The 66,701-nt window shown below is 37.8% G+C and overlaps 4 protein-coding genes, 1 long non-coding RNA gene and 2 other non-coding genes across 11 annotated transcripts in view; 3 read left to right on the plus strand and 4 right to left on the minus strand.

The window, feature by feature from the left end:
• The window catches only part of LOC114296123 (uncharacterized), a 5,026-nt gene extending 4,578 nt beyond the window's left edge, over positions 1–448 (minus strand). The window contains exon 1 of the mRNA XM_082892649.1: positions 51–448. Coding sequence (XP_082748775.1) covers positions 51–305 — 255 coding nt within the window. The 5' untranslated portion in view covers positions 306–448. The remainder of the gene's footprint in view (positions 1–50) is intronic.
• Positions 449–23,638: 23,190 nt separating this feature from the next.
• On the plus strand, positions 23,639–42,591 carry LOC114296099 (putative serine protease EDA2). 2 transcript variants are annotated; one of them, XM_028240397.2, is made up of 13 exons: positions 23,639–23,951; positions 25,428–25,553; positions 27,877–28,032; positions 29,542–29,724; positions 29,941–30,057; positions 32,576–32,629; positions 32,710–32,781; positions 40,547–40,752; positions 40,942–41,036; positions 41,706–41,780; positions 41,958–42,041; positions 42,154–42,255; positions 42,354–42,591. In XM_028240397.2, the coding sequence occupies exons 1-13, from the start codon at positions 23,778–23,780 to the stop codon at positions 42,359–42,361; spliced, it is 1,452 nt and encodes a 483-aa protein (XP_028096198.2). In that variant the 5' UTR covers positions 23,639–23,777; the 3' UTR covers positions 42,362–42,591. The 2 variants fall into 2 exon arrangements, with proteins under 2 accessions (XP_028096198.2, XP_028096194.2); XM_028240393.2 differs by lacking the exon at positions 42,354–42,591 and having other exon boundaries at positions 42,154–42,303.
• Positions 32,873–33,178, plus strand: LOC145801390 (uncharacterized). Its single transcript, XR_014342800.1, has 2 exons — positions 32,873–32,960; positions 33,003–33,178. It is a non-coding gene; the product is annotated as an uncharacterized LOC145801390 (long non-coding RNA).
• Positions 42,592–43,819: 1,228 nt separating the features above from the next.
• LOC114296088 (DnaJ (DUF3353)) lies at positions 43,820–48,285 on the minus strand. Its single transcript, XM_028240388.2, has 5 exons — positions 47,988–48,285; positions 46,973–47,130; positions 46,779–46,882; positions 44,878–45,322; positions 43,820–44,272 (listed from the first exon to the last, which is right to left on the minus strand). The coding sequence occupies exons 2-5, from the start codon at positions 47,101–47,103 to the stop codon at positions 44,122–44,124; spliced, it is 831 nt and encodes a 276-aa protein (XP_028096189.1). The 5' UTR covers positions 47,104–47,130; positions 47,988–48,285; the 3' UTR covers positions 43,820–44,121.
• Positions 48,286–48,347: 62 nt separating this feature from the next.
• On the plus strand, positions 48,348–48,420 carry TRNAE-CUC (transfer RNA glutamic acid (anticodon CUC)). The gene has a single exon. It is a non-coding gene; the product is annotated as a tRNA-Glu (tRNA).
• Positions 48,421–48,785: 365 nt separating this feature from the next.
• Positions 48,786–48,858, minus strand: TRNAE-CUC (transfer RNA glutamic acid (anticodon CUC)). Its single transcript has one exon. It is a non-coding gene; the product is annotated as a tRNA-Glu (tRNA).
• An 817-nt stretch (positions 48,859–49,675) lies between these two features.
• LOC114296054 (PHAF1 protein At3g51130) lies at positions 49,676–59,280 on the minus strand. 4 transcript variants are annotated; one of them, XR_014342806.1, is made up of 15 exons: positions 59,065–59,270; positions 58,752–58,834; positions 57,335–57,409; positions 54,319–54,386; positions 54,136–54,241; positions 53,983–54,043; positions 53,715–53,878; positions 53,231–53,293; positions 52,259–52,306; positions 51,190–51,303; positions 50,989–51,088; positions 50,838–50,905; positions 50,513–50,651; positions 50,260–50,322; positions 49,676–49,892 (listed from the first exon to the last, which is right to left on the minus strand). XR_014342806.1 is itself a non-coding variant. In XM_082892668.1 (15 exons), exons 1-14 carry the CDS (start codon positions 59,171–59,173, stop codon positions 50,275–50,277), a joined length of 1,212 nt encoding a protein of 403 aa, XP_082748794.1. In that variant the 5' UTR covers positions 59,174–59,270; the 3' UTR covers positions 49,676–49,892; positions 50,260–50,274. The 4 variants fall into 4 exon arrangements, 2 of the variants coding, with proteins under 2 accessions (XP_082748794.1, XP_028096154.2); XM_082892668.1 differs by having other exon boundaries at positions 50,513–50,617; XR_014342805.1 differs by lacking the exon at positions 58,752–58,834 and having other exon boundaries at positions 59,065–59,280.
• Positions 59,281–66,701: the final 7,421 nt, after the last annotated feature.

Below are 66,701 nucleotides of genomic sequence, written 5' to 3' on the forward strand. Positions count from 1 at the left end.
TTGTGCAACAGACATATAAATAATAGGCATCAAAATACAGATGTAATTACCAGGATTTGCAACGGTGGAAGCAGAGCTTTGGATGACCAACTTCGACAACAATGCCGACAATGATGTGAAGAATAGTGTAATAGCAATTCTATCCGAAAGATATATATATATATATATATCGTGAGAAATTCAATGTTTGATGCAGAAACACACGGCATGAAAACCAAAATCCAGCCAGCATCATGAGTGCGAGTTAGACCTGTGGGGCGGTGAGATTTGCTCTTCGAAGTGGTGAAATTTGTTTTCATCTTCATTGTCGGCGTCGGTGATTTGAATCCCACGTGGGTAACCCAATATATGCAAGAAAATTTGGCAGCGGGAAGCTTTGGAATATAGCCAGGAGTACCGGTCGGGGAAATTTCTAGGAGGAACGGTGGTATTTTGTTTTATTTATACTAGCATATCATCCGTCGTACTATGTACGAATTATGTGTATAATTATTTATATATATAAATTATAATTTTTAAATTTTTTTTTTTAAATGCCTCCTTTTTTTTTCTTTTTTATATTATATTAAAATTTAATATTTTTATAATAATCATATGTGTTAGACTTTTCAAAAAATTAAATGTCTTTTTTTTATTTATTATATTATATTAAAGTTTAATATTTTGATAATAATCATATATATTGGACTTTTCAAGAAATAATACTCTGCACTAACTTTCAATTAAAACATATCATGATATCAAAAAAATATTGAAAGGAATTTTTTTTTTTTTTTTTAAGTAATGATATACAAACATAAAATCAATGCAAAAAAATTATTAATAAAGATTTTATTTGGATTTTTATCTATCACTTTATAGTAAGTGATATGTTTTTTTATTATACAAATGACCCTATCACGTCATTTTAGTATAAAAATTTTAGGAAAACAGTAGTAACTAACAAAAAATAGTTATAAACAAAAAATAGATAATGATTGGGAGAGAGGAGGGAGAAATGACACACAAAATATGAAATATAAAAACAAAAAAATGGTCATAGATAAAAAAGAAGAAGAAAAAATAGTGTACCTAAAAGATAAAAGAGTCTGTTTAAAAAATATAACAGATTAAACATAAACTAACCTCTAATTTGTCTCATAAAAATAAAGTTAAAAAACAATGAGTTTCATTGTTCCAAGAATATAATATTTATAGGGCGAGCAAGACATGAATGGCTTGGAAAAAGTATAATGTATGATGACTAAAATTTTTGAATAGAAGAAAGAATTGGTTAGAGAAAGAGTGAATAAGAATAATTTTTTTTCCTCTTTTCTTTTTCTAAATTATAAATCATGGAATCATTATAAAAAATAATAAATTATGAGATTTTTCTAAAAAATTATATAGAGTATAGATATGCTTAAATTTATTTGGGAATAAAATTGTATTTAATTGTGGAATAGAGAGAGAATCTAAATATATGGTTACATTTTTATTTTATGGTAGGTTTAATTTTAGGTTTATATAGATTAGACCAGTTATAAAATATTTTAATAGTATACATTTTATGGGAGGTGAGAGAGTTTTTTTTTCATTAGATTTATTTTAGGAGAGAGATGATTGTATGAGATTTATATTCTTTTTAAAAAATTAGATTTGAGGTTTTAAAACACTTAGGGCCTCTAAGATGAAAAGTCACTTTGATTAATATAATATATGGAAAATGCTATGGATCCCAAACAAATTATCAAATTTTCTACCAAACCTCTCACATGGGTGTGGGATCCACACAAATTAAATGTGTGTGGGTCCCACACCCATGTGAGAGATTTGGTAAAAAATTTGATAATTTGTTTGGGATCCCTAGCATAACTCATAATATATAGCATAGATAGATTATGAGATTTAGAAAAGAAATAAATATTAGGGGAGAAATTCTAGAAACTTGTAATTCAATTTTTTAAAAAAAAAAAATCTATAGCTACTTTGTTAGCCAATAGTATTATTTTTAAATATTTTTAAAATTACAAAAATTTGGCAATTTTAGTTTTTTTAATCTATAGTTATTATTTTGTTAGCCAATAGTGCTATTTTTAAATATTTTTAAAATTACAAAAATTAGCAATTGTGGTTTTACGTTTTTTTAATCTATAATTTTTTTTTTTTAAATAGATAATTACTTTGTTATGAGATGAGATTTGTGTTTTTTTTTTAATGTATAGTTATTTTATTATGATATGGGATTTAGGAAAGAGAGAAATATTAAGAGGGAAGATTTTTGGAACTTGTAACTCAAAATTTTAGGTGATTTTTTGTTTTTGTTTTTTAAATCTATAAATACTTTGTTAGCCAATATAATTATTTTTAAATGTTTTTAAAATTACAAAAATTAACAATTGTGGAATGAGAGTTTGGAACTCTCACAAGTCTCACAAGTCTTTTCTTTATATAATATTAGCATATCACCTGTACTATGCACAGATTGTGTGTACAATTATCTATATATATGAATTGCGATTTTAAAATTTTTTTTTTTAAATGCCTTCTTTTTTTCCTTTTTTTTATTATATTAAAGTTTAATATTTTGATAATAATCATATGTGTTAGACTTTTCAAAGAATTAAATGTCTTTTTTTATTTATTTATTATATTAAAGTTTAATATTTTGATAATAATCATATATATTGAACTTTTCAAGAAATTTTTTTTATGCTTATTCTTAATGCATTAAAGTGTTATTATGAGAGATAATAATCATATGAGTTGGGACTTTTCAAGGAATTCATACGTGTTGGGTTTCAAAGAATTTTTTTTTTATGCTTGTTCTTAATGCATTAAAGTGTTATTATGAGGGTAAGACTTGGGGGTTGGGAGAAATTAATAAATGCTATGATTTTTTTTTTTAAAATCAAAAAATCAAGAAATTTAGATTGAGAGATTGGAGCTCCCACAAGGTTTTGAGTTAAAAATCCCCTTTTACTTAATATATAGTATAGATTGTGTATGTGGATGATTTGAAGCCCACGTGTCCAATCCAAAAGCTTTGGAAGAGAAACAAACAGCAGCTGGAAGGAGCTAAGGTCAAGTTTGGCAAGTGGAAAAAAAGTCAAAAAATTATTTAAAGAGTTAAAAAGTTATCATTATTTATCAAAAGTCAAAAAGTACGGTTGCACAACTCCCTATCTTAATTTTTCTTTACACACTAATTTATATAATTTTTTAATACACATTTTTTCATTAAAAGTCAAAAAATTAATCCAAATATTTATATTTTTTTTCTCAATTTTTTAATCTAAAAAGACAAAAAATATATTTATTTAAGACACTCCAAACAACCCCTTACCGTGCAACCCATGTGTCCAACCACAATCTGCAAGGAAAGAGGCATCACAAACCAAACAAGCAGCATGTTACACCAAAGCGTTAGAGCATCTCCAATGCACTAGGCATATAATACTTATTAGTTAAAATGCCTAGTGTGATTCACTTTTTTCAATTCCAATGCACTAGGCATATGATTAGGCATTTTGGCTCAACTCATATTCACTAGCTACATGTAGCTAGCCTTCAACGCTAGGCAAAATGTATTCAATCATTAGGATCATTTCCCTCCATCTTTATTGTTGACGTGGCATTCTATAAAATTAATAGTATTTGGATAAATAGCTAAAATAAAGAGCATGGTTGGAGTAAAAACATAAAACAATTGATAGCAAAATAAAATATATACTTTATAGTAATATTTAGATAGGTAAAATGCCTACTACCGTTGGAGATGCTCTTACACACTCTTACGCGCTTTTTATATATGTTATAGATATGTTCTCATATCACCACGCTCACTCTACAATCTGTCTCATGAGAACTTGCTCATAAACAGTGTTGTAATTCAAGTAGTCATAAAAGGGTATTTAAGAGGGGCATGGCTTCTCTCCAGTTTTTAATCGGATTGGACCGTATTATTAAATTCGTGAAGGTTTATCACGGGTTCTGTTTTGATAATCTGAACTGTTAATGTGTAGAACTCGTCGAGTACAATATGTCTGTAAAAAATCACGTTAATCGGATATCGATAGTTATGTGATCAAATCAGTTTTGTATTTAAAAAAAAAATAGACGGTGAATAAATCAACGGTTAACAAAAATCTATTTTGATCACATAGCTATCGATATCCGATTAACGTGATTTTTTACAAACATATATTACTCGATGAGTTCTACACATTGAACGATTCAGATTATCAAAACAGGACCCGTGATGGGCCTCCACGAGCCCAACAGCACGGTCCAGTCCGATTAAGGACTGGACAAAAGCCATTCCCATTTAAGAGATAGTGAAGTGAAGTGAAGCGAAGTTTGAAGTTTAAATTAATGTAATGCCATTAATTTACTGTGATTATCTAACTCTTTTAATTTTCTAAATCTTACTGTAAAAATAAATAAATAAAAGGAACATGTAAACTGGAAATACTCCACTTGATCGGTTGATGTTAATTTTCCAAATTACTCTTGCAATCAAGCAAAAATAAATTATTCGATCATTTTAAAAAACAAAGGACTAATGCTAACAATGTCCATGGAACACTAGTAATTAAAGTGAATTTAATAATATATATTAACTTATCTTGATTTTAGTAAGTTTTTAATTTAGTTACCCATTAAACTGACAATTTTTTAATTTTAATAACTCATTAAATTAAATATATTTATTCTTGCATGTTTCAACAATTTTTGAATTTAAATACAACAATACTTTGTAATTTACAATGCTTTACATTTTCATACAAAAAAATAAAATATTATTTAATTAGCCATTAACAATTGCACCATGACACTTGTTAGCCTAACCCATTAAAAAGAGGAGATTACTTAGCTCCAATTCTGGATTTAACTGGATCAAACAGTCGTGAATTCAATGCCTTTTTATAATTATAACTAACAAGAGAATCTGACTAAGAACTAAATAATAAGTCAAGACATTTCATCTAGACCAAACAGTTATGGATTTAACATCTCAGATTTTACTACATACGCAAAATGAGTCAAGGTCTTTTTATAATTATGACCAAGAATCTTCCTATAGTTATAACCAAAATATGACCAAGAATTAAAATCATACTTGAAGATATTTCATTAATTATGACTGATAAAATATCTTAACATCTTTGATAAATTGAATCCGCAACTAAAACAAGTTATTTCGTTAAAAAAATATACATGTAATTCTAATAAGTTAAACCACTTTACCGCCCTTCAAGTGCTTGTTTAATGAAGCAACCAAACAAGTCTATTTGTTTAGTTTTGAAATCATGATTTGAGTTTTAAATTGTATTTTAATTTTTGAGTTTTTGAAATAAATTTTTAAAAAAAAAAATTTGTTTAATTATGAATTTTTAAAAGAATTTTGAGTTTTGAGTTGCATTTTGAATTTTTTGGGTTTATTTTTTTAAATATTTAAATTTTTTCTTAATTTTATTTTTCATTGTAAATATTTTTTATTTTAAATATTTATTTATTTTTTTAATGTGTGTTGTATTTACTACATTTATGTGCTATATTTTTTACAATATTTTAAATATATAATTTTATTTTATATATTTTTTGAATATTTATTTTTTACATATTTAATGTTTTTTTAAAAATTTTAAAAAAAATTATATCACTCACATTTATCTAACTCATAATAAATTATTTGACTAATAGTTAAAAAAATAACAAAATATTTTTTCAAAAAAATAAAAAATATTTTTCTTCAAAAATAAAAAATATTTTCTGGAAAAAATATTTTTTCAATATTTTTTTATTTTAAAAATAAAATTTGGAAAAGAATATTAAATTTTGAATTTTCAAAACAGTTTTTAATGGAGTGTTTGATTATAAATTTTGAAAAATATTTAAATTTTTTATAATTAAAATCATGATTTCAAAAAACCAAACATATGTTGAGGGTTTCACAAAGTGCCCCCACCAAAAGGGAAAATTATTTAGTTTGTTTGGTTTAGATTTTCAAGATTCACTTTTCAGAAAATTAAAATTTTTTATTTTCCACATATATATATTTTTATTTTTACTGATTTTTTTTAATATTCTAAGCAATTTTTTTTAATTTTTAGATACACCTAACATAAATACATTTAAAAAGTATAATATTTATGAATTTTTTTTAGAAAATCCACTAAATACCAAAAATATAATAAAAGTATGAGAATTCAATAAATTTTTCGTATTCTTATGTATTTATTATTTTTTTACAAATTATTTAAAATTTTAAAAATATTTACTAAAAATTAAAAAAATTAAAAACTCAATTTTTAAAAAATTAAAATCAAATTTACAAACTATTTGCTCCTAAGACAAGCTAAGCTGGTGCTCTAACTTAATTATTATTGGTTAAATCAATGAAACATATCACATTTTTGCGTCTTTGTAAGAGATAATGAAATACTTATCCCTCTCTAAATAAAGTGAAATGAAAAATCTTATAGACTCCAAATGAATTATCAAATATTCTATCAAACTTCTAACATATGTATAAAATCCACATATATAATTTATATGAATCTCACACCCATATAAAAAATTTAATTATCCATTTGGTACCTACAACATGGGGGCTTTTCCCGAAATAAGCTAAAATAACAATTTATTTCTCAAATTAGGCCTAGTTTGGACGAAATTTCCAAAATAAGCTAAAACGTTATTACAAATCACGCTTTCACATATTACTGGCCCAGCCGCGAAAAATTGATAAAATTATAAAAGTGTGGTTACAAACCACGCTTTTAAGAAAATTAAGAAAGCGTGGTTACAAATCACGCTATTAAATAAAAAAAATTTGTAACCAAAATATAAGACAAGTAGGGAGGTAACTCAAATGGTAGTGTGCTACTTTTCATGAGAGAGGTATGGAGTTCAATCCCTCACATCTTCGGACTCTTGCTTTTTTCAAATTCAATTCAATTTTTTTTTCCCCTTCCACTTACTTTATACTTTATATATTTATTATGTAATTTTTTTTATCAAAAAAAAGTAAAACATTTGTTTGGTTAACTAATATTTATAATAAAAATTATATTTAAAATAAAAAATTAAATTTTTTAATATTTAAAATATTAAAAAAATATAATACATAAATATATGAAATATAATGCACATTAAAATAAATAAATAAATATTTATGTGTTATATTTTTTTAATATTTTAAATATTAAAAAAATTTATTTTCTTATTTTAAATATATAATTTTTATTATAAATATATAATTTTATTTTATAAATATATTTTTAATTTTTTAATTTTTTTTATTATGTGTTTGGTTACGATTTGGTTACGATGGTGACAAAATATTTTATTGTAACTGATAATACAGTTTGTTCCAGTGAATGGATCAGACTGGTCCAAACTCCTCAAGCCCAAGTCCAAATGAGCAAACCCACTGGATAACCTGCAAACAAGTTCAACGGGGAACGGGGTAGTCTCCCGGGAAACCCTCCGACAAGCAAGTTAGGAAAAGAAGTGGAGTATAAAGGGAGAGATTAGAGATAAAAAGTTTAACATTCTTCTTGTCTTCAACGTTTGCTTATATCCTTTGGTAATCATTTCGCTGTCCCTTCCGACCTGCCCTCCTCGCCGAAAGCCTATGCTGTAGCTTACCTTGTTCAGGGTAAGGGAGTCCTGTTCCGACGGAGAGGTGTTATCGTAATAAATGCTGTGATGGGTTGCATTAATGGTGATGTGCAGTGGCAATAACTTTGCAGATCTTTGTCTGCTGATGTGGCTCGTCCTTCTCTTACCGTGCGTCTGAATGTCATTGGCTCTTTATGCCATGTTGGACTCCAGTTGTCCTGGACCTCACCAGCTAGGTTATGCATTGGGCTCCAAGTGATGGGCTTGGATTGTCCATAGGTGATTCGTGGCCTTTATGGGCTTATACACGTCAGTAGTCTCCCATTCCCGAGTGCAGCTTTAGTCCAACGAAGGGAATATTAATGAAGTAGATGAGTGTGTTAGGGATTGGCAGGATGGAGGTCGACCGGCAGGGATGATCGAGGGGGTGAACCGACCGGGAGGTGGTCCGACTGTGCAGGGCGACCGAGTAGAAGGGCCGATCACGGAGAGGACCGACCGCAAGGTTGGCCGAGTGGGATGGTCGACACCAAGGAGGGCCGACCGCAAAGGAGGGCCGACCGCAAAGGGGCGCCGACCGCGGTAGTTGGCCGAGCGGGAGGGCCGACCACGAGGAGGGCCGACCGCGGTGTTGGCCGAATGGGAGGGTCGACCGCGGTGTTGGCCGAGTGAGATGGTCGACAACAAGAAGGGCCGACCGCGAAGGGTGAGGTGGAGGGGCGTGGGGCTCGAGACACGGTGTGTCACGTGGTGATTTGAAGTGGAAAAGACAGGGTAAGGGGAGGGGACAGTGGATCCTGGTCGTACACGTGGCAACATCCTGCCAGGGGGGGAGATTAGACGTTAGATCATAAATGAAACAATAGGTCATTATGGGTGTTGAAAAGACAGTTTTGGCAGATGATTTTGAAAAGTTTTCGAATTGGCGAAAATTAATTGGGATCCTTAGAATACGGGCAAACCGTGGGCTTTTGGCATTATTCGATTCACCTACTTGTTTACGAAAAATCAAAATATTCCAAGTGTGAATTCCTTTGTTGCTCACGATACACCTCTGTAACACTTTTTCGATTTCCTTGCATCTACCTCCGAAGCGATTCGCAGACATACCATAGAAATGGCCCAAGAAGGAACTGCAAATGTCAGGATGGAGAGGGTGGGGGAGTCGATTGTACGATTCCACGGTTCCACCATGATAGCAGCTCCAAAGCCAATCAACCAGGAAGAACCTGATCACTGGCACACAAAGGCAGATAAACCAACGGTCACTGCAACAGATTTGGAGGCTATTCGCGAAAAATACCAGGTGCCTACCGAAATAGAGTTGTCGTTGCCAATGTCGACGGAGAGGCCATCCGATGCCAGGCCAGGGCAATTTGCCCTTTATGAGGAGGCATTGAAAGGAGGACTGAGGTTGCCCCTGCCGCAGGTGGTAGTAGATGTCCTAAATCGTTTGGAGGTGGCGTCGGGCCAACTAATGCCCAACGCGTGGAAGATCTTGCTGTTCTGTGCAAGTGCCTGACCGAAGACGAACGAAGGGGTGGCCATGACAGTGGACGAATTCTTCGCGTGCTACAAGGCCTCAAGGCAGCAAGAGACTTAGGTCACTCTGCAGGCAGCAGCAGGAAAAAGGCTGGTGGCGGGGTTGTCGTCGTCGATCAAGTGGTGGAGACCACGGTGGTTCTATGTGTCTGCCAGTGGAGGAGTTAGAGTGCGCACCATTTGGAAGGTGCCCACCAAGTCGATGGAGCCAAAGTTGGGGGCAGCAGCAGAGAAGATGGTGAAGAGGGTAAAAGAGTAGAGGGAGAAAGAAGGGGCCAAATGGGACGAGCTCGTTCAGCCGTCTGCATTGTTTGAGGCAGGATTGGGTCCACAGCCGAGCGGTGGGGACCTCGACCAAGCGGAGTTGGAAGCGAGGAGGAGGGCTCAAGAGGCGGAGGATCAGACCATCCTTGCGAAAGCCTAAAAATTCAAAGAGTCTCAGGCCGACCGACCACCAAAACCGGTTGCAAGGGAGCAGATTCGACCTCGCCCCAAACCCTTGGGAGAGAAAGACTTAGGCGAATTTGTGCCGCGATCACTCCCAATAGACCCTTTGAAGAAGAGATCATTGAAGGAGATGGAGGCGTTGGGCGTGGTAAAGAAGAAGAAGAAGAGTGTGAGGCGGAGTGAAGAAAAGCCTGCCCAGAAGAGGAGGAGGGAGACGAAGGTAAAGGAGACCAGTGTGGCCAAGGAGGTAGAGGGGGGGAAGTGAGGGGGACCCTAGGAAGAGTGATTGCCTCAGAAGTGGTAGACATCACCTCAGAGGGCATGGAGGTGGTACCAGTGGTGGCGGTGATCGCCGTAGAGGTCACAAGGGCCGCCCCTGAAGGGCAAGTAGAAGATGGGGCAACTGGCCCTGGGCCAAGGAGAGAATAATAGCCCCAGGGGGGTCCTGCACCTCAAAGAGGGGGAGTCAGTCTGACCACAGCGATCTACCATGCTCGTGCGGTGGCGGGGCGGCTGGAGGGAGAAGAAGGCCCAGCTAGGGCAGGGGCAGACCGCCTGGTAGGGATTGTAGAAGAGGCAGCCTTGCGCTCAGCATCCAGATTCAACGAGGCTGAACTGCTAAGGGGGTTATGCTCCGCTCAAAGGGAGGTAACCACCTTAGCAAGGGCTCTGCTGAGGAAAGCGGGGGCTACCAAACTCAAGGCAGATGAGGCCAAGGCTCAGCTTGCAAAGTTGAAGAAGAAGAGTACAAGTTGGGAGAGTGCCCACGCTGATCTGCAAGCGGTTAGGCTGGAGCTGGAGAACACACGCCGCCAGGTTGTGTCACTCGAGTTCTAACTGGCTGGCGAGCAGAAGAAGTTGGATGAGGCCCAAAAAGCTTGCGCAGTCGCGGACGAACGCCATGAAGAGGCAATGAGCAGTAATAAAGAGCTGGTCAGGCAGAAAGACGAGGCAGATATGAAGATTGGCGATCTGCAGAAGAAGCTGGAGGGCGAGCGGGCTAAGGCAGTGGAGGAGAGGAGGAGCCTTCAGAAGGAGTTGGAAGCAGAGAGAGCCAAGACGACGGCGGAAAAGGAGAGCCTAAAAAAGGAGTTAGAGGAGGAGAGGGCTAAGGCTGCGTCTGAAAGGGCGACCCTGCAGAAGGAGCTGGACGAAGAGAGGGCGAAGGCAGCCTCTGAGAGGGCGGCCTACCCCGATCTATGCGTCGCAGCGGTGGAGCAATTCAAAGGGTCTGCTGAATTTCAGATGGCAGTTGATGCCGCAGTCGCCAGCAGCTTGGCTAGGCAAGAATCTGGGAGGACGGGCCCATTGAGGACGACCGCTGGAGGCAGAACCGAAGCAGAAGTTATTGAGAGCTTCCAGCAGTCAGATTTCTATAAACACGAAATGGCTGAGTTCTGGGACAGTGGCTGGAAGATGTTCAAACGTAGAGCTGAAGAACTGTTCCCAGACATAGACCTCAGTAGTGTAACAATTGGTGAGGACGATGTGGCCCAAACCCCTTTGGATGAGGGTATTGAAGAAGAGGACCTCATCTCCAGTGAGGAGGAGTAACTGGAGAAGAAGAAGAAGAAGACTGTGCACAGACATTGTGTTTGTTTTGTTTTGTTTGTTTGTTTGTTTGTTTGTTTTTTTTTTTGAATTGCTGTAATGAACTTTTGTACAAAGTTGTGAAGAAATAAAATTTCAGTTGTGTTTTGTATTTGACTGTTTTTGCTTGTACGTCTGAAATGGATGAAAACTGCTGATAAAAACTTGTGATAAACTTGTGATAAAAACTGGATTTAGGAATTCCTCAAGGCAGAGTGAAATTGAACTTGTAATAAAAATTCAATCCAGAGTGAAGGTGAACTTGTAATAAAAACTCAATGCAAAGTGAAATTTAAAATGTAGTAAAATTACAAGTTTGCGTTTGCCACACTGCTCAAGTAGGTTAATGGTTTATGGAGTGAGGCTTGGTTTGTGAGCTTGATTGAGAAAAGAATAACCTAACTTGTGTAAGAACGGCTTTGGAATTCGACTGAGCAAAGAGTGGTGTAGAGATTTGGAGCTGGAATTGTGACTAAGTGTGTCTACTAATTCCACGAGCATGGAATTTGAATGGGTGGCCTTGACCGAGTCTTGCATGCGTGCTCATTTGGGGCAAGGCTATGATTTACTGACAGTGTAGGTAACTAAGTCTGACCCTGAAACTGTGGCGCTCAGTCTGGCTAAGACTTGTCAGGCAAGCCGAGTACTTCATGTTCAGTCTGGCAGAGACTGTTAGTGCTCGGTCTGGCCGAGGCTTTTTAGTGCTCAGTCTGGCTGAGACTTTTGGTGCTCAGTCTGGATGAGGCTTTTTTAGTGCTCGGTCTGGCTGAGACTTGTCAGGCAAGCCGAGTACTTCATGTTCGGTCTGGCAGAGGCTGTTAGTGCTCGATCTGGCCGAGGCTTTTTAGTGCTCTGTCTGGCTGAGGCTTTTGGTGCTCAGTCTGGCTGAGGCTTTTAGTGCTCAGTCTGGCTGATGCTTTTAGTGCTCAGTCTGGCTGAGGCTGTTGATGGTCAGACTGGCCGAGGCTTATGGAGTGACGCTTGGTCTGGCTGAGGCTTGTAATAAGTGCTGCAAATGAGAATGTTATTGAGACAACACATAGATAGCCAAGGTATAGAATTGTTGTCATGATCAGTGTAATCCAGTCGATCCAAGTTTACATTATGAAATAAAACAAAAAGAAAATACAACAACTGAGCAATACAATAGTAGGAACTTATTGAAAGTAGCGTTTCAGGTGTTCAGCGTTCTAGGGGTGGGGGAGATCTCGACCTTCCATGTTCTGAAGTCGGTAAGTGCCCGGACGTGGTCGGGCCTTCACAACGTAAGGTCCCTCTCATTTGGGTGCCAGTTTACCCTCGGTCGGATTTTTGGTGGCAAGGGTTGCTTCTCTCAAGACAAGGTCTCCTACAGCGAACTCCCTTGGTCGGACTTTGCGGTTGTAGTGCGTTCTCATTTTCTGTTGGTATGAGGCCAGTCTGACAGCAGTGGTTTCTCTGAGTTCTTCAATTAGGTCCAGGTCTGCCCGACGGAGCTCTTCCGTTAGTATTGGATCCGGATGTAAAACTCTAGGGGTAGGCAGACCGACTTCTACCGGAATAACCGCCTCAGCGCCGTATGTTAAGCGAAAATGAGTTTTTCTAGTGGGAGTCCGTGCTGTAGTTCGGTAAGCCCAAAGTACATTTGGTAGTTCCTTATCTCAAAGCCCATTGGCGGCTTCTAGCTTGGTTTTGATGATCTTCAGAAGAGAACGGTTGGTGACCTTAACTTGGCCATTGGCTTGGGGATGTCCGGGGAAGAAAAACATGGTTGAATTTGGAGGTCCGCACAGAACTTCATGTACTTGGCGTTGTCGAATTGTTTGCCGTTGTCGAAAACAATGACCTGGGGAATGCCAAACCTGCAAACGATCGATTGCCAGATGAACTTGGTTGTGTTCCGCTCGGTAATGGTGGCAAGGGGTTCTGCCTTTACCCACTTAGTAAAATAATCAATGGCGACAATGGCAAATTTGGTCTGGCCTCGGCCGGTGGGTAAAGGGCCAACTAGGTCGATCCCCCACTTGGCGAACGGGTAGGGGCTGCAAAGTGTGATCAATTCAGTAGGAGGGACATGAGGGATATTGGCAAAACGCTGACACTTATCACATTTGAGCATGAAGTCAGTCGCATCTTGATTGAAAGTAGGCCAGAAATATCCAGTGCGAAGTATCTTGTGGGCCAGGGACCTACTGTAGACACCCCATTTTTGACCGTCCTCAAGACTTGGACGTCACCGCTTGAACACTCGGTGATCATCCATGTTTGTGTTCGTCTTGAGTTCCCGAAGGTCTCGGTTGCGCGCCTTGCCTCAAGATCTCTCGACTCGACTGTTTTGTGTCTGGTTTTGCACCAAACACTTGTGTTTTGCCTTGAAGGGGCAGGGAATGCCTTGTGAGGTATCCCCACACATCACCGGCCATGGATCGAGGCCACCGGCCAGTAATTTTATGCCATCGGCAATATATATTGCCGGTCGGCATTATTTGTTGCCGATCGGCCATTTATTTTGTCAAAATGGAAATTTTGGATGGCCGATCACTGTTCATCTACTTTTAGTAGATATTTTGTGCCAACTGTGATAGCTGGCACCCACCTTTGCTCCCCTCCATACACGTGTATGGAGGGATTTCCCTCTTAGCAAGCTTGTTTTGTAAGCTTTGCAAGAGGGAGCTTCTATAAGAGGAGGGCTCTCCTCCCTCTTCTAAGGTTAGAGAAAACATTGTTAAAGAAGCTCTGGTTCTAGGTTTAGGGTTTTATATCTATCCTATATCTATATCTCTCATTCTCTTGTATTGTGTGTGTTTAAGCCTTAGTTTTGTACACAAACACCTACTACTACACCTTTGTCTTGGAACTGAGGTTCTAGAGGGTTGTTTTTGAAGTTTTGAAGCTGGTTTGGACCTAAGGAGACTGCTGGTCCACCATTTGTGAAGAGGGTCTACAAGGGTAAGACTTTTGTCCCTTTTTACCCCATTTTTGCATAGTTTCTTAGCCTATCTTGCATCTGTTTTTGAGCTTAGTGTATAACATAAAAAAGTTCTGTTTTTAGGCCCTCTAAATAGTTGTTTAAGGTTGCTTCAAGCTTTGGGGTTGTTTGACCCCTCTTAAGCCTTGTAAGGCTCCATTTTGTGCCATTTTGGTTGAGCTCCGAGACCTTGGTGTTTGGGCCTCCTCACCACTGAAATCTTGAGGGATTTCAGAGGTGAGGATGGTGCCTTGAGGTCCCAAGAAGGAGAGGGCCACCCCCTCTCCTTGTTGTCCTTGAAAAGGGCCATTTTTAGCCTCTTGATGGAGCATATAGTTTGAGTATGTATTGACCATGCCTTGGCTGATTTTCAAGCTTATTATGCCATGATATAGCATTTTTTTAAGTTGGTTTTGGTACACCATGCTTGCTTAGCATACATGCCTTGTAATGCCATTTTGTTGCCTTAACATGCCTTAGGTTGTAAACCATTGTTCTAGCATGCTTTAGGCTTAGCTTTGTGAAGCTTTCATGTTTATTTTGCCGTGTTTAAGGTCTGTCCTTAGTTGTTTGGGTCGACTTTAGCATGCATTGCATAGCCTCTTTGCATTCTAGCTTGTAGGCTTCAAGTATGTGAGTGTATAACATGCATTACTTGCTTTGATTTAGTGAGTTGGGACTATTTTCCATGTCATTTCAGCCCACTTAGCATGCTTGTATACTTGCATTTCATGGCTCTTTGATGTTTCAAGAGTTTGTGTTTCATGCTCCTTGAAAGTGTATTTGTGCATGCTTCCTTGTGTAAGTCATTTAGATGTCATCTAAGTGGTTTTTGGGGTTCATTTTGACATGCTAAAACCCTGATTTTAGTTGCTTAAATCATGCCATGTTTGGTCTTGATAAGTGTAGTCCAATGCCTCTTTGGTGAGCCTTAGGCGTTGGGCTTGGTTGCATGATATGCTTGCTTTGTTTAATTAGTTTGGCACCTCCTATAGCATGATTTTCAGAGCTTCATTTGCATGTTAAATTGTCCATGCTATGCCTCTTTTAAAGTGCGCTTAAAAGTTGCCTTTATGTGCTTAAATGTTGGTCCATGTTGTCATGTATGCTTGCATGTGCATTTGGCCTCATTTCCTTGGTTGATGGCCACTGTTTTGGGCTTCCTTAAGGGCTGCCCAAATGAGCTTAAGTCCATCCTTTGCTTGTTTGCATGCTTACCTTGCATGTTTGCTTGCATACTTGCATAAATGCATTGTATGCCCATGTTGCATGCTAGTTCACATGCCTAGGTTGCACTCCATCTAGCATGCATGCCTTGTTCCTTAATTTAGTGATGGGAGTTGGGCCTTTGTTTGTTGGTTTGCATTGCATTTGAAATCAACATGCATAACTTGGTCTCTTGGGCCATCACGCATTGAAATGCGCGATTGATGGTCCGAGAACCAAGGACCATGTCCCTTTGAGTCATAAACATGATAAGGGATATGGTTGGTGCATACATTGCTTGAATTGCATTGCCATGCAAAGCTCTGTCCTCTGTTGCTGTCAAACGGATTCTGCAGGAACTTTTTGCCGATCGACTGCACAGAGTGCCGACCGGCAATCTATCTGTGGCCGATAGATTCATATTTAGCCGATGATCACCAAATCACAGTCGATGATGATTCCCTCCAGCCGGTGGCATTCCCCAACATCCAGTGAGCACATCTTGAGACTTTGGCAGCCTTCAGAGGAGCAGAGCAGGGAAAACAGAGGCAGCTTGTGCATAGCAGTGGACTTCCGAGCAAGACTCGAGCACGCGTGCATTGGACCCTCTTCCCAAGGCCCCCTTTTATTGCTTTTCTTAGCTTAGTTAATTTGTTAATTAATTAGGTGATTTGTAATAATTAATTAGCTTGCGAGTTAGTTAATTTGTATTATTCTTTCAGTCTCTTCGAGCGAAGGCGAATTTGTAATAAGTGTGGGTAAGTGTGTGCATGTTTTCCAACCCCCACTTCTTTCTCCCTTTTACTTACCTGCTTTGATGGTTAGTAATAGGTCATGTTTAATTTAGCATACCTTATGCTATGCATGCGTGCATCATTCATCAATATTGCATGCACCAGGCTCGGCGCATCATGCTAACTGCATTAGTATTTCAAATCTAACTTGAATACATGATGTTGGTGCATTTCACATGCCACTTCTAGATTAGCTGAGCCTATTCTAGTGACATTCCGTATGCGTTGCATTAGGCATTTAACATGAACTAGGATCATGCATATGATTACTAACTAGTTTTTATTTTGGCTCGGAGTACTCGGTAAGCATTCATGCTTTAGCATACCGCATGCGTGTAAGTGTTGCCATAATAGCATGATTACCATGAGGCTAGATGCTTATGTGATATAAACTGCTTGAATGCCTGTGGGTGAAGGTTGGATGGTCTGAGTTGGAATAGCTCATTGGAATCCGTGTTTTAGCCTACTTGCGAGTAGCAAATTCCAAAACATTTTTCAAAACAAACGGATATGCAATGTTTATTTCCAAATTAGGCGATCTAGTCTATACTTTTGTGCTGTACGCATAACATAGCAATTATAGGCTAATAATCGGGATAAGAACACATAACGTTTTCAAAAACGGATATCACGGTTAGTAGAGGCCGATCTTCGGATTGGGCGAGAGGGGGTGCTCATAGCTGACCTTCCCCGATCGTACCCAAGCTCTCGAGCCGAGGCAACTTTGGTGATGACGGACACGTGGCCTTTGACACCGAGTCAGGGTTTCCTAAATTTCCCAAAACAAAATATTTAGGTGGCGACTCTGTATCTGGCAAAGCAGTCCATGTTTGGCACTTCTTTTTCAAAATCTATTTTCTCAAAACGATTTGTCGGATTTGGACTCTTTGGTTCAGATTTAGAACCGTGACACAAATTGAGTCCGAACTGTAGCACGTAAGGCCTCACGCGGGTGCGTCTACACCTGCCGCTCGAGTGATTGCCACAGATACCCTCATGAATTTCTTGCATCACATAAGTTGCTTGAGTTGGATTGAGGCACCGCAAATAGGGGCGTGAGAAACCATGTTTGTACAAAATGTCACTAACGAGGATGTAATTGGACGACCGGGCCCTGACTTTGGTAGCTTACTGTTGGTCGTCTAGAAGTTCCCCCGTTGTCAGAAATAGAAAGATGTCCGACGCCCAAGGGATGGGCTCATTTTGGAGGAATTGTATTTCATGCTGGTCGGGGGAAATGGCAGGGTGGGATAGGTATTCGAGGCGGACACCACTGCCGAGGTCGGACTGGTCTGCGGACGCCAACTGGGCCATCTCATTTGCCTTAGAGTTCTTCGCCCGAGGAATGTGCTTGATGTGAAAGGTATTGAAGAGGCGAACAAGGGAAAGTGCAAGATCCCTGTAAGCCTGCATTGTGTCCTCCTTGGAATCGAATTCTCCCGTGATCTGTCCGACGATGAGCTGAGAGTCGCTGAGCACTCGGATGTGGATGACGCCAATGTCCCTGGCTAGGCGAAGGCCTGCTATCAGTGCCTCATATTCGGCCTCATTGTTACTGGCCTCAAACAATAAATGGAGTGCACATTTGAAATAACCACCCTTAGGGGCGGTGAGGATGAGGCCAGCCCCACTACCTTGCCTGCAGGATGATCCGTCGACGTTGAGAGTCCAAGAATGAGGGTCTTCTGGCTCGATGGGAGCTGGTGGGGGTGGAGAGGCAGTGGTTGGGGTAGGATTAGTGAATTCCAAGATGAAGTCGGCGATAGCCTACCCCTTAATTGCTGTTTGAGGCCGGTAAGAGATGTCAAAGTGGCTGAGTTCCACTGATCACTGCATGAGCCTGCCGGAAAAGTTCTGGTTGCTGCATAACCTTCTTCAAGGGTTGGTCGGTGAGGACCACTATGGAATGGGGTTGGAAGTAAGGACGAAGTTGTCTGGAGGCGGTGACCAAGGCCAAGGACAATTTTTCTAGCAGTGGGTAGTTCTGCTTTGCTCCCCTGAGGGCCCGACTGATGTAGTAGACTGGTCGTTGGACAGAGCCGGCTTCCCTAATAAGTGCTGCACTGACAGCAGTGCTTGATACGGCCAGGTAGAGGAAGAGGGGCTCGCCCGTAATTGCCTGTGAAAGGAAGGGAGGGTTGGCCATACACTGTTTCAACTGTTGAAAAGCCTCTTCGGATTCAGCCGTCCATTCAAAAGTTTGCTGAAGAACTTTGAAGAATGGTAGGCACTTATCTGTTGCGTGGGAAATGAAGCGATTGAGGGCTGCAACTCGGCCAGTGAGTCTTTGGACCTCCTTAACCGTTCTGGGTGACTGCATCTCGACCAAGGCCTTGATCTTTTCAGGGTTAGCTTCAATGCCCCGCTGACTGACCATAAAACCTAGAAACTTTCCAGATCCTATGCCGAAAGCGCACTTCTTTGGATTGAGCTTCATTTGGTACTTGCGTAGGGTGGCGAAGGTCTCCCGCAAGTCGGTTAGATGATCAGTGGAGAGTTTGCTCTTGACTAGTATGTCGTCGACATATACTTCCATATTTCGACCTTTCTGGTGATGGAAGACGGCATTGACCAACCGTTGGTAGGTGGCCCCAGCATTCTTCAATCCGAATGGCATTACTCGGTAATGGTAGGTACCTTGGTCGATAATGAAGGATATATGTTCCCGATCGGATGGGTGCATCAGGATTTGGTTGTAACCAGAGAAAGCATCCATGAAGCTGAGCATTTGATGACCGGCCGTGGCGTCGACCAGCAGATCTATGCGGGGAAAAGGATAGCTGTCTTTGGGGCAAGCTCAGTTCAGGTCAGAGTAATCGACACAGAGTCGCCATTTGCCATTGTTCTTGCGGACTAGGACCACGTTTGACAACCATTTAGGGTAGTCGATGTTTTTGATGAATTGGGCCTCAAAGAGCTTGTCGACCTCTGCGGCTATAAGAGTATTGCACTCCGGATGAAAGATGCACTGTTTCTGGCGGTAAGGTCGGAAATGAGGTTCAATACTGAGGCGATGAGTTATGAAAAAAGGGTCAATGCCTGGCATATCTGAATGAGTCCAGGCGAATACATCATTGTGCTCGGTTAGAAGGGCAGTAAGGTCGGCCTTAGCTTAGGGGGATAGTTGGCTGCCGATCTTGGCAGTCTTCATGGGATTGGCGGGATCGATGGGAACCTCAACGAGCTCCTCAACCGGTTCTCCTCTAACTAGCTCGTCCTCATCTCGGACGTCAAGTCCTTCAATGATCATGGCCTCCTTCAGCTTGACTTCCTTGAGTGAGGCGACATAACATTCCCTGGCTATAGTCTGCTCTCCCCTTACCGTCCCGACACCCAAGTCGGTTGGGAACTTTATGGCGAGGTGGTAGGTTGGAGTGATAGCTTAGAAAGCGTTGAGGGCGGTGCGGCCAAGGATGATGTTGTAGGCAGAGGAACAGTCGACCACAAGGAAAGTGACCAACTTGGTAGTCTGCCGTGGGTATTCGCCGATAGTAAGGGGGAGATTGATGGAGCCGATGGAGGTCACCCGATCGCCAGCGAAACCGACCAAAGGGGTTTGGAGGAGAGACATGCTTTCCTCCCTAATCTTGAGCTGGCGGAAACAGTTGAGGAATATGATGTCTGAAGAACTGCTGTTGTCGATGAGGACCCGTCTGACCTTATAGTTGGAGAGGAGGGCAGAAATGACGAGTGGGTCATCATGAGGATAACGGATACCTGTACAGTCGGCGTCCGTGAAGGTGATGGGCTCTGTCCACTACTTGGGCTGTTTGGAGGGTCGGTCTACCGTGGCAACTGCTCTGTCTGAGCCTTGCCTTATCTTCCTGAGTTCCGCCCTCTGAGCGGAGCGGGACAGTCCGCCACAAGCAAGGCCACCTGAAATGACTCAGATTTCACCAACTGGCGGAGGGGGATTACCTGGGGGCCGAGGCTGTTGTGGGGGACGATCATGGCCTTGGTTAGGTGGGGTTGGCTGCCGGGGTGGGGTACGCCGGCGGTTGTCTCTAAGGGGCTCGGTTCTTTTCCTCTGCTGTGAGTGGGTATCCGTGAACCGGCTAAGACGCCCTTGACGAATGAGGGTCTCGACCTGATCCTTGAGGTTGATGTAATCATCGGTGCTGTGGCCATGGTCCTGGTGGAAATGATAATATTTGGACTGGTCTTTCCGGTTGGAAGGGATCCGTGAGGGTAGGGGCCATTTGAGGGGGTAGTCCCGTTGGATCTGGTGGAGGACTTGTTCCATGGGAGAATTAAGGGGCGTGTACCGCTCGAACCGACCGGTTGGTCGAGCTGGTGCCGACCGGTCAGCTCGAGGAGGTCGGTCGGTATAGTGGGGTGTTTGGCTGTTATACTAGGTGCTTCTAGGTTCTGAGTCTTTTCTCTTTTCTCTGGGAGTCGGGTTTTTAGCTATTGGATCCTACCGAGCGGCTAGTGAATCTTCGACATTCATGTATTTCTGGGCTTTAGAGAGTAGGGCGGCCATGAAGGTCGGGGGGTTTTTGGAGAGGGAGAAGAGGAAATCGGACGATCGTAGCCCGAGCATGAAAGTCGTGAGGATGACCTTGTCATCGTTTTCCGTTACCTGCAGGGCTTCGGTGTTGAAGCGGGTAACGAAACTGCGTAGCGACTCCCCCTCAGTTTGGCGGATGTTGAGGAGTTGGGTTGCAGGGCGACGTTGGCGCTGGGCTCCAATGAAATGGCTAAGGAAGGAGTCGCTGAGATGTTGGAAAGTGAAGACAGAGTCTGCTGGTAACTGGTTGAACCACAGTCGAGCTGACCCCTTCAGTGTCACGGGGAAAGCCTGACACATGATCTCGTCAGGGAAGGCATGGAGGATCATGGGGGTATGGTAGGTCTCCAGATGGTCGACTGGGTCCGTCGTACCGTCAAAAGAGTCAATGGTGGGCATCTTGAACTTGGCGGGCAAAGGTTTGTCCCGGATGAAGGTAACAAATTGTGAGTTTGCCGTGGTAGAGGGTTTATGCTGAATGTTCTGCATGACCCCTTGGAGCTGGAGTTTCATTGCTCGGAGTCCAGCGTCCCAGAGGGGAATGTGGTCACCATGGTCAGTCAATGGGGGCTGGACGCTGCTGGCCTCCCCTTCAGGGGCTGGTGCCACGACCGAAGGGTGTCGGGGTGGAGGTGGTAGATTTACATACGGGGGGGAGAGGTTGCAAACCTTCCAAGTTGGGTGGATAGGGTTGCGGAACGGTATGGCTTGGGGCTCTTTCTTGGTTGGGTGAAATATCTGGAGGTGGTGGAGGAGGCATCGGAGGGTTTCTTTGGAGTAAAGCATTTATCAGGGCCTGGTTTTGTTCGGCCATGCGGTTAATGTTGTTGGTAAGCTCAATGATATACTGTGGTGGGTTGTTTGGATTGGGAGGGTCGGTTTGATTGTCGGCTGCATTATGGTGAGAAGCCATGGATTTAGTCGTGACCATACACTTAGATGGGTAGGATGAAAAGGTTGGTAGGACAGGGTCTCTGGCGACAATGAGCACAACTGGCATCCGGATAAGAACCAGTTCCCACAGACGGCGCCAACTGATAATACAATTTGCTCCAGTGAATGGATCAAACTGGTCCAAGCTCCTCGAGCCCAAGTCCAAATGAGCAAGCCCACCGGATAACCGGCAAACAAGTTCAATGGGGAACGGGGTAGTCCCCTAGTGAACCCTCCGACGAGCAAGTTAGGAAGAGAAGTGGAGTATAGAGGGAGAGATTAGAGATAGAAAGTTTAACCTTCTTTCTTGTCTTCAACGTTTGCTTATATCCTTTAGTAATCATTTCGCTATCCCTTCCGACCTGCCCTCCTCGCCGAAAGCCTATGCTGTAGCTTACCTTGTTCAGGGTAAGGGGGTCCTGTTCCGACGGAGAGGTGTTGTCGTAATAAATGCTGTGATGGGCTGCATTAATGTTGATGTGCAATGGCAATAACTTTGCAGATCTTTGTCTGTTGATGTGGCTCGTCCTTCTCTTGCCGTGTGTCTGAATGTCATTGGCTCTTTATGCCATGTTGAACTCCAGCTGTCTTGAACCTCACCAGCTGGGTTATGCATTGGGCTCCAAGTGATGGGCTTGGATTGTCCATAGGTGGTTCGTGACCTTTATAGGCTTATACACGTCAGTAACAAAAATTTGTTATATTTTGTTACGATCGTAATCAAATCGTAAAATATATTTTAATTTTGTTATGAAATTGTAACCAAACACATAACAAAAAAATTAAAATATTTAAAAATATATTTATAAAATAAAATAAAATATTTATAATAAAATTATGTATTTAAAATAAAAAAATACAACACATAAATATTTATTTATTTATTTTAATGTGCATTATATTTCATACATTTATGTGTTATATTTTTTTAACATTTTAAATATTAAAAAATATATTTTTTATTTTAAATATAATTTTTATTATAAATATTAGTTAACCAAACAAATGTTTTACTTTTTTTTGATAAAAAAAAATTACATAATAAATATATAAAATATAGAGTATGTGGAAGGAGAAAAAAAAATTGAATTGAATTTGGGAAAAGCAAGAGTTTGGAGATGCGAGGATTGAACCCTGTACCTCTCCCATGAAAAGTAACACACTATCATTTGAATTATCTCCTTACTTGCCTTAGATTTTAGTTACAAAAAAGTTTTATTTAAAAGCGTGGTTTCTAACCACGTTTTTTTGTTTATAACCACGCTTTCTTAATTTTCTTATTTTTTTAATTAACCACACTTTTATGATTTTATCAATTTTTCACAACTAGACCAGAAATATGATAAAAACGTAATTTGTAATAACGTTTTAGTTTATTTTAAAAATTTCGTCCAAATTAAACCTATAAGTTACTATTTTACCTTATTTTGGAAAAAGCCCCCTCCAACATAACTCAAGTGAAATATTGCTTAGAGCATCTCCAACGGTGACTCAAATTTTTCATCAAATTTGAGTAAAAAATGACCCATTTCACTAAATTGATACCACTCGCTCCAACGGTTCACCTTTCACCAAATCTATCCCGAGACAACCGGGTGGTCGACCGGTTAGGCAATTTTTTTTTTTTTTTTTTTTTTTTTGCGAATTGTCTGAACTTTTTTTTGAGCTTTCTGAACTTTTTCGGGACGACCGGGGTGGTCGACCGGCCGGTTGACCGGTTAGGCAAATTTATTTATTTATTTATTTTTTAACGGTTTGAACTTTTTTTCCTGAACTGTTTGAATCTTTTACTAGTTGACCGGTTGGTCAACCGGTCGGGCAACCGGCTGGTTGACCAGTGTACCTCTTTCAACAGTTAGTAACACTGATTTGGTAAAATCTATGTCTCGTTCTCAGTTTAATACTTTTTTTACTAAAATCTCATTTTGATATCAATCTAGTGCAACGATTGAAACTTGAAAAAATAAATTTTTCATCAAAATTTAAATTTGATGCTAAATTTGATTCACCGTTAGAGTTGGTCTCAGAATACGAACCGATAACTTTTCCAAAAGCCACCGACCAAAAGTCTTTATATACAAAAGTCCAAAGACCGAACAATTGTAGATATGGGTTCTTAAACATTTAACCCAAACATACATCATAAGCAATCTTCCAAAACTTTCTTTGCTTCGACGAAACTCAGAGCAGTTGTTCAGATATGAAACTCGCGCCGTACCTCGCCTCCTTCTTCTTGTTGATGTTAACGCTCTCAGACTCAGAAGCCTCCGTAACATCATCTCGGATCCTCAACAGCCTCACCAGCAGTAGCAGCAATTACTTGACCAATCAGGAACTCTGGTTCAATCAGAATCTTGATCACTTCTCTCCATATGTACTCTCTCCTCTCTTTCTCTCTCTGTCTATGCATTTGATCTCAAAGTCTGTGTATAATTGTTGAGAATGAACTAATAAACCCTAAAAGCACCAATTTGGGGATTAATTGCATGCCTATGGCTTGGATTTTCTGCAAATTGATCTCATATTTCTGTGCTTTTTTAATTTTGTTTATCTAACTTTTGAGGTGTATACACTTTGCCCCCTTATGTTTGACTCATTTCCCACTTTACTTTTTGCCATGTTTCAAGTTTATCACAATTTATTCTTAAAACCAAGTCTTGTTAAAAATTAGACAAAAAACAACTCATTGACACTCAAGTGATATAAAAATATTTTATTATATATAATTCATACATCTAACGTAAACTCAATTTTTAATATAATAATATATTTTTTATACTATGCGACAATTATCGTGGTATTTTTTATTTAATTTTGAATACAATTAACTGTAGGAGTAAATTTGGAAAAATTGAGACATGAAGGCGAAAGTGGGAAAAAAAAACTTTTAAGGGGCAAAGTGTAATTTATTTATATATTGAGTATTGATATATTTTTTTTTTTTTTTTTGGCTTATTGCAATAGGTAGCTACTCTGTTTGAAATTTTAAAACATTGTAGCAATATGAAGTTGTCTATCTATCAACTATTTTCATTAGATTTTAGAGAATATAGAATTGTCGATCGGGTTATAGTCACTAAGCTAATTGTCAACTAATGAAAAAAGGGAATTTTTTTGTTTATTACTAAGAGCATCTCTTACCATTCACTACTTTTTTCAAATAATTTGATTCCAAACTTGAGTAAAAAGCTTGATTTGAGAAAGTTTTTTTTTGGTTCCAGCATATTCAAACGGAAGTAATGATTACACTGAGGGACTGTAGTAGCATAATAAATCTCGTAGTAATTAGTCCCCTTTGTCTCTGTTAGAGATAGGAAAATGTACTAGTGCCAGATGTTCATACACTGTTCTTAATGAAGACGTTGCTTCACCTTCTTGCATACATATCGTAAAGAACTACTCATGACTCTCATGAGTATGATATTAAACTTCTCTTTTACGCTGTGTTTGGTTAGGAGATTTGGGAAGAGATTTGAAAAGGGAAAGGTATAGGAGATTTGGGAAGAGATTTGAAAAGGGAAAGGTAAAAGGAAAGGGAAAGGTAAGTGAAATGTGAATATACCTACATTTCATTTAATTTCACACATTTTTTTCTTTTTCCTTTCTAAATTTCTTCCCAAATCCCTCAACCAAACATAGCATTAAGGTAAGAGGAAAATAAAATGGTAGCTTTTTCTTTGCACTTATGTTTTTGATTCAGTTAATTTGGATCAGATTAACCTTCTTCTCAGAAGAAAAATACGACGTGGATATTGTTAATTTTTGGAAGGCTATTGTTTATTCTTAGCTGACTTCCATAAAGTTCATACTGCTCATTGTAATCATTCTTCTGTTGCACTGGCTTTTGCAGGATCATCGTCAATTTCCACAACGTTACTATGAATTCCTTGACCACTTTCTGCCTCCTAAAGGACCAATCTTTTTGAAAATATGTGGTGAAGGTCCATGCAATGGCATACCCAATGACTATGTCAGCGTAAGTTCTAATTAATTCACTGAAGAATGATACAATCTAAAACCTTAAAGACGTGTTCTTGTTTGGTATCATTTTCAAAATTTTCATTTTTGCCTTATTTTGTTTTTTGGAAATAAAAACATTGAAAAGTTTGGAACCCACACCCCCCCCCCCCTCCTTTTTTCTGAAAATTCAGAAAATAATTTTAAAAAACATTTTGGCAAACAAGCTTTCCATATCAATTCCTTTTTTTTTTTCCTTTTCTTTTATGTTTTTGAGAACAGAAATAGAAAATAGAAACATTACCAAACGATGAAATCTTTGCTCAACTCTTACTTGACAACTATAATGGTCTGATGAAAAGGGGTCAACTAATTGGTTAGTTGTCAATTTGGTTTGCCAAAAGTGTTGTTCAGCTACTCCTCGAACATGCACCTCTGCTTTCTCAGTATCTCACTCACTTCAGGAATAGTCTCAAGTGCAAGGTTTTAAAAAGTGACCGCAACCGTTACGTAACGTCGTTACGTAACGGTTGTGGTGGTTACCACCACCCGTTACGGTCGCTTTTGCAGTGTAATTGAAATTCACAGTTGTGTCAGTCGTAGCGGTCGTAACGGTACCGTAACAACTTACGTAACGGTTCTAAACTGCTTCTATCGAAAAACAACACAAAAAAAAGAAGTTGAAAATAGGAGAAGAGGAATAGAGAAAGAAGAGGGAAGATGGAGGGGCAAGAGAGAAGATGAAGAGCATGTTATTGATTTGTTAAAACTGTAAGACCTATGCTATTCTAGTCAGTTGCTCTCACTCAACCATTTTGTTTGTGTGTCTATCTATATATTGTTTGATAATAATAATAATAATAATAATAATAATAATAATAATAAGTGTGGTCATTATCTATTTGGTTTGATTAAAATATATATATATATATATATATATTTAGGTTCTTATTTATTCTGTTACTTTTGTCAGTTTTTATCTTATACATAATAGTTGATGATTGATTTTTTTGTAGAATATCTAAAAAAACATAATACCTATAATTATATATTAATACATATTTTATGCATGCTAATTTTTTTTTGATTATTTTATTTTATTTTTATTTATAGGTTGTCCAAAAAGAGAATGAATATTTAGGCCAAGTTTGAGAAGACTAAATAAGTGCACTTTTTGACTTTTTATGAAATATGGGTTGGGTTTGGGTTGGGTTTGAAGTGATGTGTTAGAGAGGTGGTGTGACTTAAATAAGATGATGTGATTTAAATAGGATAGTGACTTTTTGACTTTTTTAAGAGTTGCCAAACTTGGCCTTAAGTGATCCAAATCCAAAAAAAAAAAAATTCTTTATAATTTATTTTTTAATTTTTATATGATTACATTGGCATGTATAATTTATTTTTTTAAAACTATTCAAGTTAAAATTTGCATATGCTTCCACAAGTATATAATCAAAAAAATAATTTTATACATCTAAGTATAATAAATTTTTTTTTTTTTTGTTGCCACAAGCGTAATATGGATTTATGATATATAAAGTTATTAATTATTAAAATAAAATGTAAAAAACTTAATTTTTAGTAATTTAAAAATATGAAATATATTGGATCATACTTAAAAATTTACAAAAATTGATCAATATTTATTTTAAAACCCAATAAATATGATTATGGAAAAAAAAAATATGTATCGGTAAGTTTTTTTCAAATTGTGCAAAAAATAAAAAAATTCACGGTTTCGGTTACCGCAACCGTTACGCTACGACTTTTACATCCTGCAACCGCAACACCACCGCCACCGTTACGGCGACCGCAACCGCTTTTCAGAACCTTGCTCAAGTGTTTGGAGAATGGACTGTTGCTCAAGTAGCTGAATGCACTAAATGAAAAACTTGAATCATGCCCGTATGAATATTGCATTTTATCGTAAGCCTCTAGCTGGCGAGTAGATAATCATGCCTTGGCCCTATTTTGTGGCCTTGTGGCAGACAACTGTCCTGCAGGTGTGCACTAAGGCAGACAAGTATTTCGTGGGCGTATTTGCTTTTTGTGCTGAAAGTGCTGGAAATTCAAGCACTAGTTTTTGCTTAATTATTTGGATATTTTGGTTGATTAGCATGATATTTATAAATTTTGTTATTTTTAGAGGGTTGGGTTGGAGTTAATGGTGTTTCCTTGGGTTAGGCTTGGTCAACATGTTTTGTGATTGGCTGGGCCTGATACCCAGCACATCCCTAGAACTCTCTGCCTATTGGTAGCCAAGTGTTTTCTTGATTTATGCTTTCATATTAAATAGTTACTCTCATTGGATGGATTTTTTTTTACATTGCAATGTCGAACAGGTTTTGGCTAAGAAGTTTGGAGCGGCAGTGGTTTCTCTTGAGCATCGCTACTATGGGAAGAGCTCCCCCTTCAATTCTTTGACAACCGAAAATCTGAAATATCTATCATCCAAGCAAGCTCTTTTTGATTTGGCTGCCTTCCGCCAATATTACCAGGCAAGTTTTTGAAATATTTTTTTGGGAACCAAGAACATATGTTCCTTCAAATGAGGGTATGGTCTTCAATTTATATGCATATCATCTCTGTTCAAATGAGGCTAGCTCGGTGGTACATTTTGCTATGTGCATCTCGGGAAAGGAAGATTGCTGAGTTGTGAAGCTTTGCAGTGATGAAATTAGATCAGGGATCAAAGTATTGTGTAGGTGAAATTTTACAGGCTATTATGTGATCCAAGCTTGTTCACGAACTCGAGTTAAAAAAAATATAAATAGAACAAGCTTGAGATGCTAACTTGGCTTGTGTTTGGCTCTCAAGCTCACCCAAATTTGCCAATCCAAGCTTGAACAGCACAATACCTGGCCCATATGCAGCCCTCATAATATGCAATGAAGTTTTCTTTATTATTGCTGATTTTACTTCCCTCTCAATACAATAAAATGAGTTATGCATTCTCTTCATTTTATGTGATCTAGTAAGATACCCTTAGTTGTTGTCTGATAATTGAACTGGCACTTAGATTCTGTTGTAACTCATTGAACGCGACAACTTTATGGCTGTGGTTAGTATTCCACACTTGACTAAACATTCGGCAGACATCTCTTAATTCTTTGTTTGGAAACTTTGAGGATGCAAGTGGAATCATATTTCTCCACACTGTTGGTACAAAATAGGGAGCAAGATGAGTAATTTATATTCAAAGGAGCATGGGAGTTTTGTATTTTCTGCTGAGCTTTGAAACTCCGAACAACCTTTCCTCTTGTTCCTCTTGCTCAACCTTCAACAACAGCCAGTTTGAAACTTATTTTTTCTAATGCAGTTGCTCCATGCCATACAACCACTGTATGCTTGAGTATACTTCTTCCTTCAGCTTAATAATGTCATATTCAAGATGTTGGCATGTCTGTCTGCATGTTGGTGTGTATGCTTTAGTTATCTTAGAATAAGTATATGCAGATACATTATGAAGAAGTGATCAAGTTTATTATATTTATTTTTTAGTGGGGGGAGGAGGGGGTTCTCTAATTGTGTTCAAGTACAAATTTTTGTTATGGGATACTTACGAGTAGGTCTCAATAAGTAGATTTATTGTCTAATAGGTCTTATGAGAAAAATTTGTCATAAAAAAAGGTCACTAATTGTAAGTTTTAGCGATAATTTATAAAAATCATGATAAAAAAAAGTCACTAATTGTCAATTTTTAGCGACATATATAAAAAATTGTCACAAAAAAATTATTTTTAGCGACAATTTTATCAAGTCTTATTTTCAATGGGACTTGATGGGAATTAAGTTCAACTATTAGGACCTATTGGTAGTTTACCCTTTTGTTATTTCGTTATTTTTCTTAATAGTAATCTTATGTTTAAAATTTCTAATCAAATATATGTATATATATAATGAGGACTTCCATTAATTTTCACTTAGGAGCATATATTTTGTTTTTGGTGGTCACAAACCTCATTCTTCTTTCACTTTATGATAAATTATCTTGCACTACATTGCAGGGATCCTTAAATGCAAAGCTCAATAGATCCAATGTCGAAAATCCCTGGTTCTTTTTTGGTGTTTCATACCCTGGAGCTCTTAGTGCATGGTTCCGTCTGAAATTCCCCCACTTAACATGTGGAAGTCTTGCAAGTTCTGCAGTTGTTCTTGCTGTTTACAACTATACTGAATTTGATCAGCAGGTGAATATTTTGTGTTAATGATATATGCATTGGAAGAAGAAATAATATATATGTGTTCAATTTGTTTTCGAACGTCCTTATTCTCATATTTTATTTTGTTTCACATCCATGCTCATGAACTTGTTGATTTTGCACTATGCATCCCACTGTGCAATCTGTTTTTTTAACCTTACTTGCTGTCAAGTTAGGGCTTTCAATCTCATCTTCCTATTGCAGATTGGTGTTTCAGCTGGTCCAGAATGTAAAGCTGCATTACAAGAAGTTAATCAACTCGTGGAACAAAGGCTTGTCACAAATGGCAAAGAATTGAAGACCATGTTTAGTGCAGCTGAGGTGTGTATTTATTTTACATGGCCACATTTAATATGAACATGAGTCCAACTGCTCATAGGTGATAAATTCTATTTATTCTTTTAAGGTTTGGGAAATGTTAAAGTTAATATGCTAATTAATTTAGTAGGATTTATTTCCACAGCCGTAATCGATTGTAATGGATCCACAGCCCTTCCATTCATATAGGTGAGTCCCACACGTGAGTTTAGGGGCTGCAAAAACAGCTGCTATGGCTACGGAAATGTTATTACCTTCCTTTATTGCCTTCTGATTTCCTAATAGAATATGATCATTGTCGATGATTCATATAGTCTTGTTTAATTTAGGGCAGTCTCATAAATTTTCAGTGTGTCAATTCGTATGGTATACAAGTTGAAGTAGCCTGACACCATTATAGTTTATGACATCCAAAGAGGTGAAAGTTGATAGCATGAGCAAAAATCCGCCTTTTCCATGGACCACAAAAAGCTAAACAAGGCAGATCATTTGAACCCCCAGATTAATGAGGAAAACACCACCTGCGGCAATCATCTGTTCATATTAGAAGTGACTTTGCTGACGTGAGTTCGATTTTTGCAGTCAATTCAAAAATGAAAAAGTACCATCATGGGTACAGAAATGACCCTCTTAACAAGAAAACAGGGCAATAACCTTTTTTTTTCCTCTTCTGAATTGGGTAGTTTTTCAATGACACAGGAGGTGATTTTGTACTGAAATATGACCAATAAGATGGCCCTGGTGGATGGTTCCTTCATGAGCTGCACATAATTGCCCTTTTGTCATTGTCCCTATTTCTTTGAGCACACTCTGTATTTTATCTAAATTCAATTATAAGCAGAGACTTGGAGAATACGCTGGCAAATTTTGACCGGTGAAAGTCGGAGCCAGATGCCTTTTACTTCATGGAAAGGTCATCACAATGAATTTCTGTAGTGACTTTGTATTGTTATACCAATAGCTTGCTAGAGTGGTCATATTTCTAATAAAGTTAGTCGAAAACACTTGTAAACTTATAATAGTGTTGTGAACTGTCAACAAAGAAATTAAAATCACAATCAAATAATTGTTTACAGATCATCATAAAAATGCATATTTGGGAAGTTATATACTTCTCATCACATTTTGTTATTGTTTTGGCATGTTAGGGGTCTACCCTTGAAAATATGTTCGGATCAAGGTTCTGAAAAGCGGTTGCGGCCGTCGTAACGGTGGCGGTGCCGCGGTTGCGGTTGCGGTTGCGGTTGCAGTTGCGGTTGCGGGGTGTAAAGGCCGTAGCGTAACGGTTGCGGTTACCGGAACCGTGAATTTTTTTATTTTTTGCACAATTTGAAAAAAATTTACTGATATGCATATTGTTTTCCATGATTATATCTATTGGGTTTTAAAATAAATATTGATCAATTTTTATAAATTTTTAAATTTGATCTAATATATTTCATATTTTTAAATCACTATAAACTGAGTTTTTTACATTTTATTTTAATAATTAATGACTTTATATTCTACAAAAAATCAATCACTAACTATTATATATAAGATAAACAATGACAAAAGTAAGATAATAAATAAAAGTCTAAATATATATATATGTATATATATTTTTTAATCAAACCAAATAGATAATGACCACACTTATTATTATTATTATTATTATTATTTTCAAACAATATATAGATAGACACACAGAAACAAAATGGTTGAGTGATGCAGCTGAATAGAATAGCATAGATCTTACAGCTTCAACAAATCAATAACATGTTCTTCATCTTCCCTCGTCTTTCTCTCTATCTCTTGCTCCTCCATCTTCCCTCTTCTCTCTCTATCTCTCTTCTCCCATTTTCAACTCTTTTTCTTTTTTTTTTTTTTTTTTTTTTTTTTTTGTGTTTTTTCAAAAGAAGCAATTCGGAACCGTTACGTAAAGGTGCATAACAAGCCGTCACGGCACCATTACAACCGCTATAGTGGCCGCTACGGCTGACACACCAGTGAATCTCAATCACACTGCAAAAGCAGCCGTAACAGGTGGCAGTAACCACCACAACCGTTACGTAACGGTTGCGGCGGCTTTTTAAAACCTTGGTTAGGAGTTGTAGAACAGTCTGCTTTGCTGATTGGTATACTGTCCTTGTGTTTGTGTGAGTGAATGATGGTGATTTTGTGAGCATTAGCAATTTAATGGCACCCACTACACTCTTGTTTTACAACATTCAAGTTGTGTAACTTGCAAAAATCTACTTCTTATATGATTCGGTTTAAGATCTGTGAAGGCAAAATCCAATAGGCCCTGTTGACTAAAGATTTTAAGTATTTAATAATATTGGCTTGATAAACTCCACCAGAGAGCCCCAATATGTATTTCTGAATGGATAATGTGTAGGACTTATTGCACTAAATCTGACTAGATCAGGACTGCACTATTGAATCTTAACTTATTTTGCATGAATTACATTTTTGTTCTTAGTAAGAGGAATTCCGTTTGCACTCCCTAATTTGTATGTTGCATTTTGAGTGTTTGCAGCTTAAGATTGATGCTGATTTCCTGTATTTTCTGGCAGACGCTGCAGTTATTGCGGTAGGTGCTTCAGTTATTTTAGTTGGGTCACTTAATATCTATCAACTCAAGTAGTGACCATTAAGTTTTCCAATTTGCAGTTTCAATATGGAAATCCAGATACATTATGCTCCCCTCTTGTTGAAGCAAAGACTAACGGGCAGGATCTGGTGGTATGCCCTTGCTCTTCCGTCCATTTAATTCTTTGTATTTGTAAGAATTTATGTATTATTGATTGATGTTTATTGATATATGTATTACAATGATTCATGATTCCTATATATAGAAGAGGGTGAGTGTGTAGTAGGTAAGGAGTAGGTGAAGTGGAGGTGGTAGTGGTGTAGTGGGTTAGGTTTAGTGGAGTAGGTGAGGTGGTAGTGGTGTAATGGGTTAGGTTTAGTGGAGTAGGTGAGGTGGTAGTGGTGTAGTGGGTTAGGTTTAGTGGAGTAGGTTTAAGTGGGTGAAGTAGGTGATAGGTTTTAACAGCCCCCCGCAAACTCAAGGGGGATAGGAACTAACCAACTTGAGTTTGGAGAGAGTTACAAAACAAGAAAATACATAAAAATAAAAGAGGATAGGTGACACTGTATGGTCGTGTCAGACCATTGGTGAAGACACTGGATGGTGGTGTCATAACGTTGTAGTGGACACTGTATGGGGGTGTCATAACGTTGTAGAGGACACTGTATGGTGGTGTCAGACCGATGTAGAAGACAGTTTATGGGGTCATGTCGGACCGTTGTAGCAGACAATGTTGTGACAGTTGTTGTGACAGTTTACAGAGTCTTGCTGGATCCTTGTAGAAACTAACCGGAATCAATGTCGGGACAGTTTACAGAGTCTTGTCGGACCCATAAAGGAGCTAACCGGAATCAATGTCGGGACAGTTTACAGAGTCTTGTCGGACCCATGAAGGAGCTAACCGGAATCAATGTCGGGACAGTTTACAGAGTCTTGTCGGACCCATGAAGGAACTAACCGGAATCAATGTCGGGACAGTTTACAGAGTCTTGTCGGACCCCTAAAAAGTCGCACCCTCAAAAGGTGTGCCCAATCTTTCAAAAGGCGTGCCATCAAAAGGCGTGCCCAATCCATAAAAAGACGTGCCATCAAAATGCGTGCCCAATCCATAAAAAGACGTGCCATCAAAAGTTGCGCCCTCAAAAGGCGCGCCCACTTCATCAAAAGTCGTGCCCGACAGAAAGCGTCGAGCCATCAAAAGGTGAGCCGGAGACGCGGCGAGGCACGTGAGCGACAGAGTGGCGTGTCGGCCGCGTCGTTAGTGTCGATATAAACCAATGCGGAGGCTGTGCTTGAGGCAGAAGCGAAGACAAAAAAACCTGGGAAAAACTTCTGAAAAACTCTTCATTTTCTGAGAGAGATATTCGTTTTTCTGAGAGATTGCCTCTAAGAGCTGCAAATCTTGAAACACTCCCCTTCCGAACATTATCAGTCTCAAATTGCTATTTCGCTGAAACATTCAGCAACCTAAAAAACATGGCCTCTTCTTCCCGTTCAGCTACCCAGAATATGGCCTCTTCATCTCGTGGTCTACTCACTCTCTTTCCCGACCTCAACGAGTCAACAAGAGAGATAACTGGTGCGGAGGCCCGTGAACCTCAACCAAACACCTCTGGTTTTGCTCCGTTGAACTTTCCGATGCGGTCGGTGGAGCAAAGAATGGCAGTGCAGTCGGATGTGGAGGCCAATCAGTATACATTGAAGTCATGTGTGGAAACCATGACTGCGGTTACAAATTTGTCGAACCGGCTGCAGAGTAGGACAAATGAGGTGCAGCAGTTAAATGCCCAACTGGCTCTGCTCCAACGCATGTATAAGGATGCGCGAGCAGAGTTAAGTGTGCTAAAGGCGGAAAATAAGGAGCTGAAGCGGAAGGCCACCGTGATGTTCCGATTTGGAGGTCCACCGTATGCTGTAGTGGAGGAGCAGGGAGGAGGCAACTTGCTTGGTGGTCTAGGAAGCACGGAGGCAACACCGGCAAGGACCACCCAGGACGGAGGCAAGAAGAAAAGACCGGCGGCTGAGTAGAGAAGAAAAATCCCACTGTGGCTGTGGTGGTTTTGTTTTTGTTTGTGTGGGTTTTCTTTTTTTTTTTTTTTTTTTTTTTATGTAAAAGTGTGATCGGGGTTGATCCCCTGATATGAATAAAATGACAAGGTTGTGGAATGTTGTTGGTGTTATTTTGTGGTGTTGTTTTGTTTAATAAGAAAAATAAAATAAAAGAAAATAATGGATAAAGAAAATAGAGAAAAATATTTGTGGATGGAATAAATTAAGAGAAAGGAGAGATATGATTAAAGTGGGTTTGAAAGTGGGAAAAGATGAGAGAGAGGGAGATAGAGTGGGTGCATGATGATGATGTTGGGTCCATGGAGAGAGAGAGAGAGGGATGTCCAAGAAGCTTGTGCTTTTGATAGTTACACATTACCCAAGCTGTATGTGAAGATGCATGTTACTGTCGTACACTTCTGCAGGCTTGGTATTCTTTGTGGGGCACTTGCAACACGTGACATTGAAAATTGTATTCGAAAATGATGACATCTCCAACATGAAACGTCTTGGAAGCAGCCCAGGCCTTGTAATCAATATTCCCAATGATGGTTCAACCAGCGGAGTCCCCAACCTTGTACACTGCTGCCATTGAAACCTTCAAGCCAGCAAACATGGCTACCAACAACAAAGCCACAGCTCTACACCCCACACCCAAATACATGGCTAAGAGAGAGAGAGCAAATCGGGAAAAAAAAACAGCAGTGACGAGCAGAAAAGCAGCGCCAGAAACGCCAACGACGACGACGAGTAAGAGTACAACCACGGATATGTGAGAGGCAAGGTGAACGGCGATAGAGGCTAGACGATGATGCGGGTGCCGCCGCCGACATAGCGGAGGAGGGGTGTAAGAAAATGTTGAAGAAGTCAAGGTATGTGTAGAAAATAAGCGGAATAGGTTGAGGTCCGGCGGGCGGCCAAGGCGAGGTTGCCGCCCGCCGGTGAAGCGAGAAATATTAAGGTCTTAACCTTGCTCTGATACTGTAAAAATGATGTATTATTGATTGATATTTATTGATATATTACAAGATTGATTAATTACAATTCCTATACAATCTATATATAGAAGAAAATGTGGTAGTAGGTGTAGTGGAGGTGTGGTAGTAGGTGTAGTGGAGGTGATAGTGGGTTAGGTGAAGTGGAGTGTGTGGTGAAGTGGAGGTAGGTGAAGTGGAGTGTGTAGTGGAGTAGGTGAAGGTAAAGATGGGAAATTCTAACAGCCCCCCGCAAACTCAAGGAGGAGAGAAACTAACCAACTTGAGTTTGGAGAGAGTAACAAAACAAGAAAATACATAAAAATAAAAAAGGATAGGAGACACTGTATGGTCGTGTCAGACCGTTGGTGAAGACACTGTATGGGGTGTCATAACGTTGTAGAGGACACTGTATGGTGGTGTCAGACCGATGTAGAAGACAGTTTATGGGGTCATGTCGGACCGTTGTAGAAGACAGTTTATGGGGTCATGTCGGACCGTTGTAGAAGACAGTTTATGGGGTCATGTCGGACCGTTGTAGAAGACAATGTTGTGACAGTTTACGGAGTCTTGCTGGACCCTTGTAGAAACTAACCGGAATCAATGTCGGGACAGTTTACAGAGTCTTGTCGGACCCTTGTAGAAACTAACCGGAATCTATGTCGGGACAGTTTACAGAGTCTTGTCGGACCCTTGTAGAAACTAACCGGAATCAATGTCGGGACAGTTTATAGAGTCTTGTCGGACCCATAAAGGAGCTAACCGGAATCAATGTCGGGACAGTTTACAGAGTCTTGTCGGACCCTTGGAAAAACTAACCGGAATCTATGTCGGGACAGTTTATAGAGTCTTGTCGGACCCATAAAGGAGCTAACCGGAATCAATGTCGGGACAGTTTACAGAGTCTTGTCGGACCCTTGGAAAAACTAACCGGAATCAAATGTCGGGACAGTTTACAGAGTCTTGTCGGACCCCTAAAAAGTCGCACCCTCAAAAGGTGTGCCCAATCTTTCAAAAGGCGTGCCATCAAAAGGCGTGCCCAATTCATCAAAAGGCGTGCCATCAAAAGGCGTGCCATCAAAAAGCGTGTCCACTTTGTCAAAAGATGTGCCATGAAAAGGCGTGCCAGTTTGTCGGGCGGCAAGAGGCGCGCGATACGCGTGGCTGCCTCGGCTATTTAACCAAGACGAAGGCTGAGGCTGAGGCATACCATTCTGAAACCTCTGAAACCAACCCTTCGCTGAAAAAACTCTGCCTCTGCGGAGAGAGAAACTGTGGAACACTTTGTTGCCATTCTGTCACCAACCCTTCCGAAGATTACCAGTCTGAAATTGCTATTTTGCTGAAACACTTAGCAACCCAAAAACACTTAGCAATCCAAAAACATGGCCTCTTCTTCCCGTCCAGCTACCCAGAACCTGCTCACGCTCTTTCCAGAACTGAACGAGCCCACAAGAGAAATAACTGGTGCGGTGGCCAGTGAACCTCAACCAAACACCTCTGGTTTTGCTCCATTGAACTTTCCGATGCGGTCGGTGGAGCAAAAAATGGCGGTGCAAACTGATATTGAGGCTAATCAGTATACTCTGAAGTCATGCGCGGAAACCATGACGGCGGTCACAAATTTGTCGAACCGGCTGCAAAGTAGGACAAATGAGGTGCAGCATTTAAATTCCCAGCTGGCTCTGCTCCAACGCATGTATAAGGATGCGCGAGCAGAGATCAGTGTGCTAAAGGCAGAAAATAAGGAACTGAAGCGGAAGGCCACCGTGATGTTCCGATTTGGAGGGCCGCCATATGCTGCAGTGGAGGAGCAGGGAGTAGTGATCATGCCCAGTGGAGTGGGAAATATGGAGACAACACCGGCAAGGGGTGCCCAGGACGGAGGAAAAAAAAAGAGACCTGCAGTAGAGTAGAGGAGAAAAAATTCCGCCTGTGGATGAGGTTTTTTTTTTTTTTTTTTTTTTTTTTTTTGTGTAAAATGGTGATCGGAGTTGATCCTGATATGAATAAAATGAGTCTATTGTGCAAGTTCGTCGTCTGCCTGTTTTTTTTTTTTTTTTTTTTTTTTTAATAATAATAATAATAATAATAATAATAATAATAAGAGAGGACAAGCTCACATGGGTGGAACCAGCAGAGGGGTTTGATGTTATGAGTGATTATTTTAATATATATATATATATAATAAAATAAAAGAAAAGATGGGTATAAAGAAAGTGGGGGATATGGGTGGTGGATGTGTGATAATGGTTTTGGATGGAGAATGGAAAAGAGGATAGAATAATAAGGAGAAAAGGGAATGGGAAGATTAAAATAAAAAGAAAGGAAAGAGAGTGATACTGTGAGAGAGAGAGAATTCATCCGATGCATAGTTCTCCCCACACGCCCCACACAAGGTCTCTCCATGCTCATCTTCATCTTCCTCATCCAAACCCTCCTCTTCATCTTTCGTCTGTGGCTTTGAAAACTTTGTTTGAGATTCGGATCCCCGCACTTTAGAGTTTGACTTGGATTTGTTGCTACTATGATTTGAGACTGAAGATTTCTCCTTCTGTTGTTTCTTTGCAGCACCAGTAACAACTTCAAATATTGTAGGAAGATCATTTATCATATTGAAAAGTCGCTTCCTGTCAGCTTTATCAAATCCGAATCTAGCACCAAAATAGAAGGCGACAGAAAGTAACCATGCATCACTGTGGACAGCAACAAGGGATAACCAATCCTTTTCCTGCATCCCATCTCGGGCAAAGTTAATACCCAATGCAGGCTCTGGGAGTTCTGGAGGCACTTCTTGTTAGAATTTCCCATCTTTACCTTCACCTACTCCACTACACACTCCACTTCACCTACCTCCACTTCACCACACACTCCACTTCACCTAACCCACTATCACCTCCACTACACCTACTACCACACCTCCACTACACCTACTACCACATTTTCTTCTATATATAGATTGTATAGGAATTGTAATTAATCAATCTTGTAATATATCAATAAATATCAATCAATAATACATCATTTTTACATGGTATCAGAGCGATAAGATTTAGGCATATACTCCTTTCTTTCCGGCGGGCAGCCGGCCGGCAACCTTGCCTTCGCTGCCCGCGGGAGTTTTTCAACAACATCACCAAACCAAACACCAGAAACCCTATTCTTTATCACTTTCTCTCTCTCTCTCTCTCTCTGCTTCTAATGGACGGAGGAGCTCAGTACAATCCTCGCACTGTCGAAGAGGTTTTTAGGGATTTCAAAGGTCGACGAGCCGGCATGATCAAAGCTCTCACCACAGATGTTGCAGAGTTTTATCAGCAGTGTGATCCTGAGAAGGAAAACCTGTGCTTGTATGGATTTCCAAGTGAGCAATGGGAGGTCAATTTACCTGCTGAAGAAGTGTAAAAATGATGTATTATTGATTGATATTTATTGATATATTACAAGATTGATTAATTACAATTCCTATACAATCTATATATAGAAGAAAATGTGGTAGTAGGTGTAGTGGAGGTGATAGTGGGTTAGGTGAAGTGGAGTGTGTGGTGAAGTGGAGGTAGGTGAAGTGGAGTGTGTAGTGGAGTAGGTGAAGGTAAAGATGGGAAATTCTAACAGATACCATGTAAGAATTTATGTATTATTGATTGATGTTTATTGATATATGTATTACAATGATTCATGATTCCTATATATAGAAGAGGGTGAGTGTGTAGTAGGTAAGGAGTAGGTGAAGTGGAGGTGGTAGTGGTGTAGTGGGTTAGGTTTAGTGGAGTAGGTGAGGTGGTAGTGGTGTAGTGGGTTAGGTTTAGTGGAGTAGGTGAGGTGGTAGTGGTGTAGTGGGTTAGGTTTAGTGGAGTAGGTTTAAGTGGGTGAAGTAGGTGATAGGTTTTAACAGTATTATTGCACTCTTCAAAGGTCATGAGAATCTTCTTGTTCGAAGAAAAAATATTTCTTGTGCAACCTAGATTTTTAACTGGTAGCTAAATTAAAATATACAAGCTAACTTTGGTAGTTTTCTTGGATTTTGCTATGATTTATGGTGAACTTAATATGTACTGTTCTGGGGAAAGTGTGGGATTGCTAACTGATGGATATTGAAATTTGTTGAAGCCAATCTCTATGTGCTTGCATGTGCAATGATAGGAGCTCTATTACAATCTGAGGCTTTGATTGGACAGGTGCCCAAAATACAATATAAGGTACAGGAACTTTATTAAGGATACATGAATCTACTAATTGTAGGAGGATCCCAATGATATAAAAAATCCTCTAGGTCCTCTAAGATGGTGAACGGCAAGTTCTTCTTAAGTCTTCAAACCCTTGAACATCAGATGCCCACAAGGATACAAACATTTTTGAGTGTGACAATTTGAAGTTCAAATTTGCATTGTTGTTTATCCGGCAAAATCAATAGATCTCTTTCAGCTTTGCTAATGGCACCATTGAAATGGTGTGATTTGCTTGAAAATATCATTTTAATTAGATTTAAAAGGAGCCTGTGTTTGTTATTACTTATCAAATATATATATTTTATTCCAATGAAGAATTATTCTGCTACTTTCATTTGGACTTGATGTTTGTCATTTATAAGATGTATGGCCATTATATGGAAAACTTCACCCATCACGTGCCAGCATTGGAATGACTACATCCCTTCAATAATTTCAGCTACTTAGAGCGTTCCATTAATTTATTATTATTATTTTTTTATTTTTTTTTTGAGTTTATATTTTTAATTTTTTTTCTTGTTTTAGGAACTTTTAATGTTTGGTGAGATTGTACAGGTTGCTTGTTTCATGCCTCATTGATGAAACAACCATATGATGCCTTATTATTTTCTTCTTCCCAAATTTGTACCCATGCATTTAATTTTGTCACATAATGTTCTCTACAGGATGCATATGCTAAATATGTAAAAGACTATTTCCTTGGGAAGTTTGGTGTTAGTGTTCAAACATATGATCAGCAGAATTTGAAAAACACTGTTCTCAATGGTGGAAGTTCTGATCGATTGTGGTGGTTCCAAGTATGTACTGAAGTTGCTTATTTCCAGGTGGCACCCGCAAATGATAGCATGCGCTCTTCAAAAATTGACACAAGGCATGTATCTAGTAGCTCTGTATTGATTTCTATGCTCTTCAATATCATGCTTCTACTCTTTGCTCTTTTACTCATGATGATTACTTCATTGGATCACTAAAAGGGTCAAGGTAGAACAACTTGTTATCTATATTATTTAGGTTTCTTTTTATGTATGAGTTTATTCAAATTTGTTGTTGTATGTGGCAGATACCACTTGGACCTTTGCAAAAATGTTTTTGGAGAGGGCATCTATCCTGATGTTGATGGGACAAATCTATACTATGGAGGCACAAAAATTGCAGGTTTAAACATCTACCGTTTCATATATTTCTTTTTCATATTTCTTGTTTTCAACATTCCGTTGACAACTCGATTGAACTGGTTGGCAAAACTGGACGTATGTAGCCAACACCTAGTAGTTGAATGAGTCTTTGTTGAGTTGAGTTGACTCCATTGAGTTCGTAAATTAACTTTTTCTCCGAATGGGATGCTCAAAACTTTTCTTCCTTGGGACCAACTACGTTAAAACTAAAAATGGATGTTTGGATTTTTACTTACCTGGGACAAATAGGCTTCTTATATGGATAGTTAAATGAAATTGTTTTCCTCAAACTGGACACGTTCTTGAATTTTTTACCAACCAAGTTGTCAGAAATTTTTGTGATTGAAGAAAACAGATCCATAATTCATTTCAGTAAATATAATCTTATAGGTCACCATAATTTCTTGGCACCTTTCTCTTTTAACACTATTTTCCTTCCAGGCATCTTCAAACTGATTATATGTTTTTTCTGTGTTTTGTTTCCTTGCCTTATAGTAGAACCTGGAAGAATCATTATCGGTGTTCATCTAGCTTGAAAGTTGGATGCATCTATGTTGGTCAAAATTCTGTTTAAGTTTCTGCACATTAGAACTACATGGAATTTCCATGAACATATTCTGAATTTCTGATGGAAATTGTGAATTGGCAGGTTCAAAAATAGTTTTCACAAATGGCTCACAGGATCCATGGCGACATGCATCCAAACAGACTTCATCCCCAGATAGTGAGTCTCCCATTTTATATTTATAATGCTTATTGTATTAATGCAGCATAATAATTTTTCAATTCGGTGATGAAGAGTGAGTGCCTCGTATATTAATCAAAGTATTAATTGGGACCTCTTTTATTTATTTTAGTGTAATGACTTAACTCTACTGAAACTTTCTTGGCATTCAAACAGTGCCTTCCTACCTCATTACTTGTCATAATTGTGGCCATGGAACTGATCTCCGAGGATGTCCCCAATCTCCTTTAAGTCCTGAAGGTATGCCTAGTCAGCATGCCGTCAAACTGTCCATTGATAGCCAATGATCACCCTCTCACTGCGAATTATTAATTTTTTTCTGCTGAGTAAATTTTTTATTTTGTCATTTCAGGCGATGCCAAGAATTGTAGCTCACCCGACGCAGTTCACAAAGTAAGGCAACAACTGATTGAAAACATAGACTTGTGGCTGTCTCAGTGCCAAGAAGCCACAGGTAGGAGTTTTATGTGATAAGCGTTGTGGCAGAGAAGCAAATAATAAATGTTAATGAATGTATCTAACTTTTAATTTAATGGATTACATTCTCAACAGATGCATAACTGGCTTATACATTGAAGATATGCCCTATATGTGTTGCTTTTTATGTGTATGTACGTTTACCAATTTGAACAGTATGTAAAACATAGTACCCTATTGCCACGGATTTGTATTTATTGCCTTGGCTTTATATTTGTCTGCTCTTAACTCTCATTTGGTTGTAAATATATGAAATAAAATACCTGGAATAAAATTGAGTGAAGAATGTGGAACTATATGTTAATGATCAAAAGTAAACAGTGTTATGTACTATTATTTAAGATTGGTACTCTCTCTCTCTCTCTCTCTCTCTCTCTCTCTTGTGGTTGGTAACTTTGATAGAACTCTGGTTGCTGCTTATTTAAAGATTTTGTGAAAGAAGTTATGCTTAATAGGACTTTTCTTTAGGGTTTTTTTTTTTTTGGGTCTTTTTTGTGATTAGATGATTGGGCCACCAGGTCCACTGAAATGCCAATAAGTTATATGGGGTTCCAAATCCAAATTTGCATTTCTTACCGTGTGTTCTTCATCACTGAATAAAATGGAGCGGACTTTTTCAACTGGATTGTTTGTTCAAGACTTCCTCCATTTCTTCTTTTTGAAGGCTGACTCATCTGTGTTAATCGGTCTCAGCCAAGCAGGGAGTGTTGTGCCCCTCTATGGGGCTCATTACAGGACCATCTCCATTACATAACCATTGCTCATTTATTAGATCATTTATGTAAAAAATTTACTTATCGGATATTGATACCCATATGACTTGCAAAAATGATTTTGGAAATCTTTTTTTCAAGAAAAGTATTTATTTATTAATTTTTTTAATAAATAGTTTGAATTATGAAAATGGTGTGGAGTATCATGTAACAGACTACAAGTTGCATCAATTTACTGCAACTGTGCATCTGTTTGTATGCATGTGTAATAAATATTAAATATACAGTGATGTTACGTGATAACTGACCCCAAAAAAAAAAAAAATTACAAAATTATATAATACTGCAAAAGATCAACTCATGGACAAAAAAAAAAAATCAGTTCCCAACTTTCCTCACACTCAAGAAGCTGGGTCCCAACAATGCGAGATTTGGGATCCCACTCCTCCCAATTTTAATTGACTATTTAACTTTTCAATTATTTGTCTGGCTAAAAAAATTATGTTTAAGATGATAATCTTTTTTTGATAGTTATGCAAAAAAAATAAAATGATAATGTATTAGATATGATATTTTGTCTTATTAATTATTTTAGTCTTTTTTGTCTTTATTAGCTATTTTAACCAAATAACCTCTAATCAAACAAGGCCTTGGTGATCCGAAACAACACTAACAGTTTTCGCCATGCAGCATGTTATAAAGCAAGCCATTAGCTACAACGAAAATAGAACCAACGGTACTAGTTTGTTACCGAAAACTCTTGCACTTCCGGAAAGTAAAAAAATTTAAAAAAAAAGAACATAAAAAAAAAAATGAAGGCATTAAAAGTTGGAGGAAATATGACTATTAGAAACTCATGAATGAGCAGTATCTCAGTATCTGTATCTATTCTGTCCAGTGTCCACCCACCAGTTCAGCAAGCAATGCACACACCTTGACCCACTCAACTAAAAAAACCCTCTTATGCTCAACTCCTGATCTCAAAAATGTGCTCATAAAATGTAATAGAGGACAACTACAAGCACACTGTGTGAATTCTGAACATAACACAACTCTATCTCTAAATCAAGATTAAAGAGTAAGGAAAATTTTGGTTGTCCATTGATGGAAGTGTTATAAGAGAACTGGCACTATTTCAAGTAAGTAGAAGAAACCCATAGAAGCACATAAGTTATCAATGAAGTAGCAACTTCCAAACTCCTTGGCCCTTTAATTATAGGAGGAATCACAGACACCATCAAGAAGGTTCCGACCAGCCACGAGAAAATAAAAGCTCCAACCCTGCAATACAAAAACAAATCCTGACTGTTATGTATGAGCTATAATAGTGAACTATATAGGAAGGTTTAATCCTATGCAATCGTCTTTAAACAATTTTAAGGTTTATCTAAGAAGCACGGACACTTTTAAGGTGTCATGTATGTGTTGGACACATTTTAGTCACTGACACTCTTTAGACACTTCTCAACATGTGTCATATTATTATTTTTTTATTTTTTATGCCTGGACATGCTACAAACCCTTGAGGGATGCACATATCCATCAACACATGAAACACATCATAAGTTTGAACAATGATAAAAAGGAAAAGAAAAAAAAAAAAAGTAAATTTATAGATATTAAGACCTCCTCCTCCTCCTCCTCCTCCTCCGCCTCCGCCTCCTCTAAACTTCAAGAATTAGTGTTATTTTGTGTGTTGTCCCAATTATCATGTCCTCAATTTTTTGAAAATTGGCCTGTCAATGTGTGTGTCTTACCCATGTTTGTGTTCGTGTTTCTTAGATGTTCATAACAGCCATGTTTCAGTATTTCTTAAAACATGAAAAGGTCCAACACAATGAAGAATAAACAGACATGAAGTAATAACACCAAAATCAGAATCATACCCGTATAGTAGAGCACGCAGTTTGCTTTTTAGTCGATCATATATAAAATATATAGTAGCCATCAGAGAAATGGCTACCTGAAGAGTTGGGCCTTCTTCCGTTGGAAAAAGAAAAGTGAGAGCTCCAAGAACAACGAAAGCTGCCGATGTTTTTATAATGAAATTTTTAGATGGAGTTCGGAACCTGCTTGTGACTGCCTGCACGACACGGGACTGAGTTACTACCCTAACCTTTTTCTTGATGTCAATTTTTGGGTTCTTCCTTTCGTAAAACTTTTGCATGATTATTTTGTCATGGGCTGATTCAATTGCATCAACACTTGGCTTGTGCCCTCCATATCTTTGCATTAGGAAATTCCTAGCAGCTTGGATTTCGTCTTCAGAAGCTTCCCTACTTATTCCAAGTCGTTTATAAGGGTCCCTTATATTGATTCTGGGAAATATAGCTGCACTTGACAATACAATTTCAGAGAATTTCATAAATTCAAGAATGCACAAATACTGTAACACGTAGCATGCTTCAATAGAAACCAAATGTGGAGCAATAATGTAGATAATGAGTAATAAGGTTTGACATACAAATAGTATACACCAATAGATAAAGAAATCAAGATTTATGCAAATGCAAATAGCATAAAACATTATCCCTTGTTTTCCTTGGTCTGAATTACCCAAAATGAGTCAGCTAAAAATTGAGCACCCTATTTTAACTTTGGCTTGAGTTCTCTCCATTTCTGGTTTGGTTCTAAAATTAGAACTCTACACACATGAATACTTTGGGGAACCAAAAAAAAAGACAACTACTACTCTATACACATAAATATCCAATATAATTAGGCACTAGCACCGCAAAAAAACTACTACTCTATACACATAATTAGGCACTAGCACCGCAAAAATACTACTATGCATACTCAGTTGTTTTTTTCAAATCACCTAGCAACATAGGTACCTAATCAATTACTCAACAACTAAGTATAATATTAGGTCATAATTGGATTCACGTATGTTGTTTAGATGTAGTATTTTCAGTAATACAAAGCACACCTCAAGCAAAGTTTTTTTCTCTTTACTAGTTTTTGACAAGTAAAGCAATGCACAGAGTAAAAAGCAAGTGTACAACCAATGTACAAGCATATTAAAAAAAACAGACAACTAGCCTCCACAGATGAGAACATAAAACCCAAACTCAACACTATCTTCATGATAAATGTTTTTTATATTAATAATAAATAACAATTCACATGTTCAAAAATGTTGTCCTTTGTAAGAAAATTGGTGGACTCTTATATAAAACAAAACAAAACATAACATATAATCCAAGAGTACTAACATTAGGAGGGCAAAAGTACAATTCAATACTTCATCTACTTCACTTATGTTCTTGTGCCTACCTAGCAAAAAGAAAAAGGGATAATTGCACGAACTTCCCATGAGATTTCAGGCAATTGCAAGGACCCCACGTAGTTTTTAAAATTACAATGTCCTTCCAAATCAAAGTAGTCGGGTAACATTAATTGATAAAAATGTACTCTTTCACTCATCCAAAAATTCACACTTTCCTCAAATTTCTTGGCAACAAAAATTTGATTGAAGAAGAAGAACAAAGCTCTTAATGTACAACTCAGTCCATGAAAATCGATCAATTTGTCAAATCAAAGACAAAAATTTGCCAAAAAATAGAATGACTTGATCCCAAAATTCAAACCAAGAAAAAAATGGGGAAGGGGATACAAGATTTTGTGATCTGGGCAGTTCTATGCTCTTTCACGAGAGAGAAGGGTATAATTCAACACATATAAAGAGGAGAGAGAAACATAGAGGAATTGGTTCAGTGGCGGAGGTCAACGCAAGTTTGGCAATCCTAAAAATCAACAAAGTAACACAAAAGGTAAACATTACCAGTTGGGTCATTAGCGGCATCGCCAAAGGAAGCATCCATTGCACACTTAAACACACAGGTTTTTCGTATGCTACATCTCTTAATAGAACCAGCCCAGTTATTTCTACACGGCAATCACAATGGGTAAAAAGCTAATCATGACATGCACAAAATCATACAAAAGTTAAAATCACCAGAAATGATCAAAATATACCTTTGTAGATAAGTTAACATCCTTAATTTTCCATTATCCGGAAAAGCTGAAACACTCTTAGAATGAGAACCCCGGCCTTGTGCAAGTAGGTGGAATCTTGATGGGCTACCAGCCAATCCAGACAAAGTCATTTTTATAGATGATATTGAACTGTTAACCTGAGTTTTAAAACCAATGAGAAATTAAAGCAGCAATAGGAGAAAAAAAATCCCAACAATATCATATGCAGAAGAGAAGAACTTGAATTACTCTTAGAAGAGGAAAGATTCAATTAGTTTAAGGAACACTAATGTGGAACAAAAGTTCTGCTAACAATTTAAGTAAATTCCATGGCTTGGCCAATAGTACAAGATTATCATAATCACCCCAATTTCACAAAATATCTTTTGATCAACCCTCTCAGCAATTCAATAAATTCTATAACACAATTATTTCCTTGCAAAACCCTCAATTTTAGTCATAAAAGAATGCTCATAATAATGCACATGGGAATAGAAAACACAAATTATAACTGTCAGAAAGGCCATTAGTATGTGTAAGGCTAGCTTTTTCCTATTTTTCCGTGTGGGTTTGTTCATTTACAGTCCATTTGGTATAGTAGGCAGGAAAAGAATAAATAAGATTATGGATTCTTATCTAGATAAGAAAAGGAAAGAAATTATCATGGTTTCTCACCATTTTATTTGGATTAACAATAAGAGGTCACATGTGTCTTTTTCAATTTACTTTGTATTAAATAAATAAATATACCATACACACAACAAAATTTCCTTTATACCATCTAGCTTCAACCAATCAATGTGGAGAAATTGATAGCATTTCTCTCAAATTTTCCTCTATATCATCTAGCATCTACCAAATGCAGCGCAAAAAACCCATTTTCAAACACTAGCTGAACAAATTCTTGAGAAAATTCTACACCAAATTGAAGTTCACAAACCCACGAGTGGGGTTGCGAAAATTAAACTACACAAGTAAAACCAAACTTGGAATGAACAAAAAAAAAAAAAAGTACCTGATTTGAGGAAGATGGTTGTCAAAGAAACCGGGGGGGGATTTGGCTATCTTCTTCTAAACAGAAAGATTAGAGAGAGAATTGAAAGCTGTCATCTTTGAATAATAGATGAAACTGCTTCAGTCATATATATAATATATCTATCTATCTATATATATGTTGTTGTGGGTGTTTGTGAGAGTTTTGCTGCGATGCGAGGTCTTCCATTTCTTGGAGAGCTTAAACCCTTTCTCTCTCTCTCTCTCTCTCTCTCTCTCTGTCTGTCTTTCACTGCAGATACGACAACTCTTATCAGTCTGATACATTTATCTTAATATGTACATTAAATAAATTATGTTGTAAGACAACGTTTAACACTTCTCCGTTGTAGTCTAGTTGGTTAGGATACTCGGCTCTCACCCGAGAGACCCGGGTTCAAGTCCCGGCAACGGAATTTTTGTTTTTGTTTTTATTTTTAACGCTAAAAATTTTTTAACAAAAAAAAAATACATTATAGTTGCTAAGAGAATAGTGTAAAAAAAAAAAAAAAAACTTTTTCGTGAAGGTAAAGAAGATAGTTTCTTTGGTTGTGTTTTCATTTCCATTATAGTTTTTAAAATTTTGAGAAGATTAATTATTTTTATTTTTGTGATAAAACAAAATATATGTTGAATTTTTTTTTTTAAATAAACATTTCTCTAAATAAGTTGATTACTGGGTACTTTTAATTTATATTTTTTTAAGAAAAATTAAAATTAAAATCATCTTCCAATTTCAATATGGAAAAGCTATAAAAATAAAGTAAAATGAAAAAAGGGATTCCGTTGCCGGGACTTGAACCCGGGTCTCTCGGGTGAGAGCCGAGTATCCTGACCAACTAGACTACAACGGAGGCTGTTTATGTTGCCTCGCAATTATTAATTAATAATATTAAACTCAAAGACCTAAAAATATTTGAAATAATAATAGCAGCAATGATGATTTGTCGATCCACTAGTATTTTTAGACTTCGATAGTTGGATAGTGAGAGACTTTGAATAGAAAGAACTTCTGGGTTTTCAAAATTTCGGCTAAAATGTAAATTATTTATTTTTGGAGTTACTTTTTCAATCAATTTCTCTAAATAACATTCTCTATTATTTTTTTATTTTATTCGGTGTTCTTTGTCAATTTAAAATAAATTATGAAACACACAAGATAGATAAAAAAAACACTCACATACACTACAAGGTAGCACACCGAATAATTCAATGTGCATCAATCAAAGAGACAAGAGGGGTGACTTGAAATGGAGAGATGGAAACCAATTTTGGAAAGGAGAGAAACAACTATTGCACCTTTCACACCCAATTTCTTTCTTCTAAATTGTACCCACAATTTTATAACTTTGACACAACTATTTACCATTGTGTGATTGTGTTTTCTTCATCCTAGCCTTACAAATTACAATTACAAGTACTTTCTCATTTCATAGAAATAAAGTACAAACACAAGAGAGTCCTACAAACTGAACCACTGGAGAAGGTGGATTCAACCCTGAGTAGAACACCTAACTCAAGCAGCCAGTCTTGCCTGGCACCCAAGATGACTTCAAACCAGCATATAGTTTCCATATTGTTTTCATCTTCAAATTTTCAATCTTTCAATTTTTCAGAAATCAAACCATATAATTTTTTCTGAACTGTAAGACAGCAAGAAGCCAGTAAAACTTGGCAAAAAGAATACATGAATTTTGTAGAGAAAGGAGCAATGCACCATGCAAACTTCTCATAATACATGGTTACAGAAGTTATCGTGCATGTTTCGCTGAATCAACTGTACAAATCCTTAAATAACTATACAATTATAGAGGAAACCACCATGATATTCATTACAAGCATTATTGACTGCTTTACAATTGTTGTCTGCACAAAACCAGCCTGCACCCTGCCAAAAAACAGCAAAGACCGCAACCAAAATCAACCCATATCGACACACCTTAATATTCTTCTTCTTTTTCTCTTTCCTTTTTTTTTTTTTATATATATTTTTGACAGCATTGTATTACTCAAACAAGAGGCGGTACATCTTTGGAGCTTCCAATTGGCAGGTAAAGTCTTGTGGATGTCATACCAGAGGTTTACCAATTAAAACCACCACTGACTAAAAAATGTTTGCACAAAAATAGCTCACAAAAAACATCAAGTCATGAGGTCCTAAATTTAACGGAAGACTGGCATAGAAAGAATTATTGCAGTTACAAAAATCTTCAAAATACAAAAAATAAAATTTAGTACATGCAAATTCCACATACCATAGAACAATTTTCTCATGACTGGAAGAGAGTTACAGTTGCAATATAACCATTCTTCATAACCTGCCAACATCAGTGAAACACTTGTAAATAATCCTTACATTACATATCCCATAACCTAAACAGAAAAATTCCCAAGACAGCAGAAAATTGAACAAAATGAACACAACAAGGATCAACTTGCAATACAGGAGAAGGAAAAAGATAAAGATCAATACAAAAGAAATTAGGTCAAATTTGATCAATAACTCACCTCGAATGCAACATTCTGATAGCCATATACAAAAGTAGATCCAAAAGGATTGCTTTTAGAACCTTGTGTTTGGATGGCAGCTCGGCCACAGTCCCCGAGAATCTCCTAGAGAGGAATAAATCATTTATTGAAGACAATACTGAAATTGAACGACAAATAGCGTAGGTAGAAATAAGCAAGTTGAGGAGAGAAGGTGAATACACATGCACAACTAGAAAGTAGCTTATTGGTAATAGCTATGCCAATATTGAATCAGAAAGTTCAAAAACTTGCAACTTAATAGAGAAATACGGTAGAAATACGAATGGCATTATAACATATTTACCTTCACTTGTTCCCATTTTGTGCTAGGTGTAATGCAGGCATTTACTTCCTGATGAAAAGACCCACCAACTGCAGGAAATATTAGAAACGTAACATATCAGTTTCTAAGTTAGCATGGCTACCAAATGGTTCAGTAACCGATCAGAACTTACAATCGGAATTGTAGATAACAAAATTGCACTTTATGTATAAATTAAAATCTGCATGCCCTGGATAGTTGGTATGCAAAACAAACTTCTTGATCTTATGAGCCTGCAAATTCAACACAAAATTTTGAAGAATTTTCCAGGACAAAGATTAATAAGCACAACTTCACTATAGAAATTATCACTATGAGAAAAGGAAGACAGTACCTGCCCATCAAATAATATGTCCAAGCCACGAGTGAAATAATTGTAGAAATAATCACCACAAAGAGTTGTCCGTGGCCGAGGATCAGAAGCAGAATGAATCACCATTTGATCTACCTGTACAAGTAACAAAATTGATTTCCACAAATTGTTTTAATACCCCAAAACCCAGAAATAATTAAGACAGAAAGATTGAATTTCAAGAGTCTACATTCAACACCTCGAATTTCACACAAGCCAATTGCCAATTTAAGGTGAATATCAAGCTACAAAAGTCAAGAGACAACAAGGCCTAACATTTAATGCAAAAACATAAAGTTCTTAAGCACTTTATTTATTTCCTTTGCTTGTATATTTTACGACAGACCTTTTAGGTATTTTGAGTTGTCAATACGAAAAACATGGTTGCTAAAATAGGTCCAAATCACACAATCTACCTGCTACAATAACGTAAGAAAATACAAAAGATTGCATTCTTGTTACTAAACCACCATAATGTAAGCAAATGACTGCTGTAGTGAAGGTGTAAAAAAAATTTTTTTTTGTTATATCCAAGATAGAGGGGAAAATGGAACAAGATGCAAAACAAGAAGAAATTGTATGTTCACAATCAAAGCATAAAGTAACAAAAACCTTGAACACATCAAATGGCTAAATCACTCTTTTAAATCCCAGTTTGTTCATCCAACTATCAAAGTAACAACCCATGTAGTCCATGATGTAATATCACCAAGTTCAAGTATTTAACAAAAGATACGAAGGCATCTGGATTTTGGTTCATTAATATCAATTTGCTGTATTACAGATATCAAATCCACCAAAATAAGCATATTTAGAAAAATAATGAAAATTTTGGTAATACTAAATTTCACACATGCAATAGGGAGAAAAAATAACAAAGACGAAGCTCCTAAATCAACTACAAATACCAATTCAAGGAAAAGTTACTAAATTTCTGCAAGTTCAAAAAAATATAAATCCCATGGCCTCGTTGAAAGCAGCTCAAATGTATAACCATAACCAGTGTACCAAATTCTGACATTCAGTTTTCAAGAAGAGTAACTAAGGATACCTGCTTTTGATGAATTCCGCAGGGGCGACCTAACTCGGTCCACACATCCTGCAAAATAACAAGAAAAACATTACATGCAATACAAACATAATTCAATTTTAAGATGGAAACAAAGTTTCAGTTACCACACCAAATACACACACCATTTGAACAGTAGAACATGAAGAGAAATTAATGTGATTGTGGACCAACCAGACAGGGTTTAAGTTGACAGTAAGAATGCAAGCACACCAGTGAACCCCAACTTCATTGCAATAGAGGGAAGATAACCTCTAAGGAGTAGCTTGGTGTACTGTGGGGATACACCAAAATTGAGACCATCAATGACCAGTTAATGCTCACTAACTACATAGAACCACCACCAATTGAGAGGATAAACCAGACTCTAGTCATAACAGTACGGATTACCAAAGCTGGTGCAGAATTCCACAACAAACTTCTTGATTTGTTTCCAAAGTTGCCAAAAGTTAAAATATTTACCTCAATCAGGTGAACTTTAGTCTATCAACCATACAATTTTCATTCCTAGTTTATTCATGAATATGAAGCTACATCAATAACTCTAAATACAATTGAAATTATCATATTAACAAATTCTCCACTTCATTGCTTGCAAAGTTGCACTATTAATTCACTCTCAATGTCACATTTCGACTTTCCTGAAGTAGTATTCTTACCATTTCGGAGCTACCTGAGGTTTCAATTTGTTTTTAATGCCAAAGAAATTCCGATTCCCAATGATGTCATATGATTAAAACTAACCATGGAAGCAAATAAGTATCAAAACATAACAGGAGAGAGTCATAATTTCTCAGAAAATCAAAGTGAATGAAAAAGAAGCATTATTCCAAGCCACTTCCATGGGAAAAAAGTTACATATACATCATGTGATCAAGGAAATAAATCAAAATAAAATTTACAGGAAATGAAACAAGAAGACTACATTCAATAAAAGAGTTAAGCAGATCTTACCTGCAGCGATGCGCCGAATGGGATATGCTGGCCACCAACAGCAAAATATAACTCTTCCCCGAGCTGGATAACAAAGAAATTGAACAGGGTCAGTCAAAATACCACAATGGCTGCCTCTCTTTAGGTCAGATGAAGAGTCTTCAAAAGAAGCAGACTTTTATTGTTGCATTTATGGAATACCTTTCCAGAAAAACACAGAAATATCTCACATCTAAAAGTGACAGCTATAGGATCATTTAATCCAGGCTAATATATTTTAAAAACTGATAATTTGCATGGTGCCTCCTTACTATTTATATATTAGTGATCAACCAACTAATGATGTGAATTTATATGAGTAGGAGTAACTCCAAAATTTTCATTCTCTCATATCAGACCCTTGATGCTGATAGGAAGAAATATGAGCAGGTGACAGAACACCTAACTTTCTGGGAAAAAAATAATAATAATAATGATGCAGAGATGGCAAAGGAAGTAGACAAACCTTAACATGAACCTCCTCCATATAGAGGCTGCCAGCAGGCAAAGGAGGAGCAGAAGCCTTGTCCACTAAAGAACCAATGCCAACTCTACCTGCAGAGCTATCATATATAGAGACACGGCATGTGACTGGCGTGGTGCCATCAGGAAACTCCAGAGGCAATGCCACTTTCAAAGTGAAGGGAGAAAGAAGGCCAATAAGGATTCTTAAATTTGTATGTTTAAAAGTCTTAAACTTTCTATTAAAAAAAATATATTTGTAGATCCAATACCTTCTCCATCACTACAGCAATTTGTATATTGAGATGGAATTGGAAAAGCAAAGGACAATCCCTGCAAAATACAGACATCAACTCCTCCAAGTTAAAAAAATGGAAGAAGAGGAAAACATGTACCCCTTATGAATGTGTATTTGCCAAACATACTGGATAGAATAGTGTGTAAACACCTCTAACTTTGTCATAAATTCCAGGATATGTTGGCCCAAAAGTCGCATATACAGCAACAAAAGTAGCTAGAGTGGAAGGTCCCCTGGAAGTAAAGATGAGGGTCAACAATAATACATTGACCAAAAAAGCAAGATAATGAGTGGCAAACTAATGACTCACCCAATCAGAGAAGTGGCATAGTGCATTTGAAGCCGCTTGATATCAGAAATTTCAATCAGGTGTAGCCTCTAATACATAGTAGAAAGTAAGGTCAATCTGTAGCGCCCTCAAAATAACAACATTAAACCCATCAATAAAGACATGCATTGATATGTAAAAGTTCCACATTCTTTCATTTATCAGAGTTTTATTACAAAAAGTATTACATGTTAACGACAAAAGCAAATGCCCTAAAGGTTTACAGCTTTCCAAGTTAACACTTGGTTACAACAAAAGAGTACTAACTCATTTACACATTAAGCCCTTGGCTTGAATTTACATGTAATACATCAAAAATAAAACGACAAAAGTGTGTCCGCCTCTAGCCTCCCAAGCTACGTCCTTGGAGGTGGCATGTTATCTGTACCTGAAAATGATATGCCCATATAGGGTGAGCCACAGCCCAGTAGAAATACACTAAACCAAATATGAACAATGACTAAAAGATTAGCAGTTGATAGATAGCCAACACTGATACTTTCTTTTTATCACGCTTTACAGTTTCATGACATACAAGTCCATGTTACAATTCTTTTTTTTTTTTCTTTTTTTTTTTTTTTCAGTTCCTTTCAATCCTCAATTTTACAATCATGGCTCAGAACCTGGCCAACAACTCATATGAGACAATAACTCATATCAAACGCTTCCGTTTCATAATAGATAAGCATACTAGCTATATCACACAACAACAGATAAGCATGCAAGCTATATCATCACTTCCATAGATATGCATATGAGCACTATCACACTTCCAATGACAAGCATATGAGCTCTGTCAATACATCATTAGATAAGCATATGAGCTCTATCTACGGAGTCCATCCCCTATCTCCTCCCAATAACATCCGGTTTAGAGGTCCATCCCCTATCTTCCCCTAAACCGTGGAGTACATCCCCTATCTCCTCCAACACAACACAATGCATATAAACAATAATTATACACATCATCACACAACACATAAATTTAACGTGTTCTTTCAATCATCATACTCAATGATTCATTCCAGTGATTAGTTTCCGTTTGCCTAATCATCATGCATTGCCTACAACAATCACGACTATCCTCCACCGATAGCCCAAAGCAGTTATTTCTATACAGAAAATAAATGCAACAAATGGATATAAAATCAACATTTCAATTCGGTGAGTGATAAATAATTCAACTACACCATTTTTCCCCATACATTCTCAATCTCAACAATTCCATTTCATTTCCTCATTTCTCACAATTAATTATCCCAATTAATCAAACAATGTAATTAGGTCATTTTACATAATTAACATTTCAACCCTTAGGTCCCATTTTCATCAATGATTCAACATTAATTCCATTTCTCTATGCCAAACATGCATCTAGGTTTATTATAAATAAAACCCCAACTTTTGTAAAAATAACACAAAAGCCCCAAATTTTCACAAACTTACCAAACCAACCCCAACATCTCAAAATACTAAAATTTAAAGACAAAATTCATAGAGAGGAGTAGGATATCCCTACCTCAAAGTTTGAGCTCCAAAGGAGATGAAGACCAAAATCAAAATGCTCCAAAGACCAAGATTCTCGGATGAAAATGACGCCCTCGACGATCAACACGACTTTTACAAAGGCCGAAGGTGAGGAACTCACCCTAACTAGATCAAAATCTAGAGAGAAGGCAAGATTTTAGAGAGAGGAGCTCTCAAAATGGCTTTTAGAAAAAGTAGGGAGAGAAAGAAAAGCAAAAAGTGATTTGAAATCACCCAGCGGATAACTCATATACGCATGACCCACTCGAGCGGAGAACACGACGCTCGAGCGCCAAGAACAAAAATCTGGACACGCTCGAGCGCAATAAGGCCCGCTCGAGCGCCAAGACACAAGAATAAAGCACTTCCGCTCGAGCGCGAAAACCAGTCCGCTTGAGCGTGGATTTCTCCCTCCCAGAACTTATACTCTGGAAGTACTACCCGCTCGAGCGGCCACCGACCCGCTCGAGCGCCACCGCTCGAGCGTAAACAAACCCGCTCGAGCGCAAAAATCACATCTGCAGAAGTTTTGCAGAGACACGAAATACTGGAAGTGTATAATCCCCGCTCGAGCGCAATAATACCCGCTCGAGCGGACAGACCAAAATCTGGGCAACTAGTTTTGGTTTCTAAACTCAACCAACCTATAACAGACCTGCCCAACACATCCCACAACTCAAATACAAAGTAAGAAAGGATGCAAACAAGATAATGATCAACTACCGACATCCACGGGCACATGCCCGGATCACTGCACAACAAGGGTAAACCCGGGATCGCTATACAATCAATTGAACTATTCATGAACATTGTAAGTGTGAACCTCGCAGCCACACTCAAATACATCATTACACCATAGATATCAAAGAACATTATTTTTGGAACAAGTATTACATTCTGATACTAACAATTTGTTTTGTGGGGGGTACTGTAGAGCCTCAACAGAAATATTTTCATTCACATAATGCATCTCAATTAATGTCATAGTTTAAGCTTAATCCGTGCACTAAGAGGCGTGCCATTGTTAAAATGGTTTAACATCTTCATTTTATAATATCTAGCTGGCATTTCAATCGAAATTACAATTGGTGCCTTTTTTTAACCCAAAATCATAAAAATTATCTTGATCAGAATAAAAGGTTTCACCATAATTGAGATGCATTAATTTTCAGAATTTTTTTAACCAGATTGGAATTAGTTAAAGTTGTTGAATTTTAGCTGAAACTACTCTACAAATATCTTCTTAAATATTTTAAATTAGGTCCACCCGTAACAATTAAATCCTGCATAGTTTTAGGCATAGGTATCTAAACTCTGGAGTGCAAAACCTAGCAAATAACGTATTAGTTGCACAAACATTTAAATATACATAAAATAGATTACATCAACCTTTTTCAAGAACAAATATGATTGCCAATGAAATAAAGCCCAAATAGGAAAGGTAAAGTACAAGGCATGAACAAAAAAATACCTGTGACCAAGGATCAAAATGAAGATGAAAACCATGATCTGGAAAGCTTATAACAATATCCAGTTTTAGAGGCTCCTGGAGAGCAAAAGCATAACAATGAAAGGTTGCCCCACTCTTAAGAATGCCAAAATACTATACAATTCACTGAATAACCACAAGGGTCTACACACCACATTAATGAATGGCCATAGTATTTGCCTTGAAAAAATCATTCCAACATGAGCATGATTCGTGTGTGTGTGCACGAGCAAATTGGTGCACTTCACTTTACACAAACCCGAGATGAAGCAAATATGGTGTCCCAGTAACTTCAACCAAAAGTCAAAAAAAATTGGCAATCATCAATCATATTGTCATTCCTGATATTCTCTACCACACTACAGGGCCTAAAAAGCACATTAATAATTATAATACAAGAAAGCTTTTAGCTAATAGAACATTTTTTGCTAAAAATATATATAGAAACACTAATCATAAAATACCATCCACAAAGTCATGTAAATTTGCAAGACACGTAGAATGTTAAAATAATGGGTACTGAGTTGAAGGAGCTGAAAGGGTAGAAAAAGAGCTGTAGCAACAAGAAAACAAAAGGAAGGGGGTGGGAAGGAAGGGTTCTAGCACCCAGAGAATGAAACCGAACAGTGGCGCCACAATAAACAATCTAAAATAGTAGGCTTCTATACTTTACCCTGGGAATGAAAGAAAAATTGATCAAACCGATTGAACTAACCAAAACGGTGAATTCGTAGTCACTCTGACTACACCAATGACTGCCAAGAGCCAGCGATTGCTGATTGATTTCTTGATTTTTCAAGATTTGTTGGTTCAAACCAGGGGTTGATAATTCACAATGACAGTAGCTGACCACAAATACTAAAGTGGAAAGGCTCACTCATTTCTTAGAATCTGAAGTCATCTCCAAGATCTCATATCAAATCTTTTTCATTAATTCCCCTTCTAACCTTTCAATATATACACATATCAGGTATTTTTTCATTAATTTCCCCCCTCTAATCTTTCAATATACACACATATATTGTATGTATGTATTGGGTCGCCTTGATTTGTTTGCTAGCTTGAGGGATTTTATTGTTTTTGATATCTTAGCACCGACTAAACTGAACCGGTATAATACACATAGGTTTGGCTCGGTTATCTACTGTGTTTGGTCAGTCTTGATGCATATAAGCACAAAACCGACAATTTAAGCTCGGTGTGAATTTTACTTTATACCCCGATAACCGAACCAAACACCACTTACTTTTCCCCCTTTTTCTTTTATTTTCCTTGAACATGAAACTAGAAAATGGGTCCAATCGCAACCCAAAGAAAACCACTAAAACACACAAAATCACAAGGCCAACCAACCAATCACAGTAGCATACGGAAACAAACAGCATCTATTGACACAAACCTCGTCAGGGTACTTCACATGGACAACATCGTAGATGTTAGGTTGCTGTTCTATTTGAGCAAACGCTTCACATATGGGCATTCCTGAACAGAACAAACATATATCAAGCAATCACATCAAACAAAACAACAACTACAAAACTAACCAAAACTAACAAATTTCAGCTCAAATTTCAATAACCATTCGGACTCAACATTGATATTGTTAACAAAGCAAAGCAAACAAGCGACCCCATAAATCCAATCAAACCGATTTTCAACGCATTAATCACGAAATCAAAAAAGGTAAAAAAGCGAATGTTTGGAAGTAGAACCGAGAGAGAAAGGGCCGGGGCCGAGGCCGAGTCCGGGACGGAGATCCAAGGCGATGAAACCCATGGCAATGCCCTCGCACTTGCTTTTGGATCTCTGCTGCTGCAACATGCCCTTTTTTTTGGCTCTTTCTTCTGTTGTCGTCGTCGTCCCGTTGCTTTCGGTGAAGAAGACGCCTCCCAGCGCACGAAATGTTTTCGTGTTGCCATTTATAAAAAAATAATAATAAATAACCTTTTAGATTATTTAAATTTGATAATAATAAATAACCTTTTAGATTATTTAAATTTGATAATAACAAATAATTCAAAATATGTTTCAATTGTTTTTTCAAATCACATGAGAGGTGTTTTTTCTACCGATTCAACAAATATTTTTTAAAATTTTTAATAATTATATTTTTTTCTCGGATCTTTTTAAAAAAAAATTAAAAATTATAGTCAAATTTATTATATATCATATCAAACTTTTAAACAAATTTATAACTCAAATTTGATGAGAAAAAAATCTATATTTGCTCTCACGTGGTTAAAGTGTCATTCAACTTTCTTTTTTCTTTTTTTTTTTTTTTGGGAGGGGTGGGTGGGTGGGTGGGGTTTATTTTTTCAATTTGGGGCTTGACTTGTTACAATCTTTCCAATATGTTCCATTTAATAGTAATTGTGAACGATGGTCTAAAGTCTCATTTGATAATTTTTAAAAAAATTAAAAAAATATTATAAGTTGTCATATTATTTTTTTATTTTTTAATATATTTTTTTATAAAAATTTAAAAAATTATTAAAATAACTTATTTACAAACAAGGCCTAAATCTCGATGTAGTTTTGGTGTCGTTTGAGAAGAATTTATTTGGGCTCTTTTGGCTTTTTGAGTCACAAAAGACAGAATAGGCTATTTGAGTCACAACAGACAAAACATTACATCCAACTTATAATCATTACACTCTTCTCTCATAAAAAAAGTCAAAAAGTCAAAAAATTCTTCCCAAACTAAGTTTTTTAGCCCAGACTCAAATAATCAAAAAAATTAAAAAGTCAAAAAGTCAATCAACTTCTCAAACGGAGGCTAAAATCAACCATGTAGCCATGACAATAGTTCTTAACCAATATGACGATAGATATGATTTAAGAGGCGTCAAAGATAGAGACAAAAATGATTAAAGAAAAATTACAATCAAGTCATCTTACGTTAATAAACGATTTGGAGTGTTAGGATTATAACCATATTTTTTACCTTTATCTCAAAACTTTTCTTTATTCTTTTAAAATTTTAAATCTTATACTAATAAACAATATTTTTGTGTCAGAACTTTAACGCAAAGATGTAAAGGGATATATGCTTAATTTATTCAATTTAAAATTACAACAAATTTGGTGGAAACTCAAGGCATTTTTATAACTAAGTTTAAAGATTTATGTTTATATTTAAAAAAAAAGTGCATATTGCAAATGAAAACTCAAATGGTATATATTTTTGTTATTAAAAATTTGTAAATAATTTATAAAATTTACTAATTTCATACAACTATAAAATGTTAATTTCACTTGTTCAGAATAAAGAAAATAAAATAAAATAAAATTAATTTATCTGCTTTCCCATCACTAATCGCCCACGACCGCATCTGATTACCATAACGAATAACCTCCGTGACCATGGCACTGCTGATCACCTCCCACAAGAGGCAACAACTATATTTCAATCATCACGTTACTTTCAACCACGATCTTCAATTGTGTCTCTAACACTTAGGTTAAGTTTGACATATATAAAATATATTTTTTTTTTATCGCATTACCTCTCTATTTTTTTATACATCTTTACATAAAAAGATAAAAAGTGTAGTCATCCCAAACAACCCCTTAGCCACCATATATAATTGTTGACAATATGGCATCACTTTTTTTTGATAATTACTTTTTCTAACCACTTCTTACTAGCCACTACTCACACCTTTAAAATGCATTTTTTTTATAAAATTTTATAATAAATTATAAATATTTCTCTGAAATTTACTTAAAATACAGATTATTCCTATGCATTAATGTAAAAAAATGGACCGCGGCCTATGGGTGGCCCGAACCTCGCCCGCAACTCGAGTTGGGCCCGACTCGTTTAGGTTCGGGTTCGAGCCTAATCTGAGACCTTGGACTAGGGCTTGCACTATCATTTTAAAGTCCATCCTGCCCTGTGGGCCTGACTCATCGGCCCGCTTAAGGCCCACTCAAGGCGAAGGCCAAGGCTTAGTATTTTTTTTAGTGAAAAATAATAAAATATTGATAATAAATAAATAACAAAAAAATTTGTTCAGGCCCGCCCAACTCGGCCTTAAGCCCCCGCCCAATGCCCGAATGCCTTTGGGTCTGGGCCTATTTTTCTAACCCATGGGTCGACCCGACCCACTTCCCCTGGAGCCCGTAAGGCCCGCCATGGGCTGGGCCCGGCCAAGCCAAATTTACACTTATACTCCTGTGATTTTATAAATTACAAATACTCTCTTATCATAATTTTTTTATTTATCAGATAGATTTAATGGAATTCATAACTATTCTCTTATACAATAATAAAATGGATTTTTATTGATAAATCTCATTTAGAAGTGTTTTAACCTAAGAAGTCCATGAATGAATTTTTTAACCCATTTAATTCTATGTATGTATAATTTTATTCTATAAAGTTATTTTCCTTGATTTACACTATTTTCTTGAACACTTATACCTTTATATTTTATTTTGATACCCTTATAAATATTTTTTGAACGGTTAGCAATTTTATGATGTGAACATTCATATTTTAAAATTCACATTGGTAGGAATGTAAAATTGGCCCGTGGGCGGCCTGAAACCCGCTCATGAGTCGGGCGGGCCCGGCCCGTTGACAATGAATATTCACATTGACGTATTAACATTCACATTAATAGGAGTGTAAAATTGACCCGCGCCTGTGTTTACTGATAACGCCACTGATTACTGCTAAACTGAGACTGATCATGATAAGTAACTGAATCGATTGAAACTCTGAGTTAATTGATTGAGTGTAGTAGTTTAAGTGCATGTCTATCTATTTGACTGTTAAATTATCTGTTCATGTATTATGTTTAAATTGCAAATTGAAGGCCTTATCGGCGGCCGAATCCGAAATTGATTAATGTTTTATGCTAATTGGAATTTATATGATTTTATGGTATATTTAATTGAAATGTGATTTGGTTTGGGTAAATTAGATTAATTACTGATAAATTACATTAGTTAGCTTATTTATCCTTTTGCCATTAAATGGCCATTCCTACAACTTTGACTTGGGCTCAATTGTTGTATTACAAACACCATCTCACCCTTTTCCATCTAGAGCTAGCCGACTAGAGAGAGAGAGATAGGAGATAGAGTGATTTTCATCTTGTTTTGGCTTGGAGATTAAGAGATTTGAAGGCAAATTGCATAATTGTGCTTCTACATTTGAAATTGGGAACCTAGGTAAGGATTTCATCCTTTTAATTATGAAATCAAGTTGGTTCTTGCATGATTCATGGTAGATAGGAGCCTAAGGTCATAAATTGGTCTTAAATTGTTGAATTAAAGCTTGTATCATGCGTGCATGTATATATCTTGAAGTTTAGAGTTGTTTTCATGGAAATTCTTGTATGCATGTCCATATTTGGGTTATAGTCCATGAATTCATCATGTTTGGGAGTGAATTAACTCATTTGATCTTGTTTTGGAAGCTTTGAAATTGAGTTTTGAGCTTGAGGTTTAAATCTGGAAATTTCAGATTTTGGACTCACGCTCGAGCGAGGAACTCCACGCTCGAGCGTACGCCTTGTGTTCATGCAGTCCGCTCGAGCACGGAAATTGGCGCTCGAGCGTGAAATGCCTGTATCCAGTACTTTGCATGTGTTTGCAGTCCGCTCGAGCGAGAGAGTTCACGCTCGAGCGAGGACTTGTGTCTCACGCTCGAGCGTGGATCGAGCGCCCGTCGAGCGTGATTTTTGTGCATCCAGTATTTTTACTGTAGCTTATAGTCCGCTCGAGCGACGAAAGTTACGCTCGAGCGAAAGCTCCTTTGTCTGCATGTCCGCTCGAGCGTAGAAAGCCACGCTCGAGCGAGACCCCTGTTTTCTGAAAATTCTGAAAAGTGTTTTAAAGTGCATCTTTGCATCCTCATTCCATCTTATGCATTCCTAGGCCTAGTTTAAGACATCTTAATGAGGATATTGATGTAGAACCACACCGAGGCAAATTAGGGATTAAGTTATTATTTTCCCAACTGTGTAGCTTAGTGTGTGTTCATTCTGAAACTGTAGGGTTGGCATCCGAGGACGCTCTAGCTGCTTATAGCCTAGTACTCTGTGAGTAACAATGTTGTAAAGATATGTTCAATTGAGATTATTTTCTGAACAAATGACTGTACTGCTTTATGAAATGACACTGTTTACTGAATGAATGTTTGTCCTATTTGTGAACTATATTCGTGGCATCCATAGCAATTTACTGTTACTAAACTGTTATTGTTATTGTTACAGAGATCTCTGTCGGTTCCCACGTTTGGAACCACTACTGTTTACTGATATAATGGCCATCATTGACTGCTCGGTCTGTTAAGACCTACTATACTATTTTGCTATTGGATGTACCATATATGACTATTATAGTTTCTGAATGACTGTTATGGCATGAATTATGAGCCACAAACTGAATGAATGATATACTGATAAATGACTGTTTTCAATACTAAAAGGACATTCATTCTTAACCTCTTTACGCATATGTTATTCATTGGGCTTTAGCTCACTGCTTATATATATATATGTAGGTGTACATGCACCAGATCGTTGCTAGGAGTGTCGGGCTAAGCTTAATTTTTGTCAAGCTAAGCAATGTGCCTCACTGTGAGGTTCCAAGTGCTGCCAAGCTAAGGCTGCTTCGGGGTGTTTTAGATTCCCCATTTCTGTATCTGTTTGTATCGACTGTATAGACTGTTATGGTAGGGACTTGGTCCCTAACCTGTATGATTGTATATGAATGTATATGTACTGTTTATGTGGATATGTATGAAATTTTTTTTTTGCATACAGACTGTCACAGCTCATTGGACATCTTTAATTACTGTTTTGGCTTCCGCGCAGCCCCTGTACTCTGTATTATTGTTATTACTATTAAGCAGGCCTTCGGTAATCTCAGATTACTGGCCGGTTACGGTGCTAAACTCATATGGACGGGTTTGGGTCGTGACACGAAGCCTGCATACGGTCCGGGACAGGCTCGCTTGGGTCCGGGCCCGAGCCTCGGGTCGGACCTCGGGTCGGGCCAATGGGCCTGGGCCTAACTTTAGGCTTGGGTCGGACTTGGGCAGGCCTGGCCATTTATTTTTAATTATTTTTAATTTTTTCTACCAAAATTTTATTATTTTCCAGAAAAAAGTCACTAGGCCTCGGCGCGGGCCGGGCCTCGGACCGAGCCTTGAATGGGCCTTAACGGGGCCGATGGACTGGGCCAGACTTCAAAGTGATGGCCTAGGCCCTAGCCTAGGGTCTCGGACTAGGCTCAAGCCTGGGCCCAAACGAGCCTTTCCCGAGCCGCGAGCGGGCTTCGGGCAGCCTACGTTCTTTTTTACTATTCCATTAAGTCCTATTTGAGGTAAGAATACCAAAATACTATTTTCATCTACTTATATTTTATTTAGTCCACATTATTTTCTTATGTTTCAATAAGTCCTATGAGAGACATAATTACCAAAATACTCATAATGTGAATGTTTACATCGTCAATGTGAATGTTTATATCATTAATGTGAATGTTTATATCATTAATGTGTAGAGACCCGGGCCGGCCCATATCGAGCCTTGTGGGTGTCCGAAAAAATTCGGCCTGGCTCGGCTCGGCACACGGGCCAAAAAATTAGGCCCAGGCCCTAGCCCTGGCACAAGGGGTATTCGGGCTTTGGACGGGCCGATGGATCGAGCCTCCGATCGGGGTGGTGGGCCTGGGCCTAGCCTCAAGCTTAGGTCGGGCTTGGGCTGGCCTGGCTAGGCCATTTTTTTTTTAATTCTTTTTAATTTTTTCTACAAAAATTTTATTATTTTCCACAAAAAAATACATTGCGTCTCGGGCGGGCTGGGTCTCGGAGCGAGCCTTTAATGGGCCTTTAAGTGGGCTGATGGGCCGGGTTAGGCTTTAAAGTGATGGCCTAGGCCCTAGTCTAGGGTCTCGGACATGCTCGGGCTCGGACCCAAACAAGCTTGCCCCGGGCAGTGGGAGGGCTTCAGGCAACCTACGGGCCGCGGGCCAATTCTGCATTCCTATTAATGTGCATGTTAACATGTCAATGTGAATATTTACATTGTCAACGGGCTGGGCCGAGCCTACCTCGGGCAGCGGGCAAGCTTTGGGCAGCGGGCAAATCTTACACTCCTATCAATGTTAATGTTAACATGTCAATGTGAATATTCACATTGTCACGGGTCGGGCTAAGCTTGCCTCGGGCTGTGGTCGAGCTACAAGGCCAATTTTACACTTTTATCAATGTGAATGTTAACATGTCAATGCGAATATTCACATTGTCAACGGGTCGGGTCGGGCCTGTCCTGGGCTGCTAGCTAATTTTATACTCTTATCAATGTGAATATTCACATTGTCAACAGGCCGGGCCGGGCCCATCCCGGGTCACCTACGGGTCGTGGGCAGGTTTTGAGCAGCCACGAGGCGTGGGCTAATTTTACAGTCCTATCAATGTGAATGTTAACATATTAATGTGAATATTCACATTGTCAACGGACCGGGCCCGCCCCGGGCTGCCCATGAACCGCGGGCGGGTTTAGCGCCGCCACGAGACGCGGACTAATTTTATATTCCTATTAATGTGAATGTTAACATGTCAATGTGAATATTCACATTATTAACGGGCCGGGCCCGCCCCGGTCCGACTCGAATTTTTTCAGGCACCCACGAGGATCGACATGGGTCAGACCCATACACATTGACGATATGAACATTCACATTGACGGTGTAAACATTCACATTAGGGGCATTTTGGTAATTATGTCATTCATAGGACTTATTGAAATATAAGAAAATAATGTGAACTAAATGGACATAAGTAGATGCAAAATGGTATTTTGGTCTTCTTATCTTAAATAAGATCTAATGGAATAGTCAAAAAGAATATGAGTTGGATGAAATAAATTTCCTAAAAAGTGGATTTATCAAAAAAGCTCCCATAATAAAACTACATTAATTGTTAATTGAAATATATTCATGACATCATTAAAAGCTGTTAATTATTTGATAATTTATTAATAAAGTCGGTTAATTGTTATACAATTAAAAACTTGAATAGACGATATGCAATTTTCAAACCCACATGTGACAATATGTATTTTAAGAAAATTTCAGGAAATATATTCATAATTTATCCCAAAATTTAATTATAAGAAACATAAATATGTTTAATTATTTTTCTACAATAAAAGATAATAAATGACACACATTTCTAAGGCATTTTTTTGGGAAGATAGTTAGAAGTCAAAATTTAATTTTTAACACATTTGGATCACATCATATTTCTATTTTTTTACATATTTAAAAAAAAAATAAAAAACTAATTTTTAACAAACTTTCCAAAGCACCCGTGGGCCGTCGTTTGGCA

The sequence above is a fragment of the Camellia sinensis genome, chromosome 1 (genome assembly GCF_055761805.1).
Source record: "Camellia sinensis isolate YWXY chromosome 1, ASM5576180v1, whole genome shotgun sequence".
Classification (NCBI taxonomy): Eukaryota; Viridiplantae; Streptophyta; class Magnoliopsida; order Ericales; family Theaceae; genus Camellia; species Camellia sinensis.

Bases quoted from the DNA above. Each gene is read 5' to 3' on its own strand.
- LOC114296099 (XM_028240393.2), top strand. From the start codon at position 23,778: ATGAAACTCGCGCCGTACCTCGCCTCCTTCTTCTTGTTGATGTTAACG. The intron at 40,753-40,941 runs GCATGTATCTAG...TGTATGTGGCAG, and splicing joins TCTTCAAAAATTGACACAAG to ATACCACTTGGACCTTTGCA. The intron at 41,037-41,705 runs GTTTAAACATCT...GTGAATTGGCAG, and splicing joins TGGAGGCACAAAAATTGCAG to GTTCAAAAATAGTTTTCACA.
- LOC114296088 (XM_028240388.2), bottom strand. From the start codon at position 47,103: ATGACTTTGTCTGGATTGGCTGGTAGCCCATCAAGATTCCACCTACTT. The intron at 46,883-46,972 runs GTATATTTTGAT...ATTGCCGTGTAG, and splicing joins ATGTTAACTTATCTACAAAG to AAATAACTGGGCTGGTTCTA. The intron at 45,323-46,778 runs GTAATGTTTACC...TGTCAAGTGCAG, and splicing joins TGCCGCTAATGACCCAACTG to CTATATTTCCCAGAATCAAT.
- LOC114296054 (XM_028240353.2), bottom strand. From the start codon at position 59,271: ATGGCAACACGAAAACATTTCGTGCGCTGGGAGGCGTCTTCTTCACCG. The intron at 54,044-54,135 runs GTATGTTTGGCA...TGTATTTTGCAG, and splicing joins TTTACACACTATTCTATCCA to GGATTGTCCTTTGCTTTTCC. The intron at 51,304-52,258 runs GTATCCTTAGTT...TTACTTGTACAG, and splicing joins GCGGAATTCATCAAAAGCAG to GTAGATCAAATGGTGATTCA.